The sequence below is a fragment of the Ranitomeya imitator genome, chromosome 10 (genome assembly GCF_032444005.1).
Source record: "Ranitomeya imitator isolate aRanImi1 chromosome 10, aRanImi1.pri, whole genome shotgun sequence".
In the NCBI taxonomy this organism is placed as follows: domain Eukaryota; kingdom Metazoa; phylum Chordata; class Amphibia; order Anura; family Dendrobatidae; genus Ranitomeya; species Ranitomeya imitator.
In genome coordinates this window covers 109,567,659-109,639,747 of record NC_091291.1, presented here as the reverse complement: position 1 = coordinate 109,639,747, position 72,089 = coordinate 109,567,659, and the positions used below count along the sequence as shown (strand labels likewise).

General features: G+C 42.6%; 2 protein-coding genes across 2 annotated transcripts in view; one reads left to right on the top strand and one right to left on the bottom strand.

Moving 5' to 3' along the window:
- The first annotated feature begins 20,420 nt into the window (after positions 1–20,420).
- On the top strand, positions 20,421–57,706 carry LRRC38 (leucine rich repeat containing 38). The gene is made up of 2 exons (XM_069741243.1): positions 20,421–21,313; positions 55,513–57,706. The coding sequence occupies exons 1-2, from the start codon at positions 20,686–20,688 to the stop codon at positions 55,752–55,754; spliced, it is 870 nt and encodes a 289-aa protein (XP_069597344.1). The 5' UTR covers positions 20,421–20,685; the 3' UTR covers positions 55,755–57,706.
- A 7,517-nt stretch (positions 57,707–65,223) lies between these two features.
- The window catches only part of LOC138652228 (cysteine-rich motor neuron 1 protein-like), a 16,815-nt gene continuing 9,949 nt past the window's right edge, over positions 65,224–72,089 (bottom strand). The window contains exons 4-6 of the mRNA XM_069742997.1: positions 69,340–69,519; positions 66,234–66,371; positions 65,224–65,925 (exon numbers count right to left, since the gene is read on the bottom strand). Of these exons, the coding sequence (XP_069599098.1) occupies positions 65,684–65,925; positions 66,234–66,371; positions 69,340–69,519 (560 nt within the window). The 3' untranslated portion in view covers positions 65,224–65,683. The remainder of the gene's footprint in view (positions 65,926–66,233; positions 66,372–69,339; positions 69,520–72,089) is intronic.

Sequence of the window (72,089 nt, the reverse complement as noted above, 5' to 3'; positions counted from 1 at the left end):
TACTGTACATAACACAGGGTTTATTGTGTATATGTAATGGATGGATGGATGGATGGATGGATGGACGTACAGATATGAGATACACAGAACAGATAGATGGATAGATATAGTTGTGAAAAAGTGTTTCCCCCCTTCCTGATTTCCTATTCTTTTGCATGTTTGTTGCACTTAAATGTTTCAGATCACCAAACAAATAACACCAGTAATCAGAAAATGCAGTTTATAAATTAAAGTCTTTATTATTAAGCAAAAAAGAAATCCAAACCTTCAGGGCCCTGTGTGAAAAAGTGATTGCCCTTTAAACTTAATAACCGGTTCAGCCGCCCTTAACAGCAACAACTGTAACTGCGATAACTGGCAATCAGTCTTTTACAACGCTCTGGAGGAATTTTGGCCCACTCATCTTTGCAGAATTGTTGTATTCCAGCCACAATGGAGGGTTTCCGAGCATGAACTGCCTCTTTAAGATCATGCCACAGCATCTTAATTGGATTAAAGTCAGGACTTTGAATTGGACACTCCAAAGTCTTGATTTTGTTTTTTCTTAAGCCATTCGGAGGTTGACTTGTTTGTGTGTTTTGGATCATTTTCCTGCCGCAAAACCCAAGTGCGCATCTGCTTGAGGTGACGAACAGATGGCTGGACATTGTCCTTCAGGATTTTTTGATAAACAGCAGATTTCATAATTTAATTTACCAAGACTTGCAGGTCCTGAAGCATCAAAACAGGCCCAGACCATCACACTACTACCACCATATTTTACTATTGGTATGATGTTCCTTTTCTGAAATGGTATGTTATTTGTATGCCAGATGTAATGGACATACACCTTCAAGGTTCAACCTTTGTGTCGTCAGTCCAAAGTAGTCTTCCAAAAATCTTGTGTGTCATCAAGATATTTTCTGGCAAAACTGAGTCGAGCCTATATGTTCTTACTGCTAAGCAGTGGTTTTGGTCTTGGAACTCCAAGTCCATGCAGACTGTTTTTGCCTAGTTTCTTTTTTATGGTGGGGTCATGAACACGGACCTTACTGAGGCAAGTGAGGCCTACAGTTCTTTGGACGTTGTTGTGCGATATTTTGTGACCTCTTGGATGAGTCTTTGCTGCGCTCTTGGAGTTATTTTTGTCAGCCGGAAACTCCTGGGAAGGTTCACCACTGTTCCATGTTTTCACCATCTGTGGACAATGGCTCTCACTATAGTTCACTGGAATCCCAAAACTTGAGAAAAGGCTTTATAACCTTTTCCAGACTAATAATAATTATTATTTTTAATTATATAGCGCCAACATATTCCGCAGCATTTTACATTATAGCGGGACTTGTACAGACAATAGACATTACAGCATAATAATAAACACAGATCAAAGCAGATACCAAGAGGAATGAGGGCCCTGCTCGCAAGCTTACAAACTATGAGGAAAAGGGGAGACACGAGAGGTGGATGGTAACAATTGCTTTCGTTGTTCGGCCCAGCCATAGTGTAAGGCTCAGGTGTCAATGTAAAGCTGCATGAACCAGTTAACTGCCTAATTATGTAACAGTACAGACACAGAGGGGTATTAACTGCATAAAGTGTATGAGAACATGATACGAGGAACCTGATTATGGTTTAAGGTTTTTGAATGGGCCACACAGGGATAGTTAGGTTAATGCATTGAGGCGGTAGGCCAGTCTGAACAAATGCGTTTTTAGTGCACGCTTAAAACTGTGGGGATTGGGGATTAATCGTATTATCCTGGGTAGTGCATTCCAAAGAATTGGCGCAGCACATGAAAAGTCTTGGAGACGGAGTGGGAGGCTCTAATAATTGAGGATGTTAATGTCTGGTCATTAGCAGAATGGAGAGCACGGGTAGGGTGGTAGACTGAGACCAGAGAGGAGATGTAGGGTGGTGCTGAGCCATGGAGTGCTTTGTGGATGAGGGCAATTACTTTGTTTCTCACTTCTTCCAGAACTTGGGTTGAACTAGATGGACTTAAAGTCTTCCTTCAACTTTGATAACTATGTAACTATGTAACTTCTTTGGGTCGCGGTATGATGTCTAGCTTCTGATAACCTTTTGGTCTTATTCACATTGTCAGGCAGGTCCTATTTAAGTGATTTCTTGTTTGAGACCACGTGTGGCTGTAATCAGGCCTGCCTATGGCTAAGAAATTTTAACTCAGCGTCCCAAAGATGTGATAAACCACAATTAATTTATGTATTAAGGGGAGGCGGTCAATCACTTTTTTCACACTGGACCCTGGAGGTTTGGATTTCTTTTTCCCTTAATAATAAAGACCTTCATTTAAAAACTGCATTTTGTGTTTACTTGTGTTATCTTTGTCAAATATTTAGATTTGTTTGGTGACCTGAAACATTTAATTGTGACAAACATGCAAAAGAATAGGAAATCAGGAAGGGGACTAACACTTTTTCAGACAACTGTAGATAGATACATAGATAATCTCATATCTATCTATCTATCTATCTATCTATCTATATATATATATGTAATGTTGCTAGTAAAAGGGGCTTTCTGGACAAAAACACAATTGTTCTTTATGCTATGGTAGAAGCAGTGATGTCATAACTACAGTATATAACCGCTGCAGCCAATCACTGCGCTGAACAGTCCTGTGTCATGTATCTCAACATAGCAGATGGCAGCTGAGGCCAGTTATTGTCAGCAGCAGGGAGGCAGCACTGATGCAGGTGGTATCTGATTCTGGTTTTAGTATTTTTTGGCTTGCGCCCTAAAACATGTGTATGTGGAAAACCTAATGAAGCTGTTTAGCAGTATTAGGCTACATTCACAGAGAGCTTTTTGGAGGTGGAAAAATTCAGTGAGTTTTTCAAATGTAATCCACTTCAGGAATTGCTCTCTTTTTTCTGTGTTTCTTGAAGTTTTAAAGATATTTTTTAAACATATTTTTTCTCCACTAAGTATTTTGCAGCCCTTTGACTTCACAGCGTCAAATTTCAAAGTTGATTCCATGAGGGATCAGCCTCAGAGAAGTGAGACATGTCACTTCTTTTTGTCTTTATTGAAGTAATGTTCTACACCGTCAACATAACAGTGCGCATGTGCCGGCCATAGGGATAATGGCTGTGGCTGGTGCGTGCGCACTGCTATGTTGATGTTGTAGTAGAATTCTTGAATAAAATGGTGACGGAGTCAACACGTGCGCATACCGCGATATCCAGCGCCATTTTCTTGAAGACACTGTGTCTGCAAATTCGCAAACACAGTGTTGTCAATAAAATGGCGCCGTAGTGCGGTATATGCATGCGCTGACTCCGGTGCTACACTACGCCATCAACATAGCAGTTTGCACATGCCGGCCATAGGGATAATGGTGACGGCTGGCGCGTGTGCACTGCTTTGTTGACGTTGTAGTACAAGTCTTCAATAAAAATGGTGCCGGAGTCGACGCGTGCGTATCCAACGATATCCGGTGCCGTTTTGTTCAAGACACTGTGTATGCGAATGAAATAAAATGGCGCCGTAGTGTGGTATGCGCACGCGCTGACTCCCACGCTATGCGCACGCTCTTACTCCAGCACCACACTGCGCAGGAGCCGCCCATCCGACTTCAGATGGACACATCCACTGTTGTATATAAGATATGTTCAAAGTTGGAGAAATGTACCACCGAGGACAATTGTGTAAAATGTTAAGTTCCCCGAGAGCTAGAATAAAAATTCCACAAAACGATAATTGCCTCATGGTTTTAGGTCTTTAATTGGACCACAGAGAAGGGAAAGCAAGTAACATCTGATTAAACCATCATTTCCCCCATCACTATGATGTTTTCACAGCTACGCAGACGTCTTCCAGTTTTCCGCAACATCAGCAATGGTGTCATCTTAGATCAAGCAATTTTTCTAACGGCAGCACAGTGACAACACCAGGACTTAGTCATTTTAGCTGTTGATTCAGCTGACACTTCTAGTCAAAAAAGAGGTGAGAACATCAAATGTGATGCTTTGACCCACAAATGTAACTGTGATAAAAGGGCTATCCAATCCATCTATCTGTCAATCAATCAGTCTATCTATATTAGTACTCAGGTACTTTTCAGTCTTGCTAATAAATGTCTTTTATCATTGTGTTAAAATTCGTCACATGAATGATAATTTAGGATGTGTGCTCCATTCTTCTCTGTTAGGTCTCACTTAAGTGGATTTAATAAGCTGCGGGTAAGGGTGAAGGGCGATATAGGACCAAGAGCTATGGCACATTGAACTAGATTTTCCGGATGACATGTGAAACAATGAAGACTAAAACAACAGGCAATGCTGGACAGCAGGCTGACTAGTGGAGCAGGACATGCCAGAAACCAGACAGCCAGGAGTATAGACAAACAATGGAGCTGAAGATGTATAGGGTCCAGAAAGTGCTGCAGCGTTATGTATTCAAGACCAGATAACAGTTTGTTATACTTACAGCAGATAAAGAGTTAAATAACAGGCCGGGATGTTGATGCCAGTTGTAGAAGCCAAAGGAGTTTGCAGAGATGACAGCAGCAAGTCAACAAGTCCAGATAATAGTTTGCAATGCTGAGCAGATGAAGGGTTAAACTGCAGGTCTAAGCTGGCATGTAGATGCAAGATGTAGAAGCCACAGGAGTTTGCAGAGATGATTGCAGCATAATGTCAGCAAGGTCAGATAACAGTTTGTTATGCTTACAGCAGAAGGAGGGTTAAACAGCAGGTCCGAGGCAGGAAGTAGATGCAGGTTGTAGAAACCACAGTAGTTTGTAGAGATGATTGTAGCTGTGAGAATTGGATAATGGCAAACTGTAACTAAACACAACACTGACTGAATACTCAAATACACATGTGTTACTTAGTTAACCTTAAAAGGGCTTGGGTGATGATGTCAGTGAGGTTCGCCAGACAACTTGTGAAACCCGATATGCAGCACAGTAAATAGTTACAGCCTTAAGGTACCGTCACACTAAGCGACGCTGCAGCGATACCGACAACGATCCGGATCGCTGCAGCGTCGCTGTTTGGTCGCTGGAGAGCTGTCACACAGACAGCTCTCCAGCGACAAACGATCCCGAGGTCCCCGGTAACCAGGGTAAACATCGGGTAACTAAGCGCAGGGCCGCGCTTAGTAACCCGATGTTTACCCTGGTTACCATCCTAAAAGTAAAAAAACAAACGCTACATACTTACCTACCGCTGTCTGTCCTCGGCGCTCTGCTTCTCTGCTCTGGCTGTGAGCGCCGGGCAGCCGGAAAGCAGAGCGGTGACGTCACCGCTCTGCTTTCCGGCCGCTGTGCTCACAGCCAGAGCAGAGAAGCAGAGCGCCGAGGACAGACAGCGGTAGGTAAGTATGTAGCGTTTGTTTTTTTACTTTTAGGATGGTAACCAGGGTAAACATCGGGTTACTAAGCGCGGCCCTGCGCTTAGTTACCCGATGTTTACCCTGGTTACCAGCGAAGACATCGCTGAATCGGTGTCACACACGCCGATTCAGCGATGTCTGCGGGGAGTCCAGCGACGAAACAAAGTTCTGGACTTTCTTCCCCGACCAGCGACAGCACAGCAGGGGCCTGATCGCTGCTGCCTGTCACACTGGACGATATCGCTAGCCAGGACGCTGCAACGTCACGGATCGCTAGCGATATCGTCTAGTGTGACGGTACCTTTAGGCTTACCAGCCAACTGTCCTGAAATATCCGGGAACCTCCCGGAAAACTGGAAGACATCACAAGACCAGGAAGAGCTTGACAAATCTTTCAAGGTCCACCAAAATCACCATGAAACATATCCAAATATTTCAGCAGATTGTTTGTGCCTGGGCTGGACTCAGCACTTCTGAAAAGTTTGGAGACGTTTCACATAGATTTTGGTAGAACTTGGAGGATTTATCAATCTAATGGGGACATTACCATAATAAAGTGGTATGGCTACAGTAAAAAATTCCTCCTGGATCAAAAAAACGAAAATAGATGTTAAGTACGGTCTAAGGGATAGGTTTAACTCTAATGCTACCGATTGGCATATGGGGCTCACTGGGCCATGTGGGTAGTGAAATATAAAGGTGAGGGAGCCCTATCAAACTATGAAGCTCGATTTTGCCACCATGACTAAAGAAGGCTTGTTTCGTCCTACACTCCATCTCCCAGACTCTTTAGCCAATTTCCCGACACCTTGTTTGCTGACAATGCAATTCTTCTGAAGACAGGAGTCCAGTTGGTCACCACCTATTAACAAAAAGAAGGACACAAACCAAGGGCCCTTCAACAGCCACATGGACATCATGAATGGTAATTTGGGGTGCTGGTAGAGGTACTCTAATATAAATTGTCAGTCTGCAGGTTTATGGTGGTTGTAACGCATGTCACCACTTACGGACAAGCCGTGAGGTGGAGTAGTCAAATATTACGGGGTCAGATATCAAGAGAGTACATACTAAACAAAAGGGAAATGACAAGTCCAAGGTCAGAATACCAGGAAAATAGCAGATCAGAGCAAAGGGGTTGTGCAAACAGATGGTCAGATCCAAAATCCAAAGTCAGGCAGCAATAGATCAATAAACAGAGCACAGAATTACCAAGAAAACAACACCCCCGAACGAATGCTATGATTTGCAGAGATCTTGGGCTGAGAGCTCAGCTAAGTAGCATAGTAATCATTTGGAAACAGGGAGCACCTGCAAGAAGCCCAGCACCTCCATGTCTGGAACTTGACAGCTGAGCTGTCAATCAAGGTACTGACAGCTCAACACACCCCTGTACTGGATTGTACGACTGAGCAGTCCATCAACACACTGACCGCTCAGCACGCCCCTGCATCCGATTGGATGACTGAGCTGTCACTCACTGCGGCCATGACACACTGAGGGGAGGAATCTTGACAGTGGTTACATATGCTAAAATATAGAGAATTTTGTAAGAGGCCATGTTTCAAAATTTCTAATCGAGTATCCTACGGGAAAATGTGTTCAGGGGTGCCCCCATAAAACCTAAGCTGCCAATCACAAACTCATTGGAGACATTCCAATGCAGTTACCCATTTTATTAAATGTTTCCAGGGTGCTGGATTTAAAGGTCTCCACCGTGGAAGTGATTGTGATAAGTCCGCTCGGTGCTAGCATAAGGCAAACAATGTTTTCATTACAGTTAATGGGATTGATGGTCAGATAATGGTCGGTGTCAAGAGGTTCGCAATTAAAAACTTTAACGCTGCATTAATTCTTTGCTTCTATACTTCAGCTAAATTTTAATGACTTTGTGTGATTAGCATGGCAGAATCGCATGCACTATAAATAGGTAACTCCGACTTCTTTGTGCTGAGATCATTTAGCAAGCTGATCTAATTTTTCCTGACATTTCACTCACTTTATTAGGAAAGCGAATGAAATGTCAAATTAAGTAATGTCACAACGTTCCGCGCCAGTAAAGGGTCCACAAATACGGCAGCCACTCAGGCAGAAGATAGAAAAAATTTTTTGATGAATACACAGGGAAACTTCTATGTTCCTGATGTGAAGTTAACAGGATGAGTAGCAAAAATTAAAAAAAAAAATTCAATATTTGTGAATGAAATTTATTTTATTTTTTTAGTAATGTCTTTGGAACGTCATCGAGGGCTGGATTATAGTGAGATCACAAGGAGCAAGTACCTCCACCAACTTGGGGTTTTAGGAAAAATTTGATGCCTAGTTGTCTCATGTCTATTCTCTACATCTCTATCCTGCATTACACAGGTGACCTATGGGTTTTACTGAGCACTATGTAATGCTTTATTTTACCTGTGGTGGCGCTGCAGGGCAAGTACACACTTAGGGACCTATTCATTAAGGTGTTGGCACCAAGTATTTTTGGGCAACTTCGAAGCTTTGTGTGTATCGCAATTTTTGGCATTTTCACACTAATTTTGAACAGCATTGAACAGCTCTTTGACCTTTTCCCGGTGCATGCGCACTGCAGTACTTTGGTCTGCCTTCAACAGGGCAGAGAAGTGCGCCTGCGCAGGATCGTGGTGCCGAGGAGACGCGTGATCCACACGAAGCAAGAAGGAGGGCGGCATCGCAAGAAGATGGGAGGCACCGGACCAAGACCAGCGACACCCCTCAGACCGGACCGCCCCACAGGTCAGTATAATAAAAGGTCTTTTTCTTCTCTTCCAGGTCGAGTTGGGGCCAGATACACAGCATTATAGAATGCTGTACATCAGCCCTGAAAGGTGATCGGCGTATCTCCTATCGGCCAAACCTGGTGACAGGTTCCCTGTAACTATTTGAGTTTTGCCTGTTAATTATTTCATTAATATTTATGGCTATTTTGTTATACAGGGTGGAGCGCGGTAATTTGCTGATTTGGGAATGAAATAAAAAAATTATGATCATTAGAAAAATTTATTTTATATTTTAATTATACTGAACAGTAATGGAATTTTTAAATTACATGGTTTTAAATAGTGTATCTGGCAAATGTCGACCTTCGCTATCCACACACTGCTGCATACGTTTTCTGAAGTTTTCATGAACTCTAACAAGCATGTCCACTGGTATTCTGCCAATTTCAGCTTCAATATTGTTCCTTAGGTCTTCCAAGGTGTTGGGACGGTTGATATACACCTTAGACTTCAGGTAACCCCAAAGGAAAAAAATCGCATGGGGCTAAATCTGGTGAGCGTGCTGGCCAGTTCACATCTCCCCTCAAAGAGATAAGCCGTCCAGGAAACATTTGCCTCAAACAATTCATGGTAACCCTCGCTGTGTGTGCAGTGGCACCATCCTGTTGGAACCATGTATCCTCTAGTTCCATTGCCTCAAGAGCCAGCTGAAAATAATCCTGTATCATAGACAAGTACCGTTCGGAGTTCACAGTTATGGCACGACCATTATCCTGAAAAAAGTAAGGACCAATGATGCCTACTCGTGATATGGCGCACCACACAGTGACGCGGTCCGAATGCAGAGGTCTCTCGTGAACTTCTCTGGGGTTTGTTTCACTCCAGTAACGCATATTTTGTTTGTTTACACACCCACTGAGGTGAAAATGTGCCTCATCAGAAAAAAACACAATTGCGTCACGGGGTATCGTTGCTAACATGTCTTCACAAGAGGTCCGCCGTGTCAAATAGTCCCATGCTGACAAATGTTGGACCACGCACATTTTATACGGGTGAAAATTCAGTTCATCATGAAGATTCCAGTGGAGAGAACGTCTTGAAATGCCAAGAGCAAATGATTGCTTCCGAGCAGAGCGTTTCGGAGATTGCAGTACTGCTGCTCTAACTCTCTCGATGTTTTGTGGTGTTGTAATCCTTCTCTCAGGTCCCCTTCGTACACATGACACATTCCCTGCTGTTCTGAATGCATTCACCCAATTTACAATTGATTGCCGTCCAGGAACACGTCCGCGTGGAGGAACAGCGAATTGTAAACGAAAAGCACGCTGCACTGCAATGATCGAGTGGGCATTTGAAAAATACGCTTCAACACAAAATGACCTCTCCTCACGTGTCCACTGCATGATGGCAACTGAAAGGCAGAGGAATACAAATCTCCCATCAGCCACTGTAAGCCACACCCACTCTCCCCTCTCTTCGACCGACAGTGCCGCCACAGCATGCAGTGCAAAAAAGCAAATTACCGCGCTCCACCCTGTATATGTCAGCCATTACATGTCTCACACCGGCAACGTCCCTATTAATTTAAAATGTGCTCTGGAGGCAGATTCTCAGGGAGATCTGTGTTCTGCCCATAGATCTTAAATGGAATCTGCCAGAAGGTTTCTACTAATCTTTAAAGCACCATGATATAGCGGAAAGCTCCTGATTCCAGCGATATGTCACTTACTGAGCTATGTCCATAGAAAAGAAAGCGGATTGGCACATACCGTCCCGTGCAACAAAATCCTTTATTGTGGCATCATCGTACCATGAGCAGGCAGATAAAACAGTGGAGCAAATACAGACGACGATCGTTTCATGACCTGTTGAAGCGCAATGTAAGCGTGAAACGATCATCTGTATTTGCTCCACTGTTTTATTCACCTGCTGTTGGTATGATGATGCCACAATAAAGGATTTTATTGCACGGGATGGTATGTGCCAATCCGCTTTCTTTTCTTTGGACATACAGGTTCTTTTCCTTTCAAAGTGGCACCCGTAATCCCTGGTGTGTGCAGCTTCATCAAACTGAGGTCATACAGCTGTGCCTTTGTCCTGCTTCTCTTCTATGGTGTACTTGCTAGGCTATGTTTTGCTGTTTTAATAAAAATCAGCCACTACTCCAAGCTGTTGTCAGATTACATAGCAAAAACCTGCTGACAGATTCCTTTTAACAGCTCATTTACATATAAAAATGCGGAATAAGACATCGGATCGCAGATATCAAGGTTTCAGTTTCTTCAACTAGGTGGCTTAGGAGGGTTGAATCTACAGATTCCCTCTAATGAATCGGCCCCTTAATTGCCAGGTTTCCCACAGATTACAGCTGATCACTGGGGGTTTGAGTAGAGTGACACTTTGTGGGGTGGTGAGTTCTCCTTCAATGGAAGTCTTCAAACAGAGGCTGGACAGACATCTGTCTGAGACGGTTTAGTGAGTCCTGCATTGAGCAGGGGGTTGGACCAGATGACCCTGGAGGTCCCTTCCAACTCCAACATTCTAGGATTCTATGATCAGTTTATTTGTCCAGAGGTCATTCTAATAAGTAGGGTTTATAATGCCCACAGTGGACAACCCCATGATACACTCGAATTAACTGTGTAGACCTATTGGGGAAAGAATATCACAAGTTTCCGCCAGCGAGCCAGTGGTGAGACCCCAATAAAGAACCTCATATGTCAGTTTCCTATGACTTTTGGGTTGGGGATCGTGGTGGTCACCACTGACCTTCTAGGTTTTTTGGTTGGTTTAGGCTGCAATCCTATTTCGGCTCTCCTTCTCACTTTGCACTGTAAACACTGGGATCTCTCAATCCTTTACGAGATCTTTTCTGCCTGGATTCTTGGCAACTTTATAATTTAATTGATCGGGTCGAGTTCTTCAATAAGCTGTCATTGCATGGGATGAATGAGGCTTCCTATGCCGCGCACCTGAACAAGCAGGGTTATTTCACTCATTTATCTTCATGACCCAAACACATACTGGAACATTTCCTAATAAAAAAAAAATCCCCATCTCTATTAATGATTCGGCAGCCTCATTCATTTGACCAGCGAATGTCGAAAAATGGTGTTACCTTCAGTTTCCCAAACGCACACAGGCCTATCAATCACTGTAGAGCCGCCGAGGCCTGGCTTGTTTCAGCCGTCATGGAGGTTAATGACAAGCTGCTTTTTATAGTTACATGCACCAGTATATTTCATGGTCGCCTTTAATGGTCTGCCGGGATGTCATCTATCTCCTGCTGAGTGGGGTTAATCTACAAATAGAGAAAATGCAAATAAAGACTGCAATAATGCTTTGTTCTGTCATTTTTGCATTCGCAAGTCACTGTTTGTTTCCAGCAAGGTCAATTCATGAGATGAGGTGACCGTATCCTCTCCGGCGATGGAAAGGTTATCAATCAATCTGAGAAATCCTCCGGGAAAGTTATTTTATTATTATTACTGTGTTTTATGGGTACACTGCAGTCAAGGACTTACGTTAAAAGGGTTAAAGGCGTTCCTACATTTTGAATCTTCAGGAGCACTTTGCTTCCCAGCCTCCCAGCTTCCTGCATGCCGGGGGGAGCACTGTGCTCCTGAAGATTGACAGTTCTGGCAAGCGGCATGGTTGTGCTGCTGATCCAAACTCCCCCATGTTGCAAGCAGAGTCATCTTTGCTTCTGCACCTCTGGAGTAGCGGAGGGGTCCGAAAGCTGGTCGGCTCCAGCCATCTACAGAGCAGCGCTTACAAGCACTAAATCAAAGATATTGTAAGCGTGCACTCCTTTCCTAGGAATCCAGCTACCTCTGGTAGAATAGCCAAAAAGGATCAAAAATGAAGATATTCGATCAAATACCCCCACCATGCTCAAACCCCAAATAGGGGAGCTGCCAAGGGAGATATTTAATTTTTATTGTCACAACGGACACTCCTCAAAATAGCGAAATGAAGGAAAAGATGGAGTTCAAGTCCATACATAAATCTTATTTATTTTACAAAGGTAACAACCATAGCCAAAGACATACAAAGATAATATTTTCAAGTAAACATTATATATACAAATACAAAAAGAGGGTGAATGGTAGCAAAAGATGGAAACAGACACCTTATGGGAAATCCTAATGCCCAGTAATTAACTCTTAAAGTGCATAGTGCAATGAAATCAAAGGGTCAAGGACCAGGTAGTGTGAGGCTCCCCTACCGATCTATCAAGCTAATTTAATATAAGTATCACTAGCCCTGCGCACAGGCTAAATGACCCAGATCAGGTCAATAATCCACAAGCCAGATAGAGGGAACCGCCATAAATAAATCCATCTCGGTCCTTACCCAGATGATAGGCAACTAGGATACCCCACGCGGTGGCCCCAACGCGCGTTTCGCGTCAGCTTCGTCAGGGGGCAGTCTCTGGTAGAATGCAAAAGAGGACGGAAACCTACGCAGCAAGCGGAATGCTATACAATGAAGAATCCCTCTTTTTGTGAGAATGGAGATGATTTTTAATAAGATGTACATTGCAAAACTCTTTTGTTTACCAGTACTTTGTAATTTTACACCATTTACCCAAGATGAGACAACCCCTTTCATATTGTGACTGAATTTTACATATGTCAGGCACTGAATAGCCGCCTACTGTTTGGTGTTATATTTTGACAGTGGGAAAAGGAGGCCCTGGGTTCAATGTTTGTTGGACAATTAAGAGTTAAGAAAATTGAGACAGTGCTGCCTGGATGATGATAAATCATTGTAGATTGAAGTATGTGTATATGCATGTATTATGTAATATGTATGCAGTATATACATGGTATGTGTGTAGTATGATGTGTGTATGTAGTATGCATGTAGTATGATGTGTGTAGTCTGCATGTAGTATCTATGTAGTATAATATGCAGTATATGGTCATGGCCCAAAGTGTTGGCAGCCTTGAAATTGTACCAAGAAAATGAAGTATTTCTCTGAGAAAATTATTGCACTTATCCATGCTTTGTTATGCACATGTTTATTTCCTTCTTATGTATTGTAACAGCAACAAAAAAAAACAGAAAAAAGGCAAATTGAACATCATTTCGCACAAAATCCCCAAAATGGGCTGAACAAAATTGTTGCACCTTTCCAAAATTGTGGGTAAATAACTTTATTTCAAGCATGTGATGCTCGTTCAAACTCACCTGTGGCAAGTAACAGGTGTGGGCAGTATGAAAATCACACCTGAAACCAGATATAAAGGGGAGAAGTTGACTCAATCTTTGCATTGAATGTCTGTGTGTGCCACACTAAGCACGGAGAATAGAAAGAGGAGAAGAGAACTGTCTGAGGACTTGAGAACAAAGATTGTTGAAAATTATCAACAATTTTATGGTTACAAGTCCATCTCCAGAGATCTTGATGATTCTTTGTCCACGGTGTGCAACATAATCAAGAAGTTTATGACCTATGGCACTGTAGCTATTCTCCCTGCATATGGATGACAGAGAAAAATTGCAATGCAAGATAGTCTGTATGGTGGATAAGCAGCCCCAATCAAGTTCAAAAGAAATTCAAGCTGTCCTGCAGGCTTGGGGTGCATCAGTGTCAATGCGGACTATCCGTCAACATTTGAATTAAATGAAACGTTTTGGCAGGAGACCCAGGAGGACCCCACTGCTGACACAGAGGCATAAAAAGCTAGAAATCCTTCTGGGAGAGCGTCTTGTGGACACATGAGACCAATATGGTGCTTTTTGGTAAAGCAAATCATTCTATTGTTTACTGAAAACTGAATGAGGCCTACAAAGAGAAGAATACAGTACCTACAGTCAAATATGGTGGAGGTTAAAACATGTTTTGGAGCTGTTCTGCTGCCTCTGGCTCTGGACTTGACTGTGTGCAAGGCATCATTAAAATCTGAAGATTACCATCGGATTTTGGGGCACAATATAGTACTCAGTGTCAGAAACCTGGGTTTGCATCCTAGGTCATTGGTCTTCCACTAGGACAATGAGCCCAAAAATACTTCAAGAAGCACCCAGAAATGGATGGAAACAAAGTGCTGGAGAGTTCAGAAGTGGCCGGCAATGAGTCTGAAATGGATCTAAATCTCATTGAAAACCTGTGGAGAGATCTGAAAATTGCTGTTGGGGAAGGCGCCTTCAAATTTGAGAGACCTGGAGCAGTTTGCAAAAGAAGAGTTCCAGCTGAGAGGTGTAAGAAGCTTCTTGATGATTATAGGAAGTGATTGATTGTAGTTATCTATTCCAAAGAGTGTGCAACCAAATATTAAGTTTAAGGAGCCAACAATTTTGTCTGGTCCATTTTTGTGCTTTTGTTTTAAATTTTGCCCAGTTTCTAGCAGCTATTTAGCATATGATTAGTTATGCAGATTCTTGTCCTGTCAGTGCATTGTTACTGTTTTACAGGGTGGGCCATGTATATGGATACACCTAAATAAAATGGGAATGGGTGGTGACCATGGCGACCATTTTGAAGTCGGCCATTTTGGATCCAACCTTATTTTTTCCAACGGGAAGAGGGTCATGTGACACATCAAACTTATTGAGAATTTCACAAGAAAAACAACGGTGTGCTTGGTTTTTACGTAACTTTACTCTTTCATGAGTTATTTACAAGATTCTCTTTGTTTACAGCCATTGACATGTCGCAGAGGTGAACGCGTGAGGAGCGGATAGAAATTGTGTTGATGGGGTGGGCCATTTATATGGATACACCTAAATCAAATGGCAATGGTGGCAGTTTTCTTGTGTAGGGTGTCCTACATTGAAATCTGCTGCAATGACCCCGATACCGATATCATTATTTTAAAACTAATATTATTCTATAAATGACAAATATTAAACAAACAAAATTACTGACAACGAGGAGCGCAGAATTGATTTCCCGGTTCCCTCCACCCTAAGTGGCCGTGTACAGCTTGACACAATATCAGTTAAAAGGCAGAATATCGTATAATAATAATAATAATAATAATAATTCATGTATTCATCCATTAAAAGCCATTCGCTCTTATGTGACAGATTTACTATTGGGTGATTGGCTTAATTAATATATCAATCATTCTGAGATAAATTGTCTTTTAATGGATGTATGCATGAATTCTTATGGGATATTCCTCCTTTAAATTAATATTGTGTCATGCTCTGCCTGGATGACCAATTACGATGAGGGGACTATGCTTCTGTGTTTTTTTAGTGTCATGTCCAGACGTCAATTCTGTCACCGTGTTTCTCAGTAATTTTGTATATTTAAAGGGAATCTGTAATTTAATTCATACGGCCCAAATCATAGGAAGCAAGGATCCTTGCCTGGCTGCGTGATTGCATCCTGGTATGTTTTACTATGAAAATATATACTGTAGTTAAAAGATCCAGGAATAGACGAGACAATTCCAACGTGGCCCCCAACCAGCTTCTCCCCGCACCAATCTAGTTAATTGACAGGACTCTATGTACACACACGGGAGAGACCTGTCGATCAACTAGAGCAGTGCGGGAAGAAGCTGGTTGGAGGCCACTTTGGACTTGTCTCATCTATTCTTGTGGTCCTTGGATGGCTCTTCTGATGATTGTTGATACTGTGTTATGTTATGGAGGAGCCACATAATTGTGGAGGTTTGTAGTAGGTGGATTGCAGTTGAAGATGTCTGATCCTTTTCTCCTCTATCAGCCTTATTCCAGGGAGAGTTGGGAGGCCACCATTACAATTCAATGTTCAGCTGGTCTTACTAAAACCGCCATGTAATTGTACATATCAATCACCACATTATCATCTGCCCATATAGACTTTGTAGGTTTCTGCTTATATGCCCAAGCCATAATTGTCCCAAACCCACCAACATACTGTACGTGTAGACAATTCTCCATCCCGGTAGTTTGTAGTAATTTTTGAAATGTGAAAATGACTCTCCAATAAGAGATGAGCAAAAAACTTGCAAGACCCTCGACTATTGGCCAAGTCAGTACTCCGTGGTCATTTTATGGGAAGACTACAAACCGTCTCCTACCGGCTCCTCTTCTGATTGGTCAGCCTGGTTCTACATCGTGTCTGATTCACGCTACAACAATAACGTCTCAACCAAAATAAGAGTTGCGGGTGCCGGAAGGTACGAGGCGTATCGCGGGGTTCCCAGAATATTAATGTGGCCGGTGGACCAGGATTCTGCAAATTGATTGGCTCCTCTCTATCTCCGACCATTGGCAACAGGTCTTAGATAGTGGCTTAGCGAAATAATGCTCCTTACACACATTTATACATATACAGTATTACATACACATATTTATTACATCCATATATTACATATATATTCCCTGAATATTTATTGCATATTTATTTATGTATAGTTATATAAAAAAATGCCCGAATAGCCTTAATTTCATTTAAAAAATGTTTGCAAAATGCATTATTATAATTTATTCATCCGTCTAATTCCTTTTATCTCTCCCTCCGTCTTCCACCTTCTTGGTTTACAGAATTAATAACGAGTTTTTGGAAAAAGGGGACGAGGCTGAGGCTGTTTTGTTCCTGACCTCCATACATACATTTGAAGACCTAGAATCAAGAATAGAAACTTTTTACAAAGCTTGTAGATGTTCATGCACGACTTTTGATACGTAAATGTATGTTTATATATTTTTTTTAATGATTTTTAAGACGTTTCTCCTGAATTTGAGAGATGTCGATAAGTACCATAAATGTAGTTTTCTTTTTTGACAGATAAGCAGTATAGTCTGGTGCCACGAGTCAGATGTGATGGACAAGATAGTGCTGTATTTAGGGCGTATTACATATGTGATCAAGGAGACTCAATTATGCTTCACGTCAACATTACCTTGGACTTGCCATACTATATGAAGATGTATTTAGTTATATGTGGAGTTAACTATTACCAATCATGAACGCTCATAGCTTTCCCAACCTTCCTCTTCTTTACCTGCCCACTATCGACCACTAAGGCTCGTATAAAAAGATAAAAACTTCTCTGTAATCTTCCCTATGTTATACTAAATTTGATACACAGCGCTAACATCTCACTATTCCGGAAATAGACTATATGGGCATAACTATTGTGCCCCCTCCATATTACACCTACAGTATAGGAGTTTTGATGATGTCACATTCTAAATCCATAGGCGTAAATATGGAGTCGGCCCCCATTTTGCAGATAGAACAGCTCCAGCTCAGGTTTCCTACAAGGCTTTGGAGGAGTCTGAAAATTGTTGCCCCTATATCTAGAACAGTGATCCCCAATCTGTGGCTTGGGAGCCACATGTGGCTCGTGGGACCATGATGTGCAGTTCACGGCTGTCTGCCAATTTGGTGTATTAGCACCAGGTCTAACAAGCAGCTACGAAGAAGAAGTCTCAAGATGGTGATTTTTTTTGAGTAGGCCCACATGGAAGAGCAGATTTGGATGCACATTTATTGGCCTTGAGGTTGAAGAAATAAGTAAGTGCTAAGCTGTACATAGGATGATACTGCCAGATAGAGGGATTGCTTAAAATTGTATGCAATAGTGGGGTGGGAGTGTGTGAAGCAAAAATACTGAATGGGGGAACCCCTAGTTTGAAGTCTACTGCTTTGGCTGTCATTATACCGGTAATGGGTGCTCAGGGTGACATGACTGTGGAGATGGCAAGAGCTGTACATCAAATTTGGAGGGGGTTCTGGATGTGGTTTGCGATGCCCTCTCACAGAGCTCTCATGGTACAAAAGGTTATGGATCATTGATCTAGAAGATCATTTGTGAGGTCAGGCAGTGATGTTGGTGGAGAGGCCGGGCTCACGATTGTCGTTCAAGTTCATCTCAACGATGTTGGGTTGGATTGAGGTCCAGGTTTTATGTGCCCCGAACCATTTTTTTTACGAACCTTGCTTTGAGCACTGGGACACAGTCACATCCCCAAATATTCCCACAAAATTGAAAGCTACAATGTTCCAAAATGTCTTGGTGTTCTCAAACTTTCAGATCTCCTTTTCCTTGGAATTAAGGAACGTAGCCCGACCCCTGAAGAATAACCAGATAACATTATCCCTCTTCACAAAACTGTACAGCGGGCACAATTCAGTCAGGCAGGTTCAATTCTCCTGTCATTGACTAAACCCAGATTCATCCGAGTCACTGCGGTTCCTTCCACTTCTCAGTAATATCTGTCACAGGTGATGGGGGAAGATTTTGCAGGGAAGAAATGTCAAGAATAGACTTGTTATACCTGTAGGTCCTATAAGAGGTTCACATTGGTATCTGTGAGCTGTTTACCACCAGACATTGTGTATGTTAGATGATATACACCGGTGGCGAGGGGCCAGATTTCTACACCGGGAGGTGTGGGACTGGATGTTATGCACTTGGGGGCGAAGGGTCGCATGTTATCCACTGGGTGGCGAGGGGCCGGATGTTATACACCAGGGGTGAGAGACCAGATGCTATACACTGGGGGGGCTGGATGTTATACACTGGAGCGAGGGACCAGATGTTTTACATGAGGGATGAGGAGCTGGGTGTTATGCACTTGGTGGTGATGGGTCGGACGAGAGGCCAGATGTTATACACAGGGGGACGAGAGGCCAGATGTTATACACTGGGGGTGAGGAGCCAGATGTTATACACAGGGGGACGAGAGGCCAGATGTTATACACAGGTGGATGAGAGGCCAGATGTTATACACTGGAGGTGAGGAGCCAGATGTAATCCACCGAGAGCTCTAGAGCTTCTGATTCCATTGTATTAGTGGCAACAAGTTTCAACTACAGGCAGCCATTTTGGAGGAGCTGTGGCTATATTTTGTCAACCAGTCTCAGAAGACGCACCATACAGGCAGACCGATATACTCTGTGCTTAGTTGAATTGGAGATCACATGGCAACCTCCATGTCGGCTAGAAATGCAAACTCCTCATTGAGTTTCCTTTCAATTAAATTGCGTCATCTGTCAACTCTAATGTCTGTAGGTTAGTAACAGGAGAAAGACGAAAGCGAAGTAACACATAATCGCAAGATCCGAATGCAAACAAGGTTTATATAAAGTATGAAAACCCCGAGACACATCAGTTTGCGTTGGAGCTGTATACAGAAAACGCATGGAGAATTTAAAGCAAAGTAATTCGCTAACTGAGTTGTGTCAGCTCAGAGTTTTTTATTTAATACATTGTGATGAATGCAAATTTTAATCTAGGTTTACAAATTGTAGACATTCTTTTAAGCCGGTGCTGATAAATACGTTCAAGATGTTTTTGGGTTTTTTTTTCCGGCGTTAACCGACCACCAGCCGGTAACATGTGGTAGTCATTAAATAGCTTGTATCCACTGGCCGACTCGCCTTTAGAGGCAAATTAAACGATCTATACTAGACCGCTCTGTGTGAATAGACCGCCATGGTTCTCGGCAGCGTAACTCCTGTTTACACAGCGCAATGTGCTGCTGAGAACGATGATCTGTTGTGCAAAGCAAAAGATCACTTCACCCAATGAACGATCATTTTGCTCATTCATTGGGTGATCGGCAACAATTTAAACTGCCCAATTGTCATAAAACCTAGGGACCGTCGTTCACGATAATCGTGCAGTGTACAAGGACCTTAGGTTTCCTTGAATCATGCTGTATATTTAGCTCTGCATATTCCAGTACCAACGCTGTATTTGATATTCTAAGAAATCTCATGCTCGTGCTTCCGAGAACATCAGAAGGACAAACTGATGGGAGTCCGGATGCTACCGATTTCACGCCACTTTATGCTTTGCAAAGGGTGGAAATTTATGGCAAATTTCGAGGTGGAATTTTCACTGTGGGAGGTTCTTGTGTGCCCATACCTTAATAAAAAAGATCCTCCAATCCTTGATATAGACCATCTGTCAGCACCACGACAAGCAATAGCCCCAAGTCTGTTCTCGCGCACTAGTCAAGTAACAGTATGTGAAGTTGGGGTTGTTTGGGTGATTCCAGATGAACTTAGGGTGTAAAACATCAGATATAAAAAATACCCGTGGTCACACAGCCCCCCATCCTTCGCAGTATCACGTCCTTCTTCTGCGGTACACCGCTGACCTCAAACAACATAGCGGAAAAGGTGCCGTTGTAATTCTACGATAGAGATGTCGATAACCAAATCCAATTATTTTCCACCCATTAATGATCATTTTCCGAACCCTGGGAGCTACGGATCTGTTCCGAGTCGTATCTTATGAATTATCAAGGCTTTGCTGTGTGATTCGTTTTATCACTTTTCTTCTTTAATTGCTTCGTACAAAGAACAATGTCACCCTAAATGTCAGCACAGGTGATCAAATGATGCGAATGTGGACTTGTGGCGAGAAGAAAAGGATCCTTGGGACATGAGCAGAAGCGTGCAAGGAGGAGAGAGCTGGTCAGCAGCGAAGCACAGACTCAGGCTGCATTTCGACAATAGTGGAGATACATTTTCCATGCATAGAACATTCCCACTATTTGTTTCCCCTCCCCCAAGTCTGCTGCTATCTGATCTATGATGATATGTGATCTCTAGGATACACTCACACACAAGTACCGGGCATTGCTGCTCAGCTATGCACCATGTCTCTGTCTTAGTACCACTCTCTGCTTTAAATCCTTTACAATGCTGCCATGCTTCCATTTCTGCATTTCACCTCTTTTTTGCTTCTGTTGTCTGCTCGTTTTGCCTCTAGGTCTTCTTTGCCCTTCTGTTTGTGTATGTTTGGACTATCACACAATAGACTGCAGGGACCAAGGACTTCCAAGCCTTCCCAACCTCTTTCCCTTGGATATAAGGAAACTCGTGGCAGCCAACAACCACATACAATCGATCCCGGGGGATCTTTTCTTATTTTACGCAGATCTGATCTATCTGGATCTCCGGAACAACTCATTGACCTCGTTGGAAGAGGGCACCTTCAGCAGCTCCACCAGGCTGGTGTTCCTGGATTTAAGTTACAATAATCTGACGCAGCTCGACGCCGGGATTTTTAAGTCTGCGGAGAAGCTGATAAAGTTAAGTCTGGGGAACAACAATCTTTCGGAGGTCCACGAAGATGCCTTCGAAAACTTGGAGTCTCTACAAGTCTTGGAACTGAATGACAATAACTTGCAAAGTTTAAGTGTCAGTGCACTGGAATCCTTGCCATCGCTTCGGACTATCCGCTTAGAGGGGAACCCCTGGGCATGTGACTGCGAATTTGCCAACCTCTTTTTTTGGATTGATGAAAATTCTAATAAACTACAAAAAGGTGGGTGAAAACTATTTAGATTATTTATACTCATCATCATCGGCCCCGCTGTCTTCCAACGATGGGGTCCTATAGGCTCAAATCCCACCAAGGACAACATCTGCATGGAGTTTCGTATGTTCTTCCATCTCCTCCAAAAATCATACTGATAAAATTGACTTTTTCTGAAATTCATCCTAGTGTGGGAGTGATAGTACTGCAGAATAGGTGGGTGCCGTATAACTATGCAGAATAAAAATGGCTAGTTGTTACATAGTTATTGTTGAAAAAAGACAAATGTCTGTCAAGTTCAACCGAAGGATGGGAAAGGGTTAAGGAAAAGGGCACACGTGCTATCACAATTCATGAACCAGACCACCCTCCAAAAAAGGAATCTTTCCCTCTTTATCCCAATTGTCGATCCAGTAGACCAAACATTCAGAAAAGAACTTTCCACACTTACAGAAGAATGTAAGAAAATTCGAAAGGTCCAACAATGTCATGACAATAGAGGTGGCTCCATCTGGTAGAGATGACCATTTGTATTATTTAATTAACATAGTCAAAGGATTATGTTACTCCATATTTATGTGAGTTACTTTAGTTATCTCATAAAGGACATCCACGGTCAAACTATAAATTTCCATAATTATCGAACGAAGCATATCCAATTGTCATGGCACGTCAATTACAAAAGTGATAGACATCGATTTAATGAAGCTAGAGAAAGGGATTCCAACCAAAACCAAAAATGAAGGGGAACCAAGTTCTGGGTTTCACGAGAGAGTTAGCACAAGACGAGTCCCCTTCGTAAAATTCTGCAAGAGTTGTGGAAATCCGAGACGAAGGCATAAACTAATTATTTTGAACTTCATGTTTGATTAATTATTACGAGTCTCTAGGTTAAGGAAAACATTTGGTAAGGTGTTCATCCTCACCTGTCTTACTTTTATGGCATAATTGCAAACCATGATCATAAATATCTTGATTAAAAAAAAGTTATGAGCTCACTGATCTCAGATACCCCGAAACAAGATGTTTGCCATGTTCCATCTGCAAAAAAGTGTCCATACCATTAAAACAGTCCACAATGCAGGAGTGCCAGGAGCCATGAGGAGAGGAATCCCAACTCTGGTTGGCAGTGAGATAGTGCCCAGGTAGTGCTTTCAGGCCTTAATGACCTGGCTGAAAGGGATAATATTTCTTTTTTTTCCCTTTCCACGTGTCCTTTTTAAAATGAAAAATATACATATACATGAGCAGCACTGTGGCTCAGTGGTTAGCACTGTACTATGTATAGGGCAAAACTGTGGCTCAGTGGTTAGTACTAACTATATATAGGGCAGCACAGTGGCTCAGTGGTTAGCACTGTATTTTATATAGGGCAGCACGGTGGCTCAGTGGTTAGGACTGTATTTTATATAGGAAGCACGGTGGGTCAGTGGTTAGCACTGTACTATGTATAGGGCAGCACGGTGGGTCAGTGGTTAGTGCTGTACCATATATATGGCAGCATGGTGGCTCAGTGGTTAGCACTGTACTATATATAGGGCAGCACCGTAGTTTTGCGGCACTGAAGTCCTGGATTAAAATCCCACCAATGACAACACCTGCAAAGAGCTTGTATGTTCTCCCCATGTTTGTGTGGGTTTCCCCCAGGTTCTGCGGTTTCCTCCCACATTCCAAAGACCTACTGATAGGGAATCTAGATTGTGAGCCCCATCGGGGACAGTGATGACAATGTGTGTATAGTTCAGAAGAAATGAATGGTGATTCGTAAGTAAAATAAATTATAAATTCATTACATATGTACAGTGGCACGTAAAACTTTGGGCACCCCTGGTCAAAATTACTGTTTTTGTGAACAGAGAAGCAAGTTAAAGATGAATTTATCTCTAAAATGCCTAAAGTTAAAGATGATGCATTTCCTTTGTATTTTAGGCAGAAAATATATATTGTCGTTTTTTTACATTTTAAAAGTTCCAAAACGGAAAATGGACCAATACAAAAGTGTGGGCACCCTGGGAGATTTGTGTGCTCAGATAACTTTGACCAAGGTTTTAGACCTTAATTAGACTGTTAAAGTTATGGCTTGTTCACTATCATCGTTAGGAAAGGCCAGTTGATGCAAATTTCACAGCTTTATAAAAACCCAGCCTCCTCTAATCTTGTGCCAAAAAATAGCAGCCCTGGGTTCTTCTAAGCAGCTGCCTGGCACTCTGAGAATGAGAATGGTGGAGGCCCACAAAACAAGAGAAGGCTATAAAATAGCAAAGAGTTTTCAAGTTGCCCTTTCCTCAGTTCGAAATGTAATTAAGAAATGGCTGCTAACAGGAACAGTGGAGGTCAAGATAAGGTCTGGAAGACCAAGCAAAATTTTAGTGAGAGCTGCTCGTAGGATTGCTAGAAAGGCAAATCAGAATCCCTGCTTGACTGCAAAAGACCTTCAGAAAGATTTAGCAGACTCTGGAGTTGTCTGGAATTGACTTTTTGGATTGCTACTTCATATAGGTGGCACTAGAGTTCTAGTCTACTTCCTCTCTGAAGAGACAATCTGTTTTAATCCCACTCAGTAGATTACAAGGGCGAGGGATTAAAGCACCATCAATTTTATCAATCTTTTTCATGTACCGACAGGAGAGATGATAAATCTATGATCACTGGTTATCTGGTTAGTGAGAACCCCACTGGTCTAAAGTTCTCTGTATGAATGAAGCTGTAGTGAGCATGTGCAACAACTACGCCCATATATGGAGGTGAGCAGCGGCCGCACATGCTCATTACTGGTGCTTTCATACACAGGGAACCCTGTTGGTTTTCCAGAGATCAGACCTCCGGCAATCGAACCTACAGTGATGACACGTTTTTCACCTATCCAGTGTATACCGTATGTGGTCTATTGGACATCCCCTTTAGCAACCATGAGTTTTGCCACTTGGCTCCCATATAAGTGTTGAGAATTAGGACCAGATACAGGAGGCGTGAGAATTGTTTTTACATTAGACATTAATCACTTTTCTTTTTTTCCATTTTTGCAATCCTAACCCATCTCTGGGTAATTAATTTACACTACAAAGACAAGTAGCTCGATCCTCAACGTCCTTGTACTTTGAAAATAGAATGAAAGGAGGACAAGGTGACGGTGCGAGTCTCGCTGTAGTCTGTGATACCTTTCTACCATGGTGGATCACGATGTTAACATTTGTCAATTTAGGACAGAATTGCAGAGTAGTATGCCAAAATGTCTATAGCCACCTGGCACATAACATGCTGGGACATCCTAACTACATGTTGTTCCAAAGTCTTGAACGATATGATTTGTGGGAGTCACATATTATCTTGGTTCTGGACTAGATGGTGACTTGATAGAGTCGTTTAGTTAATTATCTACAGTACAGACCAAAAGTTTGGACACACCTTCTCCTTTAAAGATTTTTCTGTATCTTCATGACTATGAAAATTTGAAAATTCACACTGAAGGCATCAAAACTATGAATTAACACATGTGGAATTATATACTTAACAAAAAAGTGTGAAACAACTGAAATTATGTCTTATATTGTAGGTTCTTCAAAGTAGCCACCTTTTGCTTTGATGACTGCTTTGCACACTCTTGGCATTCTCTTGATGAGCTTCAAGAGGTAGTCACCAGGAATGGTTTTCACTTCACAGGTGTGCCCTGTCAGGTTTAATAAGTGGGATTCCTTGCCTTATAAATGGGGTTGGGACCATCAGTTGTGTTGAGCAGAAGTCTGGTGGATACACAGCTGATAGTCCTACTGAATAGACTGTTAGAATATGTATTATGGCAAGAAAAAAGAAGCTAAGTAAAGAAAAACGAGTGACCATCATTACTATAAGAAATGAAGGTCAGTCAGTCCGAAAAATTGGGAAAACTTTGAAAGTGTCCCCAAATGCAGTTGCCAAAAACCATCAAGCGCTACAAAGAAACTGGCTCACATGAGGACCGCCCAAGGAAAGGAAGACCAAGAGTCACCTCTGCTTCTGAGGATATGTTTATCCGAGTCAGAAATCGCAGGTTAACAGCAGCTCAGATTAGAGACCAGGTCAATGCCACACAGAGTTCTAGCAGCAGACACATCTCTACAACAACTGTTAAGAGGAGACTTTGTGCAGCAGGCCTTCATGGTAAAATAGCTGCTAGGAAACCACTGCTAAGGACAGGCAACAAGCAGAAGAGACTTACTTGGGCTAAAGAACACAAGGAGTGGACATTAGACCAGTGGAAATCTGTGCTTTGGTCTGATGAGTCCAAATTTGAGATCTTTGTTTCCAACCACCGTGTCTTTGTGCGACGCAGAAAAGGTGAACGGATGGACTCTACATGCCTGGTTCCCACCGTGAAGCATGGAGGAGGAGGTGTGATGGTGTGGGGGTGCTTTGCTGCTGACACTGTTGGGGATTTATTCAAAATTGAAAAACTGAAGGCATACTGAACCAGCGTGGCTACCACAGCATCTTGCAGCGGCATGCTATTCCAACCAGTTTGTGTTTAGTTGGACCATCATTTATTTTTCAACAGGACAATGACCCCAAACACACCTCCAGGCTGTGTAAGGGCTATTTGACCAAGAAGGGGAGTGATGGGGTGCTACGCCAGATGACCTGGCCTCCACAGTCACCAGAACTGAACACAATCCAGATGGTTTGGGGTGAGCTGGACCGCAGAGTGAAGGCAAAAGGGCCAACAAGTGCTATGCATCTCTGGGAACTCCTTCAAGATTGTTGGAAGACCATTCCTGGTGACTACCTCTTGAAGCTCATCAAGAGAATGCCAAGAGTGTGCAAAGCAGTCATCAAAACAAAAGGTGGCTACTTTGAAGAACCTAGAATATAAGACATAATTTCAGTTGTTTCACACTTTTTTGTTAAGTATATAATTCCACATGTGTTAATTCATAGTTTTGATGCCTTCAGTGTGAATGTACAATTTTCATAGTCATGAAAATACAGAAAAATCTTTAAATGAGAAGGTGTGCCCAAACTTTTCGTCTGTACTGTATATTAATGATAACCTTATGTTCAACTGAATATTCTTATTCCATAAGCCAAGGCTCGGCGTGTCGGCCAAGCTCAGGAGACACGTGCTAGAGGAGATAAAGGAACACTTAAGTCCTTCTAAGTACAGTGTAGTCAGATGTTCCTACTCATCAGCAAAGTTCCTTTTGCTTACGGAGAGTAATTACGGGGCTGTCATCTGTAGTTATAACCTTGGCTGGGACATGTGTGATGACTATGCATAGAATATACTGATATCGAAGCAAACGGAACATTATTCGCTATGCTCCATCTGCAAAGCGCTAGTATAATATGTTCATCTGTCGTTCTATGAATAGGTTGAAATACAGCTATGGAAGCAAACTCTCTCCTCTGTAGTTATTACAGGCAGATGATGGCTGTGTAAAACAGCCAGCATCTGCCTGGTATGAAGTAGGCTCAACTCTTGAGACTGCTTCATACCTTCTGAAAATGTACAGCATAGGTTATTAAGGAGTTAATATCAGCATCCCTAAAATACAAAAGTATAAATATGACATTAAGGTACAGTGTGATCAAATTGTGTGAGTCCATCTGCTGACAACCAGGTCGGCGTCCGTAGGGGACAATCTACAGTACAGACATAGGAGGTCTGCTCGGCCATTATGGAGGCAGTTCATTATCCCATATGTACACCTGCAAAAAAAGTTAACAAACAGCACACACAAAAAGCGGTTGTGTTTATTTGCTAGTGCTACGCGGTCCCAACAACCTGCATTTTACAGCATACGCCTATACATTTGCTTCATTTTGCTAGGAGGTGCTTGACAATGTCATTTTTTGCAATGTCAGCATCCCTGGTGGTCTAGGATAGTGAGTGCAATAATACATCATCATTGATGATCTAATGTAATAATTCCAGCGTTCCTGGGAGTCTGGGAGATAGTGAATGCAATAGTATATCATCCCTGGTGGTCTAGGATAGTGAATGCAATAATGCATTATCATTGGTGGTCTTAATGCACTAATTCCAGCATCCCTGGTGGTCTAGGATAGTGAGTGCAATAATGCATAATCATTGGTGGTCTCAGGGTATTAATTACAGCATCCGTGGAGGTCAGGGGGATTGTGAGTGAAATATAGTAACATAGTAACATAGTTAGTAACATAGTTAGTAAGGCCGAAAAAAGACATTTGTCCATCCAGTTCAGCCTATATTCCATCATAATAAATACCCAGATCTACGTCCTTCTACAGAACCTAATAATTGTATGATACAATATTGTTCTGCTCCAGGAAGACATCCAGGCCTCTCTTGAACCCCTCGACTGAGTTCGCCATCACCACCTCCTCAGGCAAGCAATTCCAGATTCTCACTGCCCTAACAGTAAAGAATCCTCTTCTATGTTGGTGGAAAAACCTTCTCTCCTCCAGACGCAAAGAATGCCCCCTTGTGCCCGTCACCTTCCTTGGTATAAACAGATCCTCAGCGAGATATTTGTATTGTCCCCTTATATACTTATACATGGTTATTAGATCGCCCCTCAGTCGTCTTTTTTCTAGACTAAATAATCCTAATTTCGCTAATCTATCTGGGTATTGTAGTTCTCCCATCCCCTTTATAAATTTTGTTGCCCTCCTTTGTACTCTCTCTAGTTCCATTATATCCTTCCTGAGCACCGGTGCCCAAAACTGGACACAGTACTCCATGTGCGGTCTAACTAGGGATTTGTACAGAGGCAGTATAATGCTCTCATCATGTGTATCCAGACCTCTTTTAATGCACCCCATGATCCTGTTTGCCTTGGCAGCTGCTGCCTGGCACTGGCTGCTCCAGGTAAGTTTATCATTAACTAGGATCCCCAAGTCCTTCTCCCTTATCATTATCATTGGTGATCATTATCATTATCATTATCATTATACATTATCATTGGTGATCTAAGGTATTTATTCCAGCATCCCTGGTAGCCCGGGGGATAGTGAATGCAATAATGCATCATTCTTATTCGTCTAAGGCAGGGGTCCCCAACTCCAGTCCTCAAGGCCCACCAACAGGTCATGTTTTCAGGATTTCCTTTGCATTGCACAGGTGATGCAATTATTACCTGGGCAAGACTAAGGAAATCCTGAAAACATGACATATTGGTGGGCCTTGAGGACTGGAGTTGGGGACCCCTGGTCTAAGGTACTAATTCCAACATCCCTAGGGGTCTGAGGAATAGTGAATGCAATAATGCATAATCTTTGGACGTCTAAGGTATTAATTCCAGCATCCCTGGAGGTCTGGGGGACAATGAATGCAATAATACATCATTTTTGGTGGTCTAAGGTATTAATTTCAGCATCCCAAGTGGTCTGGGTATAATGAATGCAATAATACATAATCCTTGTGAGCGAAGGTACTAATTCCAGTATCCCTGGTGGTCTGTGGGATAGTGAATGCAATAATACATCATCCTTGGTGGTCTAAGGTATTTATTTCAGCATCCCTGGTGGTCCGGGGGATAATGAATGCATTAATACATAATTCTTAGTGATCTAAGGTACCGTATTTATTCCAGCATCCCTGGTGGTCTGGGGGATAATGAATGCATTAACACAACAAGGATGAATGTCAGCCTAACATCCAATTTGATATCCACCTCCACAGACTTCAGGTCTGAGCTTTCTAAAACCTGACATGTGTCTTCTAAGTCCGAGTTTGTCACTTTTCACCACTCGCGTCTTACAATGTGCTATCATTGGTTTGCCATGGGGATTCAGGTAAACCTCTTTAACAGCTAAAATCCAACTCTGCTATATTTGTTACTACGTTTTTTCTCATTTTCACGGCGTGTTATAGAAAAGCAGCTGCAATAATCATATTTGTGCTTGTACAGGAATGGGTCAGCCATCTGTTTCAGCCATGGATATATAAATCAGCAAAGCCAAGGGCTGCGGGATGGAAAATCATTACATTCCTGACGTATTATTACCCCTTTAAGTAACAGCCACCTTTGTATATAGATCCCAATTATATTATCCAATTATCTGAATGAAGTTCCCAAGATTGAATGCCCAATAGTTACGAGTTGTGTAAATCCCATCTCCCAATGTCAGGTCACGACCCTCACACAACCCCCGTGATGGATGGATGTCCACCGACTCACTGGACATATTAATTAAACCAATGTTAATCACGTCCTTTAATGCTTCTACTCCTTGACAAACCACTGAGAACATTTTTGCTGTTACTTAAAAATTATTTATTCACTTTTCTGTTGCTTAAAGGGGGTCTTTCACTGGATTTTTAAAATTTAAACTGAGTCCCTATTCCGATTTCCACTGATCCACTGGTTCTGGAACAGTTTTTCTTTTTCATCTGTGACCTTCCATTCTAAAGTTATGCCCCTTGGTAATAAAGATGCAAATTTTCCGTTAGAGCACAGAACATCTGTGTTCTGCGTTTGCTTTTCCCCTGACAGTGACCAATCAAAACATAAAGAAATTCTGCGGTACACGCCCACTTTGTTGAACAGGAAAATTTGCACCATTATTACTGAGGGGTATAACTTTGGAACGGAAGGTCACAGAAGAAAAAGAAAAACTGTGTCGGAATCAGTGGAGCAGCTGCAATTGGAGGAGAAATTTGGTGAAAGGTCCTCTTTAAAGATTTTTTTTTTAAGAAAATGATTCCCATCGTCAATAAAGTTAGAAAAAAAATGAAACATTACTTCCGTGTTTCAGTTTCAGACCAACGGGGGAGGATGGGAGCGGAAATGTTGGAGCAATGGGAATTTAAAATTTTTAGAATAACTTTTTTAATTTACCTGAATGAACACCCCTTACTTTCCAAGCAAATTTAGTCTTAATGAGACCCCTTTTTAAGTCAATGTACGTTACATACCACCAGAACACCATTTTGGTTATTCTCAATGGGTCCCAAATTTTGTGTTAATCAATGTATAAATATTTCTTTAACTTACTGTGCCTTTATACACATAGTACTTTTAATGGGTTAAATTGCTATGATCAGAGCTACCTGCAGCAGTTACCGGTGGGTGCTTACAGTGTAAATTAATGGGCACCTCCCGGGTATGCAGCAGACGTAGCCTAAGAGCCCGCTCCATGCAACTTCTCCGGACCTCTACTGTACATGGAGAAGTAGGTGAATGCCAGGCCGGGTGCAGGACTTTTTGGCACTGGGCACTTTACTATTCATAGGCTGCATAGCAGCGGTATTGTCTGCCACCATTTGCAATGCGCTACTGGTCTTTATTAATTGTAATATTCCCCCATTTCATTATGTTCACAATTTTTTGCCGACACATAGCCCCCCACGATCATCTTCTATCACCTTCGTGTATAAAGACTGAATGCAGCCGGAATAACACGGCTCTGTTCCCCTTGTAGTAGAACTCCCCGCTGTTGAGAGCTGCAGATCAGCTCCTATACAAGATCTTCATTCACTCTTTACACCCAGCCATCAACAGAGCTAATAACAACTGATGATGGGGGGTGTCTGGTACTTTCCAGGCAGGGAGAATGAAGGTTTAACTTTGGTGTCATGTGAATATTCCCTGCCTGCTATTAGCCCTAGGCTTCTGCCACCCATTTATACTCCTGAATCTCTTATGTCCGCTGCCAGTTATAAGCACAACTTGACCTGGTTCACATCCCATTTTCAGACTCCGCCTTGCTAAGTTGATTCCTGCTGTTTGACCTCGGCCATTATTTTTACCACTCTTTTATCTGACAGTCCTGCACCGAATATCCTGGTATTGACATGGTTTCATGTCCATCCTATGCCTGCCCTATTACGGGGACCCAAAACAGGGGTTCCAGATCCCTGTGGAGGGGATGAAAGGTTAAGGCCGGGCACTGGCGGACACAGACAGAAAAGGGTCCCTGTGCAAGAAGAACATATGGGACCTTTACAGCCCAAGAGCTCCCAAAAATGCAAAATTGAACCTGCTTTGGAGGTAGAAATGGACCCACTTACCTCTTGGGTTGCACCTATGATATGCCCAACTCAGAGGCCGGGGCAACCCCTAGACTCTGGTAGACAGAGTGCAAGTCCTTGGAAGTCTTATTTATTAAGAACAGCCACTAACAGAGTCCCTGAGGCGTGACACTTAATAAATGACATAATTCTGCCATGTTGAAGCCACCACTAGAGGGAGCTCTCCGCAATGTGGATTTATGCAGCGAGTGTTACAGCAAGCAGAAGGCATCAGTGCCAAGCTCTCTCTCATCCGGTGCCCCATTGTTGTAACCTGCCCCGCTTCTTCAGTAGGTACATAAAATAGACAGAGGCCTTTATCTGCACTTCTATATGTTGCAGATACTGATTATTCCTGTGTTTTCCTCCTGTCTTTTTTTCCAAAGAAACATTCACAGTAGATGCCATAAAATTCTGGTGCTAAATCGCCATTTAACTATACAAAAAAGATTCTCTGCATCGCCTTGGGTATAGCGAGCGCTCTGTGTTTCATATTCAGCTGGTGCAGACTTAAGACCCCTGTGAGAGATCAATTGCATGCAAAGTTCCGCTGAGCTGCAGTTGCCGTGGAAACTGTCAAGGAGATGTGACAAGTTTTATGTTACTAAATCTTTTGATACATTGTTATTGCATGGTCCCTAATAAAGTGACGGCTACAGAGGGGGAAACAGATAATCAAACTCTGGGAACAGTTTTAGGTTATGAAATATTTAATTATATCTATTTGCTTTGTTTTTTTTTCTCCATAAAATATTCATCAGAGACACATGTAAGCATCTGTGCAGCCGCGAAGAACGCCAGACTTAAAGGGCTTGTTCATGTTCCATTCTGTCGTGTTTATTAGGAGGAGGATTGTGATCATCACTTACATGGTTATTTAGGTAAAGGCAGGCGACCATTAATGCTTGTCTTTTTTCAGATCTTATGCTGACCATGCACATTAAGTCTAAGGATGTGAGGAGACTTAAAGGCTACGTAATGCTCCCTTGGAATTTAAATTTATTTTGTATGTATCAATCCTAAAAGTCAATATCGACCCTTTAATGAATCTAGGATAAGAAGCCAAACCAGAAACTACATTTCACAGACACGTAACAATCAGAGAAAAACACGTCTGCAAATGTTGCGTGTGGTTTGGCTTCAGATAGTAAGTCATGTGACAAGGCTCGTTATAGGGTCAATATTGACTTTTAGGATTGCTACCTTCAATAGGTGGTGCTTGAGTTCCAGTCCTCTTCCTCTCTGAAAAGGCTACTTGTATGGCCGATAAGTCTCCTTACACCCTTAGACTCAATATGTATGGTCAGCTTAATGTCTTAAAGAGATGAGCATTAATAGACGCCTGCCTTTACCTAAAACACCTTCCTTTCCTTTCTTTCCTCTCAAACGATAGTACGACTGATCGCTATCTTTCGTGCTTCCGCCATGCGGAAAAATGCTTTGCCAAACAGTCTAAGGCTACATTCACAAGACTATATTTCAGATTTTACAGATACATTGCAATTTTTTAATATAGGAAACTGTATTTGATCTTGTAAATTATAATAAATGCTGATGTAAAAAAAAAAATGGATGCGATATGGATGACATTATGATTTTTGACTTTATGTATTCAGCCGAGTCATACCCTTGGAAACTCTGTAGGCCAGTTCTCCCCATGCTTCCCTGTTTTCTATGACTTCTTTCATTTGTTTGATGTTCATTTCCGTGTCCCATTTTTGCCAATGACCATTCCGAGTAGCATCTACTTATCTAATGAATTTGCCCTCATCACATGTCCAAAAGAGGTCCTTTTCTGTCTGGGGATCTCGCCTTCCAGGGACAACTCTGAGCTTATATGATCTATGTTGGTGATCCTAGCTGTCCACGGGGTTTGTAGAAGTCTCCTCCAGCACCACGGCACAAAGTCATACACTTTATGTTACCATGGGGGACATAATAGTCGTGATCTGTCTTTGGCGCAGTTTGAGATGCCCTTCCATTTCCATATTTGGACCATGCTCATCATGATCTGTTGTCAAATGTGCCACTATCATTAATGAGTAAGCCAAGAAAACGAAGCTGTCAACCTCTTCTATGTCTTCATTGTTGATCCTTATTTGGACTCCCTCATTGGTGATAGTCATGATTTTGGACTTTGATGCTCAGGTAAAGTCGCATCTTCTTACTTTCAACTTCAGGATCATTTTTTTTTCAGGTCATTGTCGCTCTCTGCCAACAGTGTTGTATCATCTGCTTATCTCCGATCACTGTTGGTTCTTTTGCCTATTTTCAACACAACACTTGAATGATTGAAGTCCAACCTTCGCGTGACTACTTTTGCATAGAGATTGAAAAGAGAAGGAGGAGAACACATCCTTGACATGTGCTGTTTATTGATCTTGGACAGTTGTGTAAAACTCGATACCTGTCTCACACTGTAAATTCTCGATCGTCGTAGAGTAACCGGATTAATCTAACCAGTTGTGCCGGCAGTCCTACCTCACTCAGGGCTTCCAAAAGCTTATCGTCCTCAACATAGTCAAAAGCCTTGATATAATCAATGAAGCTCAGGAAGAGATGTTTCTGGTACTCCTTCGTCTTCTGTATGATCCATGACAGGTTTGTGATCGGACCAAGGATCCCCCGCCCTTTTGGAATCTAGTTGAGGCATCAAGGATAACAATATACATGAAAAATCGTTCACTTTCTCTGGATTTTTTCTGTGCCTGTGTGAATTTAGCTTAAGAGAAAGCAAGTGCCAAAGTCATCTTATCTCCACACCACACAAGCTGGTTGGCTGTTAAAATTGAGGCCATATTATGGTTCAGCATTGGCTGCTATGGGACCATATCGCGGTTCTGTTCATCTTTAGACTTTAGGAAAATCTGGAAGAAAAATTAGGGCACATGCATCATAGTATGAATGTTTTCTTCCCTACACCGGTATAACTAAACAGTCTTGCCAAGGCTGCTTTTACAGAACCCCAAAAGTCAATATCCCCACTGGCTTTTCAATGACAGCAACATCATCACCACTCCCCAGTTTCCCCTGTTCATCATCATCAGCCCCCAGTGACACCAACTTTTCTCTGCCACTTGTCACTTCTGCATTCCAACTTCTAATCATGCATTTAAAGAAATAGATAATCAGCAGACGCGCGTTTGCAGGAATACCTGTCCATGATAATCTAACCATGTACTCATGCTAGTGATCACTCGAAGAACAAGTTCGAAATCGCCACGTCTAAATGGCCTATCTCTCGTTCTCCTTTTCTTTATGATCCTTACCATCGGTGAGGACCTTCTAGAGCAGACACAGTTTGTGGCGCTGTAAAGAGGAGATTGTGTCAGAGAGGACCTGGCCAGCCCATTGTGCTCTGATTTGCTTCGATTATTGCATAAGATGGTGAAATGCCAACTACTGAGGGGCCCTGGACACTTACTTACTTAGCACTGAGGAGGACATTTGTTTTTCTTGCTTGACTAATGTTTTGGACATCGGTGCTTCAAAAATAAAAAAGGTGGCACTCACCATCCATTAAAAATGTCCTTATTTTAGCATCAATGCTGGAGACAAAGCTGGATGTGCTGTGGATGATGTCCGTTTTGAGCGTATCAATGCTTCTACAGGTCCCAAACGTTTCGGACTCTCACAGTTGGCATTTAACCATGTCGTCCTTAGGTTATAGGCAGAGAACATCGGAGCAAAGCACCGTGAGCTTCTATTGTCCTGCCATTGTGTGCACTGTAATGATGTGCTGCTGTAGCAAGACTTTTGTTGTTGTCTAGCATCCCAGGAACCACTACAGCCGCAAGCCATGTTGCAGCTGCCATAGCCATACTTATATCCCGCTCCCCAAAAAGTAATGCTCATTGAGGTATCATACATCGGGCGTAACTATAGCTGCAAGGGTTGCAATCACATCAGGGTCCTTGAGCCTAGGGGCCCAAAAGGTCCCTTTGGTCCATATATAAAGACTATTGATATTAAAGACCTGCAATAATCGGGGGCCCTATTAGAGATTTTGCACTGGGGCCCACCAGCTGCAAGTTACGCCACTGCGTAGAGCGGGCCATCAAGCCGATCATGCTCTTCCCAGGAAGATCTGGGAAATAGGTTCTTCCTCTTTGATGTTAGGAGTGGGGCAGGCCCCCAGAATTGTTAGTCGAAAAAGGAGAGTTATGGAAATGAGTGGAAACTATTTGATATTGGTGGCAAAATCAGATACAATTTGGGGGACACTAAAGTTTTTGTTACCTAACCTCATCTCTTCTCTTTAATGGACCAAAGGGACTCATTAATTACAAGGCACTGTGCACACGGCAGTCCCATGTATATGACCCCTTTGCCTTGTTTAAATTCCGGTATTGATTACTGCCTCTTGCGGTATAGCATTTCGAGCTTTGACTACTCTTACTGCAATGATAATGTTTCCTCCGTACATAAATGATGTTCCCTAGTCTCTTCTTGGGATGAATAATGTGTACATACACTGCTCAAAAAATTTAGGGAGAAAACTAAAATACCACATTCTAGATATCACTGAATGAAATATTTCAGTTGCAAATCTTTATTCATTACATAGTAGAATGCATTGAGAGCAATAAAACATAAAAATGATCAATGTAAATCAAAATTAATATCCCTTGGAGGTCTGGATTGGGAATGATACTCAAAATCACAATGAAAAATCAAATTACAGGCTAATCTATAACTCAAGACAAGGAAATGATGCTCAGTAGTGTGTGTGGTCTCCACGTGCCTGGGTGATCTCCGTACAATGCCTGGGCATGCTCCTGATGCGGTGACAGATGTTCTCCTGAGGGATCTGCTCACAGACCTGGATTAAAGCATCAGTCAACTCCTGGACAGTCTGTAGTGCAACATGGCGTTCTTGGAACAAGACATGATGTCCCAGATGTGCTCGATTGGATTCAGGTCTGGAGAACGGGCAGCCCAGTCCATAGCATCAATGCCTTTTCATGCAGGAACTGCTGACACACTTCAGCCACATGAGATCAAGCATTGTCATCCATCAGAAGGAACCCAGGGCCCAGTGCTCCTGCATATGGTCTCACAATGGATCTCAGGATCTCATCCCGGTTCTTAATGGCAGTCAGGGTACTTCAGGCTAGGACATGGAGGGCTGTGTGACCCTCCAAAGAAATGCCTCCCCATACCATTACTGACCCACTGCCAAACCAGTCACGCAGGAGGAAGTTGCAGGCAGCAGAACGTTCTCCACTACATCTCCAGACTCTGTCATGTCTGTCACATGTGCTCTGTGTGAACCTACTCTCATCCTTGAAGAGCATAGAGCGCCAATGTGACATCTGCCAATCTTGATGTTCTTTGGCAAATTCCAATCACCCTGCACGGTGTTGGGCTGTAAGCATAACACCCACTTGTAGACATTGGGCCATCAAACCACCCTCATGGAGTCTGTTTCTGACAGTTTGAGCAGACATATGGATGTTAGTGACCTGCTGGAGGTCATTTTTCAAGGATGTGACACTGCTCCTCCTGTTCCTCCTTGCACAAAGGAGGAGGTAGAGGTCCTGCTGCTGGGTTGTTGCCCTCCTATGGCCCCCTCCACGTCTCCTGGTGTACTGGCTTGTCTCCTGGTATCTCTTCCATTCTCTGCCCTCCAGAAGAGAAAATCCTGAGGGTCCTCCTCCATCTATCTAGAACATGTACATGTCCACTAGTAGTCACTTTGTAATCAATGTATCTTCAATAAGATCTAACAGGGTAATGGAAGATCATCCTATCAGTCATGGATCCTAGTGGTGATTGCTCCAAAGTCACCTAAAAAAGGACTGGTCATTTGCTGGATTTTGTGAGGTTGAAGGGCAGGAGCACCTGGGCAGGATCCTTGCAGGATCTTCTCGTACTATTCCGGGAAGGTCCAACCCTGATGACAACCTCATACACCACAATACTAAATGCTGTGTATCTCTAGCTTAGAAAACACATGATAAGGTAAAATAATCAGAGGTCAAACTTGAAATCAGATACAGGAAAAGACTTAGAAGCCGAATCCTATGTACAGCCTCGTACCTCAATTATCCCCCATAAACGGTCTTCTGTAATACAATTGTGGTTCATAATGACATTACATTTATATCTGCTCTATGACATAGAGAAATTGTGGGAAAAATCATTTTCGGGCTATGAGTTATTATGTCATTTTATACTGGAAAATTATTATTATTTAGTATATGGAGCAGGTGACTCCCGCCCATGATGAGAAGGGCCCTTGTGCTTGTTTCCGCACCTGGTGGTATTATTTGGGCACTTTATGTTGTTTTTAATAAGCAGGATGGTGTTGTTAGGGTGATGTGTTATATTATTACAGGATACTATACTGTATGCACTATATAGCAGCATTGTTTGGGCAATATGTTTTATTTCTGCTGCTTGAACATTGCAGATTAATATACATCCAGTGTCTTACAGGAACATTGCTTACTCTGCTTTATAGAAGTTGGGTTACTGGTTCAACCTTGAGCACATTCTGTTTGTGGATAAAGTAGAGCGGAACACAATCTGGTCATCAGATGGTACCAGCCGTCCTGGCGTCAGATGTGATCCTGCCAACACTGCAAGAAAGGACGATGACGCCGCAAATCGTAGAGTAATTACCTGCCCAAAGGTGAAGATCCAAGTGCATCAGATTATCTATCTATCTATCTATCTATCTATCTATCTATCTATCTATCTATCTATCTATCTATCTATCTATCTATCTATCTATCTACAGTAGCTTGCAAAGTATTCACCCCTTTTTAATTTTTTTTGTTTTGCTACCACTCAACCTGGAATTTCACAGGTTTTTATTTGGAGGGTTGGATCAGTTCATGTAAAGAACATGGCTACAGCTGTGAACATTTGGCTTCTTTTTATCGTGAAGCAAACAACAATTTTGGACAAAATAACTAAAAATGTCTGCGTGCATAACTGTTTAACCCCCTAAAGTTAGTACTTTGTAGAGCCTTGTTTTGCATCAATTACAGCTGCAAGTCACTTTGGATAAGTCTCTATGAGGTTTCCACATCTCGCCGCTGGGATTTTTGTCCATTCCTCAAGGCAAAACTGTTTCAGCTCCTTCAGGTTAGATGGTTTCCTCTGGTGAACAGTAATCTTCAAGTCTGACCACAGATTCTCAATGGGATTAAGGTCTGGACTTTGCCACTCTGAAACATTTACAGGTTTACCCTTATAGCACTCGAGTTTTGCTTTAGCAGTATGCAGTGGCGTAACTACAAAGTTATGGGCCCCGGTGCGAACTTTCAAATGGGGCCCCCCACCATGCCAAAATATTTTCCACCCAAATTCACATTTTCCCTATTAATATTGCACACTATAGCTTTATTGCAAAGTTGTATAGTGGGACCTCAGTTGCATAACTATCCAGGGCCCCATCCTGGCATATATTTGTCCCCCGTACTGCCATTGTTATGTAATGTATAAAAGAAAATAAACCATTATACTCATCAGGGGCTAACATAGAAGTCATGGGGATCCATATGAGAAGTATAATGCACCCCCATAGTACTCCTTATAGTATAATACACTCCCCATAGTCCCCCATATAGTATTGTACACTCCTCAGTCCTCCATATAGTATAATACACTCCTCCGTATATTAAAATACACTACTCATAGTCATCCATATAGCATAATACACTCTTCGTAGTGCTCCATATAGTATAATACACTGCTCAGTCCTCCATATAGTATAATACACCCCTCATAGTCCTCCATATAGTATAATACACTCCTCAGTCCTCCATTTAGTATTATACACTCCACATAGTCCTCCATATATTAAAATACACTGCTCAGTCCTCCATATAGTATAATACACTCCTCATAGTGCTCCATATAGTATAATGCACCGCCATCGTCATCCATGTTGTACAATTCACTTCCCATAGTATGATGGACCATAGTTCTTCATATAGTATAATATATTCCCCATAGTCCTCAATTCAGTATAATGCAGCCCACATATAGTATAATACAGCCACCCCACAGAGTATACTGCAGCCCTGCCATACAATACAATGTAACCCCCATAGAATATAATGCAGCCCCCCTCACAGTGTAATGCAGCCCCTCCATACAGGGGCAGTGAGAAAGACATGAGCAAATGGTGACTAGGGGGCAGGGGACAAGGACACAAGGGGAGTAGGGGAGACAGGCACAATGGTAACATAGGGGGGCTAGGGAGCAAGGAAGACAGGCACAAGGGGACACGTGGGGGCTAGGAGGCAGGGGAGAAGGTTACAAGGGGACTAGTGGGCAAGGGAGACTGACACAAGAGGACAAGGGAGACTGGCACAAGGGGACACACAGGGACTAGTTGGCCAGGGAGACTGAGAAGGGGACACACAGGGACTAATGGGCAAGGAAGACTGGCACACAGGGACAAGGGACAAGCATAAGGGGACAAGGGAGACAGGCGCATGGGGACACACAGGGACTAGTGGGCAAGGGACACTGACACAAGGCTACACACGGTGACAAGGGATAGAAGCACAAGGGGACTCATAGGGACTAAGAGGAAGGGGAGAAGGGCTCAATGGGACACACGGGGACTAGGGTGCAATGGAGACAGGCACAAGAGGACACAAGGGGACTCCGAGGGCAGAGTAGATAGGGACGCAAGGGGACAGAGGAAGATGGGGGGGGAGACTTGGGAGGAGGGAAGAAGGGGGCACAGGGATTACAAGGACAGGGTAGATGGAGAACACACGGTGAGAAAGGGGACAGGGGAGACTTGAGAGCAGGGCAGACGAGTCACACGGGGACAAGGGGCAGGGAATGCATGGGGGGTGCAGGAGGACTCAGGGCATGGGAGATGAGGAGCATTGGGAGACCAGGGGAGGAGGAACAAGGTGTGTACGGGGAGCCCAGAGGAGCACCATGACCTGAACCTGGGGACCTACTAGGACATGGGGCACGGGACAGCAGGGACGAAACGGGGCTGGTGTCACAGGGGGCCAGGGACGCTGGGGGCCGAGATGGCGACACACGGGCAGCAGACACACCTCACTTCCGCCGGTCCCGTACACCTCCATGTTCATCCCCGGATCCTCCATATGGCTGAGCCGCTGCGGCATCCCCCTCCTGGGCGGCTTGGTCCACGTGCCCCCCACTATCTCCGGAACCGCCTGTTCCCAGTCCCAGCAGCCGCCACAGGCTTTGCCAATATGGCGGCCACCATCACCTGTGCAGATGCTGCACTGCCTTGGCCCCACACACAGCGGGTGCGCGATGAAGTGATGTCATCACGCACCCGCAGTGTCAGAGGCAGAGGGGAATGATGGGAGAGGGAGCATCAGCTGACGTTCTCTCCTCCATCATTGCTTTGAACTGTACCGGCATCATAAACGCCGGTATAGTTCACTGCGGCGGCTGCGACGGGGGGAGTCGGGTGCCTCTGACCTATCAGGCCCCTGACTTGCCAGTCTATCGTAGTTACACCCCTGCCTCACACACCCTACAGATATCACACACACACACACCAGATATCACACACACGCACACACACACGCACTACAGATATCACACACACACTACAGATATCACACACACTACAGATGTCATACACACACTACATATGTAACACACGCACTACAGATATCACACACACACACACACACACACTACAGATGACACACACACACTACAGATAACACACACACACTACAGATATCACACACACACTACAGATATCACACACGCACTACAGATATCACACACACTACATATATAACACACGCACGACAGATATCACACACACGCACTACAGATATCACACACACACACTACAGATATCACACACACACTACATATATAACACACACACTACAGATATCACACACACTACATATATAACACACACACACACTATAGATATCACACACAAACACACCAGCTCATACACACATCTCACACTCCTCTCTGGTAAAGGGGAGGCTGATATTAACCTGCAGCTCCTCAGCGTCTCCTGCTTGCACACCGCTGTCATGTCCCGCCCCTCCCCCGCTCTCCCCTTCAGTCCCGGGGCTCAGAGCAGGAGACGCTGTCAGTCTCACAGTGCTGACTGGAGCTGCTTCCAAGTTCCTCTCCCATACCCCGGCTGCCCCCTCCCCTAGATACGCCTGGGACTGTTGCCGTGTGGGAGAGATCTCCTCCTGCACTGCAACATGGTGTCGGTGTCGGCCGGTGCCTCTGACCTGCCGGGTGGAGGGCCCCTGACCAGCCGGGCCCCGTCGCAATGGTGACCGCTGCGACTGCGGTAGTTACGCCACTGGCAGTATGCGTTGGGTCATTGTCTTGTTGGAAGGTGAAGCTCCATCCCAGTCTCAAATCACTGACAGACTGAAACAGGTTTTGCTCAAGAATGCCTCTGTATTTCGCACCATCCATCTTCCCCTCAACTCGGGCCATTTTCCCTGTCTCCACAGCATGATGCTGCCACCATGTTTCACTGTAGGGATGGAGTTATTGGGGTGATGATCTGTGTTGTTTGGGGCCAAACATAGAGTTTACCTTGCACACATAAGTTCCATTTTGGTCTTACACAGCAGCTTCCTCCATACATTTGGGGAGTTTCCGACATGTCATTTGGCAAACTCAAAATGAGTGTAACAATTTTTGTGTGTAAGTAAAGGCTTTTTTCTGCTTACTCTTCCATAAAGGCCACCTCCGTGCAGTGTACACCTTATTGTGGTCATATGGACAGATACTCCAGAGTCTGCTTGGGGACTCTGCATCTCTTTCAGGGTTACCTTTGATCTCTGTGCTGCCTTTCTGATTAATGCCCCCCTTGCCCCCGGCTGAGAATTTTGGTGGGCGCCTTCTCTTGGCTGGTTTGTTGTGGTACCACATTCTTTCCATTTGATGATAATGGTTTTGGTGGTGCTCCGGGGGGATCATCAGAGATTGGGATATTTTCTTATAACCCCATCCTGACTTGTACTTCTCAACAACTTTGACCATGACTTATTTGGAGATCTCCTTGGTCTTCATGGTATTGCTTGGAGATCTACTTGGTTTTCATGGTGTTGTTTGGAGATCTCCTTGGTCTTCATGGTGTTGTTTGGAGATCTCCTTGGTCTTCATGGTGATGTTTGGAGCTCTCCTAAGTCTTCATGGTGTTGTTTGGAGATCTCCTTGGTCTTCATGGTGTGTTTGGAGATCTCCTTGGTCTTCATGGTGTTGTTTGGAGATCTCCTTGGTCTTCATGGTGTTGTTTGGAGATCTCCTTCGTCTTCATGGTGTTGCTTGGAGATCTCCTTGATCTTCATGGTGTTGCTTGGAGATCTCCTTGGTCTTCATGGTGTTGTTTGGAGATCTTCTTGGTCTTCATGGTGTTGTTTGGAGATCTCCTTGGTCTTCATGGTGTTGTTTGGAGATCTCCTTGGTCTTCATGGTATTGTTTGGAGAACTCCTTAGTCTTCATTGGTGTTGTTTGGACATCTCCTTGGTCTTCATGGTGTTGTTTGGAGATCTCCTTGGTCTTCATGGTGTTTGGTTAGTGGAGACTCTTGTTAATAGTGTTGCAGCCTCTGTGGCCTTTCAGAAAAGGTAAAGTGTATATAGTGACAGACGTGTGACACCTATATTGCACACAGGGGGACGTCCTGTCACTAAGCATGGGACTAATGAAGGGAATTGCTTACTCCAGGAATCAATCTATCTATCTATCTATCTATCTATCTATCTATCTATCTATCTATCTATCTATCTATCTATCATCTTTTTTCTATCTATCTCCTATATATCCTGTTTATAATTTTTCATCTATCTATTTATCCATCTCTATCGCTCTTCTAAATATTTATCTTTTTTTTCCTATCTCACACCTATCATTTAATTTTCCTTTTTAATTTGTTTTTTTATTACTATTTTTGCTGGACATTATAACCTATATTTATTTTCTCTTTTATTTTTGATAATATCGGAACCATTGGGAGTTTCATATTAATTCCTAAATATTTTATAGCAAATCGCTCTTCAAATATTTATTACGTCCCAGTAAAGTTCTCCCATATTTTTTTCTGTATTATTCTCACGGGTATTCCTTGCATACACAAATACTCCAAGGTGGAAATTGCACCTGGTTAGCACATACGTCCTCAGGTTGCGTGTCTGTTATTGGAGCTCAGCCGGATTCAGTCAGTGGACATGACCTGCAGTACCAGACACAACCCATTGGCAGGGGTGGCGCTGTTTTTGGAACATTTATGCTACTATTTCTCTAATTCTGAACAATTTTTTTCATGAGTTTTTAAATGACATTCATCACTCTTATGCCGTCACTGTCTGCGTACCTGAGTCCCATGTAGAGCGGAGCAGATTTGTACATAACGTGGATGAAGGAGAAAAGCAGACTTGGTCAGAACTGCAGGTCTGGAGATTGCTGCGGGGAATGGAGGCCAGACTGGTGAATTATTGATGCTGGACATGGCTGTTCTGTCACATCTCGAGGAACTTTGACTTCTTTTATTTAATTACTCCGCTGTTCTCGCACCATCAGGGAGCGGAATATATATAGAACATTTTTCCTGTACTGTACATTACACATCTCTGCAGGCATCAAGAATTTTTAATATAAAATATCAATCAGTAGATAAAATTTAGGCGGATCAGACAGTTAACCCTTCCGTACTGTTCACGTCCATCTGACCCGAAAAAAAAAAAAGTTTGTGAAGCTGCAGATTATTTATTATGAGGATCTGCAAATTGTTTTTGGGTGAGTTTGTTTATGGGTAGGTGTTGTTATTATGAGTGTTGTCTTTTGGTTTTTTTTTTTTAATTTCATTTTTTTTTTGCATGAAATAATGATTGTTACATACAGTATGTAGTGTCCGGGTCAATATGACCCCATAGTGTTTTATACAGATCCCCGCCATATTTTCCGTCACATGAATGATTTATGGTATCATTGCGAATTATTTATTGCATCTACTATTGTTTATCGATTTCTCCAGTTCCTGCAGGTCCGTGCACTCGATATATTTGCAAGTTACTGCAGATGGATGGACTTTGAGTACAGGTCCGTGCAGGTCCGTGCAGGTCTGTACACTGCTCAAAAAAAATAAGGGGAAGACTTAAACAACACAATGTAATTCCAAGTCAATCGCACCTCTGTGAAATAAACCTGTCTAGTTATGATGCAACACCGATTGTGAATCAATTTCTCCTGCTATTGTGCAAATGGAACAGACAACAGGTAGAAATGATAGGCAATTAGCAAGGCAAGCCCTATAAGTGAGATGTTCTGCAAGGGGTGACCACAGACCATTTCTCTGTTCTCATCCTTTTTGGCTGCTGTTTTAGTCATTTTGTAATTGCTCTCACCTCTAGAGGTACTGTACAGTAGCATGAGGCGGTGTCTGCAAACCACAGAAGTTGCTCAGGTAGTGCAGCTCATCCAGGATGGCACATCAATGCGAGTTGTGGCAAGAAGGGTAGCTGTGTCTGTCAGCACAGTGTCCAGAGCATGGTGCAGATACCAAGAGACAGGCCGGTACAGCGGGAGATGTGGAGGAGGCCGTAGGAAGGCAACAACCTTGTGGAAACTTCTCACTAGACCTCAAGCGGCTTGGATTGTGGCCTCTCCACTCTTCCTCCAGACTCTGGGATCTTGATTTCCAAGGTCTAGTGTGAAGTTTCCACAATTAGTGATGGTTTGGGGAGCCATGTCATCTGCTGGTGTAGGTCCACTGTGTGTTATCAAGACCAAAGTCAGCGCAGCCGTCTAGCAGGAGATTTTAGAGCACTTCATGCTTCCCTCAGCCGACAAGCTTTTTGTAGATGGACATTTCATTCTCCAGCAGGACTTGGCACCTGTCCACACTGCCAAAAGTACCAATACCCGGTGTAAAAACAACAGTATCACTGTGCTTGTTTGTGCTCTTAACCACTAATCCGGTCTTTCTAAGAAATGCAAATTCACAAGAGTCACAGACCAGACACATGTATACCGGTGACATTTCCTCAGTTTCTAAGAATCCGTCATCTGGGAGCAACTACAAAATCCAATCCCAGGTAAGTAGAAACCCACATTTCTCCCATTCCCCTTTTCAATTATAAGTAGACATCTGAGGAAGTCGAAAATCTTAGCACCTACTGTAGTCGCGTGCGGTGTCCCCTTTCCTGCAAGTCAATATTTCACACTGGTCCTCTCCTCGAAGTTGTTATAAATGTAGTTGTCAGCCCTATCACTTCCAGGGAAAGTTGGATGATGACCAATATGGCATATGGCTGTCAATGGAGCAGATCCATTTATGCCCCGCAGCGTTAGGTATAAAAGTTGACACTTAAAGGGATTGCCCACTTCTAATTTAGCTTTTTACTACTGCTTCAGATGTCTCCTGGCTTCCTCTACCAATAGGAGTCTTCAGATGACCACTGCAGCCAATCAACAACTGCTGATTGGCTACACCAATCACATTCCATTTGAGCCGAAAAAAAAGCTTAGGAGTCTTTTTTTTTCCATTTTGTGACCACTGTAGGCCTGTTTTTTTTTCTTTTAACGTAGTGAAAAACTCAATTTAAGGAGACAAGCAATCAAACGTGGACAACATCACTAAAGGTCAAAGACAAGATAGTGGTAAAAATGAGAACAAAATAAAGATGTAAATGATAAAAGTCTGTCTGCCTTCAGCCACCACTAGAGGGCACTAATGATTTAGTATTGAGTTCAATGCATGAACAGTAGCATGATCCAAAGCGCCCTCTGGTGGTGGCTACAGCAGACTGTTATATATCAGTGAAACCTAGAGTCAGATGTTATCCGTGAAAATGATTAGGTCTGTACAGAAATGAAATGTACGTTAATCTTTCTTATCAGATACATTATTTTCTCCACCTATGAGCCACATCTCCTCCACCCTCTCTGTACCAAACTCATCATTTACTCCGAAAAACTGCCCAAATCTGTTTTGATTAAGACAATCTGTCTCGTGAGACTGAGGGATCAGATTACAGCTGTCTATTAAAAGTCTGGAGAATTGGGGAAAGAGAAGGTGTAACAATCAATGTCTACAAGTCTGAGGAAAATGGCATCAGTGTTTGACAGAGAGGAAAAGAAACAGTTTCTCCACCTTCTCCAGTCTGTCAATCCATGAACATCGGATCGCACTCGACTGTCATCTGAGTGCTTCCAATTTTTTTTCACAACCCATAGACTTGCATTGTTGATTTTGATCTGACACTCAGATCAAAATCGAACATATCTTTGATTTTTTTTCTACTGACCACTCGGTCCATTGAAAAAATCGGCCCCAGAGAATATCACAGGTAGGAATATAAACCATGGACAGCACTCTTATGAGAAAATTGGCCTTGTGCGCGAGCCCTAAGAGGCAGAGAAATGCACTGATATAGAGCTGCTGTTTTCTAGAAAGTGTTTTATCTCACCTTGATGCTTGATTCACAGTTACGCTGCTCAGTACTTTTGTACAATGTTCTCCATGCTGCTGTATCTCAACATATGCTACACAGAGACAAAAAAGGTGAGCAGGAATGTCTCATGTATCTGTGTATAGGCGACATCATAGCGGCAAGTCTCCTTCCACCAGCTCAGAGACAACTGAAAAGTAACAGAGGATACGGCAGAGTGTAAAACTGGGAATAAATGCAGGATAGAAGTCATATAATGACCAGAAGGTATTATTCCTCCTGTACACCCATGATGACTTATTCTGAGAAGTCTCTTGATATGACGGCTAGACTTTAAGACTTTCGGGCTTCTTTAGGATTCAGGTTTGAGAAAGTCGCTGCTGAGCTGTCAGTAAATTGTAGAGGGCAGGAGAACAGAGGACAATCCCCCCCGGGAAGCCGTGTTACACTTTCCTCACGTTTCTCTGCTTCCATTTATAAATAGTCATTAAATGATGATGAAGCCGAATAGAATCAGCGCCGAGTCACACAATCCCCGGATCCCCGGCTCTACGTCGCCATGAGCATTAATCAGGAACGTGGCTTGTGATCCCCATCCCTGAGTTACACAGATGCCAATAAATCCATTATTCCAGAATCCTTCAGACGTAGACGACACTAATTCCCTTATATCAGATATCGGGATCGATCCTAACGTGGAGAATCGGGTGATAATTAAAGGACACAATCCATGTGTCATACACCGCCCCAAAGGTCCCGCATTAGGAAAAAACATGTTAAAAAAAAAATGTGTCTTCGGAAAATTAACTTTTGCATAAATCGGGATTTTCTGGAGCCAGTCAGACGTCTCACTGACGGTATTGCATGGTGGATAAGTATCTGCCTGTATTTCTCAGCATTGAGGGTCACTGGGGCTATTTTACGATCCTACTCCTTGTCCTTTCAGTAAGAGTTTTCAGCAGGTTCATTATCATCAGAGGCAGGAATGCAATGGTACAATAGCACCTCTGTGCACAGCTGATAGCACAAGCAGTAAGAGTTTTCACCAGGTTCATTATCATGAATCTCAGAGCAGAATTTTATTAAATAGAGTCATTTTAATAATAAATAATTCATGAAAAACTTGAGGGGCGTCCTGAGGAAGCACTAATAGCGAAACGCGCGTCGGGGCCTCTGTCCACGTGTGGTTAGTAGGTTGGTATTACTCTATATTCATTATTTGTCCCGTATCTCTGATTTCTTTTGTTATATGCATGTTTCTATGCTAAACGGTGTAATTTGTGGCGGTAGATTCTACACATGTTCTTATTGAGCTGGTTGTGGCTCCCTGTATTATATTGTATGGACTTGATTTTTTTTTACTCTATTTCACACTTGCATATGTTTGCGAGCCTACATCTAATTCCTTATCAACCTGCCACTGCCTTAATATCTTCTTATATGCAATTTTGAACAACATTAGAGGGACATTCTTTTGTCATTATCACGCAGTAATTGTATTCTAACTCCGCCAGGCGTGGTATCTAGGTGTCACTATCCCTGTCATTATTCTTTTTAATGATTACTTTTTTATTTATTATTAAAATGACTCTATTTAATAAAATTCTGCTCCGAGATTCATTCTTTTTGTTTTAGGTAATACTTCATTTTTGATGTGATAGAGATATCATATATTTTTGGCCATCTTTTCTGGTTTAATTCATTATCATCAGAGACAGGAATGTAATGACACATTAACACCTTTATGCACAGCTGATAACACAGGCAGTAAGAGTTTTCACCAGGTTCATTATCATCAGAGGCAAGAATGCAATGGCACAATAACACCTTTATACACAGCCGATGACACAGGCAGTAAGAGTTTCACCAGGTTCACTATCATCAGAAGCAGTAATGCAATGACACAATAACACCTTTATACACAGCCGATGACACAGGCAGTAAGAGTTTCACCAGGTTCACTATCATCAGAGGCAGTAATGCAATGACACAATAACACCTTTATACACAGCTGATAACACAGACAGTAAGAGTTTTCACCAGGTTCATTATCATCAGAGGCAGAATATAATGACGCAATAACACCCCTATACACAGCTGATAATACAGGCAGTAAGAGTTTTCAGCAGGCTCATTATCATCAGAGGCAGTAATGCAATGACACGATAACACCTCTATACACAGCTGATAACACAGAGAGGAAGACTTTTCACCAGGTTCACTATCATCAGAGGCAGTAATGTAATGACACAATAACACCTCTATACACAGCTGATAACACAGGCAGTAAGAGTTTTCACCAGGTTCATTATCATCAGAGGCAGTAATGCAATGACACGATAACACCTCTATACACAGCTGATAACACAGGCAGTAAGAGTTTTCACCAGGTTCACTATCATCAGAGGCAGGAATGCAATGACACAATAACACCTCTATACACAGCCGATAACACAGGCAGTAAGAGTTTTCACCAGGTTCACTATCATCAGAGGCAGGAATGCAATGACACAATAACACCTTTACACACAGCCGATAACACAGACAGTAAGAGTTTTCACCAGGTTTACTATCATCAGAGGCAGGAATGCAATGACACAATAACACCTTTACACACAGCCGATAACACAGACAGTAAGAGTTTTCACCAGGTTTACTATCATCAGAGGCAGTAATGCAATGACACGATAACACCTCTATACACAGCTGATAACACAGAGAGGAAGACTTTTCACCAGGTTCACTATCATCAGAGGCAGTAATGTAATGACACAATAACACCTCTATACACAGCTGATAACACAGGCAGTAAGAGTTTTCACCAGGTTCATTATCATCAGAGGCAGGAATGTAATGACACAATAACACCTCTATACACAGCTGATAACACAGGCAGTAAGAGTTTTCACCAGGTTCATTATCATCAGAGGCAGAATATAATGACGCAATAACACCCCTATACACAGCTGATAATACAGGCAGTAAGAGTTTTCACCAGGTTCATTATCATCAGAGGCAGGAATGTAATGACACAATAACACCTCTATACACAGCTGATAACACAGGCAGTAAGAGTTTTCACCAGGTTCACTATCATCAGAGGCAGGAATGCAATGACACAATAACACCTCTATACACAGCCGATAACACAGGCAGTAAGAGTTTTCACCAGGTTCATTATCATCAGAGGCAGGAATGTAATGACACAATAACACCTCTATACACAGCTGATAATACAGGCAGTAAGAGTTTCACCAGGTTTACTATCATCAGAGGCAGTAATGCAATGACACGATAACACCTCTATACACAGCTGATAACACAGGCAGTAAGAGTTTTCACCAGGTTCATTATCATCAGAGGCAGAATATAATGACGCAATAACACCCCTATACACAGCTGATAATACAGGCAGTAAGAGTTTTCAGCAGGCTCATTATCATCAGAGGCAGTAATGCAATGACACGATAACACCTCTATACACAGCTGATAACACAGAGAGGAAGACTTTTCACCAGGTTCACTATCATCAGAGGCAGTAATGTAATGACACAATAACACCTCTATACACAGCTGATAACACAGGCAGTAAGAGTTTTCACCAGGTTCATTATCATCAGAGGCAGGAATGTAATGACACAATAACACCTCTATACACAGCCGATAACACAGGCAGTAAGAGTTTTCACCAGGTTCACTATCATCAGAGGCAGGAATGCAATGACACAATAACACCTCTATACACAGCCGATAACACAGGCAGTAAGAGTTTTCACCAGGTTCACTATCATCAGAGGCAGGAATGCAATGACACAATAACACCTTTACACACAGCCGATAACACAGACAGTAAGAGTTTTCACCAGGTTTACTATCATCAGAGGCAGTAATGCAATGACACGATAACACCTCTATACACAGCTGATAACACAGACAGTAAGAGTTTTCACCAGGTTCATTATCATCAGAGGCAGTAATGCAATGACACAATAACACCTTTACACACAGCCGATAACACAGGCAGTAAGAGTTTTCACCAGGTTCACTATCATCAGAGGCCGGAATGCAATGACACAATAACACCTTTATACACGGCTAATAACACAGGCAGTAAGAGTTTTCACCAGGTTCACTATCATCAGAGGCCGGAATGCAATGACACAATAACACCTTTACACACAGCCGATAACACAGACAGTAAGAGTTTTCACCAGGTTCACTATCATCAGAGGCAGTAATGCAATGACACAATAACACCTCTATACACAGCTGATAACACAGGCAGTAAGAGTTTTCACCAGGTTCACTATCATCAGAGGCAGTAATGCAATGACACGATAACACCTCTATACACAGCTGATGACACAGGCAGTAAGAGTTTTCACCAGGTTTACTATCATCAGAGGCAGTAATGCAATGACACAATAACACATCTATACACAGCTGATAACACAGGCAGTAAGAGTTTTCATCAGGTTCACTATCATCAGAGGCAGTAATGCAATGACACAATAACACCTTTATACACGGCTAATAACACAGGCAGTAAGAGTTTTCACCAGGTTCATTATCATCAGAGGCAGGAATGCAATGGCACAATAACACCTTTATACACAGCTGATAACACAGGCAGTAAGAGTTTTCACCAGGTTTACTATCATCAGAGGCAGTAATGCAATGACACAATAACACATCTATACACAGCTGATAACACAGGCAGTAAGAGTTTTCATCAGGTTCACTATCATCAGAGGCAGTAATGCAATGACACAATAACACCTTTATACACAGCTGATAACACAGACAGTAAGAGTTTTCACCAGGTTCACTATCATCAGAGGCAGGAATGTAATGATGCAATAACACCCCTACACACAGCTGATAACACGAACAGTAAGAGTTTTCAGCAGGCTCATTATCAGCAGAGGCAGGATTACAATGAGGGGTAACACCTCTATTCTCAGCTGATTACACAGGATCCACCTATGACAATAGCTGATATCACATCTCCCCTGCCCCTCCTCCATTCACAATGACTCTTGCACACGCGCAATAGATGCTTCAATATAAAATATAGGGTCAGAGTAGGATCATTGCTGCTAATGTACATGTGGATTTCCTGAAGCAGCAGGAAGTTACAGTCTAGACTGGCCCCAGAGGCCAGTGTGAAAAGTATAATATTTCCCATTTTTATTATTAATGCAGATTGTGATATGAAAAACAATTGTTAAAAATGGCACAAATGGAAAAGAAACAATGAATAAATTTAGCACAAAGAACTGATTGAAACAAGGTCATTTTCTGAAGACACATTCCCTTTTATGTAACAACCATTATCTACAGGACTAGCAGTCTGTGCAGTGGTTTTTGTGGGTGATAAATCTTCTTTAAAGGGTTGAATCAGGATTTTGTTGCTAACTACCTGCTTGTTCTACCCGGCGCCGGTTATTGACCGCTCCTGCCGAGGATTCAGCTGCTCACAATCAACAGAGCAGCTCTTCCAGGGTTTTCTGTTGACAGAGCGTGACAGCTGACGTCATGCTGATTGACAGCTGGCTCCCTGCAGTTAAGCAATAGTGAGTCGACTGTCAATCAGCATGACGTCAGCAGTCACTCACTGTCAACTGAGCAGAAAAGAAGCAGCTGCTTCTCCCAGCTCTTCCTTATGTCTCATGGATGGATCTCGACCACTGCAGTCAATCACTTGATGAAAAAGAAAGCCAGTAGACCATCAGTGGGCATTGACAGCAGTACAGAGGTCTGGCGGAGGTCCGGTAGATAAGTATTCGCTTTTATCATTTTAGAACATATATGGGTTCCTTTTTAAACTAATAAAAACTTGTGAACCACCCCTTTAAAAGGAACTTTCATTAGGTTTTTGCTTATGGAAATAGTAGTATGGCTGTGTAGCCGCTTGCCCCCCAATAAAAATGATACCTTATTTGTAAAGATCTGATGTGCCAGGCGGGAGATATAAAGTGTAGAAGTCATATTCAAATCAGGCTGGAAGTGCACTGGGGGCGTGTCAGTGCACTCTGAAAAAAAGCAGAATAAGAGCATTGACACGCCCCCTGCGCACTTCCAGCCTGATTTGAATAAATCTTCTACACTTTATATCTCCCGTCTGGCACATTGGATCTTTACAAATAAGGTATCATTTTTCTTGGGGAGCAAGCGCCTACGCAGCCAAACCACTACTTCCATTTCTAAAAACGTGCAGAGGCCGTGTCCACTCTGCATCATGGCTTCTTCTATAACAGAAGGCACAACGCTCTGCCAGGTCTACTGCACGATGGATACTGACACGGCTCAATATCCCGAAGAATTATAATGTGGAACATTGAGTTCTGCAGAGAAAAAGAAGCTGCAAATGTGAACAGAGGTTTGGGGTGCGTTCACACAATGGATTTTACAGTGTCAGCGCTGCGCATGAGATTTTATAAAATGGCTGTTTCTGCTGCGGATATTAACACTTGGTAATGCAAAAGGTGAAGTCTGTGGATTTTAACTGCTGTATCCCCACACTTGAACGTGGAGATTAATGCTTTGAATTTCCTCCGAAATAAGTCTCATGTGACCCTCACAGATGCAATGGGGCCACTGCCATACTCTTCTATCCTTACTCTCCTACCTAAAAGTGCCCTCTGGTGGTGGAAGGACAGTACTGCACTTTATGATGATCATGTAAGGATATACTGCCAAACAGAAATATGAAAGATGATGAATATTAAGCACAACCATTTTTCGAGAAGAAAACTCATGAAAAAGGTGACATTAAGTTAAGTATCACTATGGCCACATTGTAAATGAATGGCCATAGATGCTACAAGATGTACTATATATATATATATATGTATATATATCTATATATATATATAATTGTCTAAGGGTTTTTCCGTCTGTCTGTCTTTCTGTCTGTCTGTCTGTCTTTCTGTCTGTCTGTCTGTCCTGGAAATCCCGTGTCTCTGATTGGTCGAGGCCGCCAGGCCTCGACCAATCAGAGACCGGCACAGCATCGACGTAGAAATCCCGCATCTCTGATTGGTCGAGGCCGCCAGGCCTCGACCAATCAGCAACGGGCACAGCGACGATGATGTCATAAAGGACGTAGACATCTCACATTTCTGATTCAGCGACGGGCACAGTATCGACGTAGATGTCATAATGGTTGCCATGGCGACGATGATGTCATAAAGGTTGCCTCGACCAATCAGCGACGGGCACAGCATCGACGTAGAAATCCCGTGTCTCTGATTGGTCGAGGCCGCTAGGCCTCGACCAATCAGCAATGGGCACAGCGACGATGATGTCATAAAGGACGTAGAAATCCCACGTTTCTGATTCAGCGACGGGCACAGTATCGACGTAGATGTCATAATGGTTGCCATGGCGACGATGATGTCATAAAGGTTGCCTCGACCAATCAGCGACGGGCACAGTCTGCCGCGAATTCTGGAATCATCATTGTCCATATACTACGGGGACATGCATATTCTAGAATACCCGATGCGTTAGAATCAGGCCACAGTCTAGTATATATATATACTGTATATATAGTGTTGCGTATTGATTCCATCCAGATATCTCATTACCCATCAGCGAGTATTCATCATCCTATTACACACATACTGCATACTCAGCTGGTATATCGCCTACCATCGAAACCTTCAAAAAGAACCTGAAGACCCACCTCTTCCGACAAGCCTACAACCTGCAGTAGCCACCGATCGACCAAACCGCTGCATGACCAGCTCTACCCTCACCTACTGTATCCTCACCCATCCCTTGTAGATTGTGAGCCCTCGCGGGCAGGGTCCTCATTCCTCCTGTACCAGTTATGACTTGTATTGTTTAAAATTATTGTACTTGTTTTCATTATGTATACCCCTCCTCACATGTAAAGCGCCATGGAATAAATGGCGCTATAACAATAAATAATAATAATAATAATAATAATAGTATATTGACGTATGGCCTTGGACCTTGTGTGCTGTCTCGTGTTTGTCCGTTAGGTTTTAAAGACGACCTTGTCATAAATAAGTCATTTTTCTTCCCTGGTGTAAATGCCGCCGTTCTCCTGAATCCGATGTTGTGTCTCTTTTGTTTCTACCCCTCTCCGTTCCTGAGATACGGCCCTTTTCTTCCCTGTCGATAAATCTAAGTCTCGTTAGACAAGTGGGAGTGGTCGCCATGATGACTTCCTGAAAGAATTTGATGACCTGCCCAATTGTATAACAAGACTAGAATGATATATCGGAAAGAGGGGACGTATCTTGGGAACGGAGAGGCGCAGGAACAAAAGAGAAACATCGCCGGATTCAGGAGAACAGCGGCGTTTACGTCAGGTTAAAAAAAATAAAAATACACATTTATGGCGAGTGACAGTTTTTTTTTAAAGAGATAGGTGATAGGACCTGATTTGGGCCACATTAAGTAAGTATATTATGCATATGAGAATGTGGCAAACATTGTGTGCACCAAACATAGACGTAGGCTCTGACGGAAGGCAGGAGAGTGTCCTTTCACCCTACTGTCTGGTGATCTTTGCCATCTCAGGAGTCAGATACTTTACACAGAGCAGCAACCTTGAAGGGATTTCCATATTATATTTGCTTTATAGCAATAGCGCCACTACTGTCCACTGGCTGTGTCTGGTATTGCAGTGTGACCTTAATCACTCGCATGGGACTAAACAGCTTTACAAGGCACAGCCATTAGATGAGAGTGGTGCTGTTTTGGGAAGAAAAATATTTTTTTTTCCCTAATCTTTTAAAATTCTGCATATATTAATGTAAATTTAACCGTTTCCTCCCCTTTTTTTCTCCACTTTCCGCAGGTGTCGAAGAAATTCAGTGCACGTTAGAGGATCGGAAAGTCTTCCTTCACGAGCTGTCGGACATCAGCTTCAGCGAATGCAAGTTCACCTTATCGCTGACTGATTTTTTGATCATTATCTTTTCTGGAGTCGCTGTATCCATCGCTGCCATTTTTTCAAGCTTCTTCTTGGCTACCACTGTGCACTGTTTCCAAAGATGTGCCCCGAGCAAGGATGAAGACGAGGACGATGACGATTACTAATAACCTGGCGATGACCTGGACTTTACCTTGTTGGACCGCAAACATCCACGATGGGTCACTGGTTGTATAGGGTGAATTTTCTCCATTTTAGAAGGACAGGACTGGACTGGTTACCTAGGAGGTCTACTTAGAAGGTAACTCCACCCGAAAATACATAAAAGTCCAACTATTTTGTTTCTGGTGATGAAAGTCTCCAACGGGGTGTAAAAGTGTTCAAGCACTTTACGGAGCGTCATGGGCCTCTTCAGTTTGGGATGATGCCAACTACTTGAAATGTCTTCATGGCATGTAAGAACATTTTTTAAGATGGATTTCCCCTTTAGTTCCTTAAGGAGAAACCATATTTCAGTGTTAAACGCCAACTCGAATGGCTAAGAAGAACCCTGTTTTGCGATGATGAGGTACAAGAACCCAAAACAGACCTGTCCAGAGATAGTCTACGCTCTTCAACTGACCTTGGTATACCGAATATAGGTTCTGGTTCCTACATCATCTATGGCCAGATAATAAAAGTATATAAGATAGGCGCCCAAACCTCTGGTACCACCACCATTTCTGGGAAGGAGGTGCTCAAAATCATGTCCTCTTACTCGTGATCTTATTTAACTCAATGGAAAAGGGTAATGCTTTATGGGTTATCGAAAAGGCCAGAACATGTGGGCTAATAATTTCTGAAAGTGATTCCTGGATCTGATTTACACACAAGCCTAACCCTTTCCTTAAAAAAAGGGTTTGTGCACATGACATCCTTTGCAGGCCAAGTTTTGTGCCAGCATCTTTGGAGTGGAAAACGCCTGAAGAACGGTCAGCTCGCTTCTTTTAGCCATCTGGCTTCTTGGGCAACCTGAAGCATTTAAAAAATGCTCAAAAGCCCGAATGGATGAATAGCAAGCCATTTGTACAAACAAAATGCATATGTTCATTCTTTTGAGCTTTTTTTGGGGGGAACATTTAAAGATGTGTTTCAAATTGGAAATCAAACAGGTAGGTGGCACACCCAGTGAGATAGAGTTTTGAGAAGGGTCCTAGTTCTTCTGGATCCAAACGGTGAGCTCCTGTAGACCAATAATAGACAGAGTGAAAAAGCAGCACACCTAAAGGCACTTGGAGATGCTTCAAATTAGGATTTATTATCAGTATTTCACATCCATTGGTTAGAACGTGGTAAGTACAGTATTATGTTAACGTTTCGGGTGAAGACCCTTCATCAGAAGTATAGGCTATATTCCATGGTGGGCCACCAGAAAAGAACGTTGTGTGAATATACCCCAATGGAAACCTGCCTGTACCCCGGCCGAAAAAAACCCCTTAAAAAAACGTCAAAATGAATGAATATATGCACAGCAATGTCAAAACTATTGTTGTGTCTTTCTTGACTTTTTTTTAACTACCTTCAGTCTTCGTAAGCCGTTAAGCAGCCAAAAGTAGTGACCCGACCATTCTTCAGGTGACTTCCGCGAAGAAGCCCGAACTAACCTATATGTGACATGAATAACAAAAAAAGTCGCAACAACGTCTCAAGAAACGCCAGAGAAGAAGTTTCAGGAAAAGTTTTCCTGAAGTTTCTTCTGCTTCAAACAACGATGTGGGCTCACGGTGCCGGCGTCTGACGGATGTCATGTGCACATTCACTAAAACTGGATTTTCACATGGCGGTAGTGGGGCTGTAGTGTCTCACACGCGGGTTTGCCGCAAGCTGATGTAAGGCAGCAATTCACAGTAAACCATGCACGTTCCACCGCAGAGATCTACCGCCTCACTTCCATTATGTGAAAACACAGCTGTAACATTACGACTGTTAATCCTTCTGCAATAAGGGTTTAGCCTGTGACTACTTTCTCGCAAATATGCAACTGAGGAACCTTCCAAATCATTTCCATTGTGCTTACTGTACTTCGTCTGATTAAATCATTGCCGACTTCCCACTTAATAAAATAATTTTTTCATTCTTATATTAGTCCAAAGCTTCCCCCAGATTCTTCTCTAGTGCCCTGCCAGTGCAGTGCGTATTATGTGATTTCATCCATCTCTTCGAATCTTGTCGGAACGTTTAGGTCATTATTTATATCTTATAATATGAAAAAATACAAGAGATTCCTGCAATGGTTTTGCTTCGATGAGAAGTCCCAAATTATAATCCATGGATAATTAGCGAGTGACAGTCCCATAACTAACTCATTGTGTTTTTTCACCTTACACATTATTCACCTTCTGCTAATAAAGGTGTTAGCTGACTGTTAAAGGGGTGTTCTGTGAATAAACTATCGATGGCCATCAATGTTTGATCAGATGAGTCCGATGTTCGGATGTTCAATACGAGGGAGCAGGTGAATGAGGATGAGCTGCAGCGTCAGGGTCAGCCGCTGTGCTTCTGAAATTATTTATTCTAATCATCAATGGATGTTAAACCCCACCGATCAGACAATGAGGGACTTTCCTCCTAATAGGTATTGATATTTTAATGCCTCCAAAAAATCCTTTTTAGAATGCAGCCATTAAAGACAACAATTGTCTTCCATTTTACAGGATCTAGGTAGTCATAGTTGATCTGATCCATCAAGGTCCATTATGACCTATTGTATTATTATTTTATTTTTACTATTGACTTTTGTGGGTTCTGTCCAGTTTTTCTTTACTAACAGTCAAAAAGAACTGACCCCCAACACAAGAAGTGATAAAGGATTTGTGCCAAACTCTACAGTTATCCCTTATTATCCATATGATAGGGGATAACCTAATGATTGCTGGGGGGTGCACCCACGTGGACCCCCTCTGGTTCCCTGAGCTGATCAGAGGTGGAGCGTGCGTACCTACACTACATTGTTTTTCTATGGGACTGTCTGAGATAGCCGAGAGCAGAGCTTGGCTATCTCCAGTAGTCCCATGTGGGATCCTATGGATCGGGGATATCGTTAAAACTTGGCACAACCCCTTTAAAGGGAATGTGTCGTCAGATAGTGACCTATCGAGTTTTTGCCTTCAATGCGTTTTAAAAAAAAACGTTGGCAAAATTTCACACTATGGTTTCAGGAAGAGTTTTCAGCATTTTCATTATCATCAGAGGAAGGTTGACAATGACAGGTAACACCTCTATATACAGTTGATAACACAGGATCCACCACGCAGAAAGCACACGCTCATTAGATCCCTCAATACAAAATAATAATAATAATCTTTATTTATATAGCGCCAACATATTCCGCAGCGCTTTACAGTTTAACAAATATTTCTGTTTATTGTGGCTAATGTGAATTTCCTGAAACAACAGCAACTAGTAGTCTAAAAAAGCCCTGGAGGTCAGCATGAAAATTACAAGAATTATAATTTTATTAAAAATGATCTGACATGGAATACATATACATATATATATATATTCTCTATGTTATATCTTTTATATATATATATATATATATATTTATATATATATATCTATATCATAAAGAACTATATATATATATATAATATATAAAAATATATAATTACCAAATATTTAAAAATAATGTGGGTATTTAACACACAAACAAATATAAAAAAATTAACCATCGTATTAATTTTGATTTCATAAATCATTAGTAAATAAAAAACTTTGTCATATAACTTAACTGGGAAATTTGCTCTTTTCTTCACTCTCAATTTTTGGGTGAAATCTGTGAAGTCTGTTTTCCGTGAAGACAGATTTTCCCATTATTGAGATAGAAAATGACAGTTGGTGCTTATAATATTCCATGGAGAGGGAAGAGGAGGAGCTAAAGGAAGACACAGACATTCTCCTCCAAGTTCCCGTGAACTGACAGTTACACTTAGGACATTTTCTGATGACACATTCCCTTTATCTGAGCCTCGCTTAGCTGGAGGCAAAACTTCCACTTGTAATTTTGGGATGTTCTTCCAAATGATGTCCCGGCCTCATCATCACATTATCCTGCAGTCGTCATCAAGCATAAATGGGAGCAGTGGGAGAACAATATGAGCTTATGGTTGTGGCTAGTTGTCACCAGCCGCTCACCGGTCCTATGGGGAATATCGAAAATACTTTTACAGAAAAGCCCAGATATCCTCCATATATTTAAAGAATTCCTGTCTCCATTCTGCTATGAAATAAACAGCGGATTTAAAGGGGTTGCCTTTATTTCCCAAACTGGAGCCACTCTTGTGAAAGGGCATATACCCTATAGTAAGTAAATAAGTGAATAGTAATAGTTGATGTAAATAATATAGGGTACTTGGTTAACAATATTTTGATCAAACCAGATCTCTTGCTTTGCACTGATGAAGGGCAGTATCCCGAAACACGTGTCTGCAAATTGAAATCCTCATTCGGCTTTTATCATAAGTCATATTGCAAGGCTCGTAAAAGGTCGATATTGACTTTTAGCATCGCCGCTGTCAGTAGGTGATGCTAGAGTTCTAGTCTTCCATCTCTCTGAAGAGACAATTTGCAGATCAAAAGCACAAAGTCCATCCCACCGTGACAAGGTATACCTCATCGGGACGGTCCTATCCTGTTTGTAGTATTAACATTAATTTAATCAGCCGGCTTCATTATGAATAAGGGCAGAGCAGGACAGAGGCCGACTATGCAGCCACCTGTCCGTGGGAAGTTATATAGATGAACTGCCTTGCTCAAAAAGTAAAAGAAGCTACAAAAAAAAACAAAGAAATGAGCCGGAGCATAAGTTGGTATATGTGTAATGTGTAAGCGCAAATTCACACTGTGCTCATTTCACAGACAAAACACAAGAAAAAAAAAAAAAAGAGCGCTTACCCTGTAGTAAGTCATGGTTCTAGCTCGTTTCTTTGGTTTTGGTCTTGCCTAAAGACAAGAGTGGCGCTGTTTCCTGTCCTTTTTATTTTTCTAATCTCAGACAGCTCCTTTAATTTGATTTCCGTGAACGAGCATATTAATACTGATTAATATCAAAGTGCAAATAAAATCATTACACCAATATTAATTGCAAGCTTACTGAATGCATAAGTATTAACTCCCTATTATTGTGATCGTCAATAAGATTAATTAGTGAATGGAGTCAAATTAGCCTGTGATGAGTGACGAGTCAATTTAAAGGGGTTGTCCTTGTTTAATTTTTTGTTTTGTTTTTTAATTAAATGGGGTTAAAAAAAATTTGTGCAATTGGGTTTCATTAAAACATGTTGCACTGTTTGGCTTTTGCAGGCTTTTTGTTTTCTTGCGTCGTTGAACTTTGTTGTTGTCGATGGTCTTAAATCAGCTGAGACAAGCTCAGAAAAAGATATATTACAAACTCTCCCGCCAGCACGAGCTCACTGATAGAGTCTCGTAAACTCATTCTGCAGCCAGCATTATATACACACAGAAACTATAGAAGCTAAAAGGGTGCAACATTTTTAATAAAATCCAAAACTTATTTTTAGCCCCAAATACATGTATTTAAGAAAACTAAAAAATTCACAAAGGTGAACAAACCCTTTTCAATGGTAAAAAAATAAACTAGAGTGAACCCCTGAACAGTGTAAGGACACTCAATGGACAAATTCTGCAGCAGCACGCGAATGAGAATAGACCATTAGGCTGGGGCTACACGGGGACTTTGGCCCCAATACCTGTTGTGTGGCCAAAGTTTGATAGGTGTCGCTGCTATGTTGCAGCATGATATAAGTGAATGGGGTCATCTTGTGACCCCAAGGACACTGCAACCATGACAAGAAGTCCGATGTGGTTGGCATTTTTGCGACTTGTTTGTAGCTGTCACAGTGCCCTTGGGGTTGCAATGCGACCCTAGTCACTTTTATTATACTGTAATGAAGCAGCAACATATAGCGGAGTTTTGCTGTCCAACAAGTGTCACAACCAAAGTCGCAGTGTAGCTACAGTCTTAAAGTTTCGGAGTGTGTTGCAATGAGCTGTGGGCCCATGTACAGGTCTGTTGGATCAGGGTCTAGAATCTGTCTCTTCATCCTTGGGCTCTATGTTAGTTGATGCTCCAAAAGGATGAATCATGAATATAAGGGCGAATAGTTTTATAGAGGGCGATCTATTCAAAGACTCTCATTCTGGCAAATCTGACCCCTCTTATTGGTTGGCCTTTAATAATAAAAATTAATAATACATGATAGAGACTCTATCGTTAACCCAAGCCATAACTCTACATCTAACCAAAGTCATAACCGTAACCCCATGCCTAACTGTATACATAGCCCTAGCACTAACCATAGCTCGAACCTTAACCATAGCCGTAAATCTACCCCTAACCCCTGAACTAAACATAGCCATAACGCCAGCCCTCTACCAAGGCCTGTCTCTACCCATTGCCCTAGCACTAACCATAGCTCTAACCCGAACCTTAACCATAGCTCTAAATCAACCCCTAGCCCCAACACTAAACATAGCCATAACTCCAGCCACAATCTCAGGCTTAGCTCTACCCATTGCCCTAGCACTAACCATAGCTCTAACCCGAACCTTAACCATAGCTCTAAATCAACCACTAACCCCAACACTAAACATAGCCATAACTCCAGCCAGAATCTCTGGCTTAGTTCTACCCATTGTCCTAGAAATAACCATAGCTCTAACCCTAGCCCTAACCATATCCGTAACCTCAGCCCTAATCCCAGACCTAACCATAGACTTTATCATAGCACTAACCATTGCCCTAACCGCAGTCCTAACCCCAGGCCTATCTCTACCCATTGCCCTAGAACTAACCATAGCTCTAACCTCAGCCCTAAATCTACCCATAACCAGAGCCACAACCATAGCTCTAACCCCCTGCTAACCATAGCCCTAACCCCAGATCTAAGCATAGCTTTAACCCTAGGACTAACCGCAGCCCTAACCTCAGCCCTAACACTACCCCTAACCCCAGAACTAAACATAGCCCTAATTCCAGCCCCAGCTCTACCTTTAACCAGAGCCCAAACCATAACCCTAACCCTAGTTCATAGAGTACCATCCATCTAGACTTACAAACCAATGGACATGAATATTTATGCATTCAATTAATTTCTATTTCATGTTTATCATAATGTAAATCACTTTGTGGCGATTTGTTTGTCAGTAAAGAACCATTTCCTGTTGATTTTTGTAAAAAAAAGCCTCATTACATCTCTGGTGAATCAATGATGTTACTCAACAATATCGTAAAGTCCAGGGGAGGGCGTAGATTTTTTTTTATAGACATTGAATGTCTATTTCTTAGGGAAACAGGTGGTGTCAGGTTTTCTTTGAAGAACTTGTCTATTACTCTTGTGCCATGTGTGAGATATTTAAACACTGTTTATATATGAGAAATGTTTTGTACGACGACCCCCAGTATTTTATTCCCCTGTCGTGTTATCCACGTGTTGTATATGTTTATATTGCACAATGCAGTCTTGTGTGATTGTCGTTCTCTGTATTTATTACTTGTAGGGTCACAAATATGTTGTACATATTTGTCTGACTTAATTTAATAAAATCATTGTCTGTTCTGTGTATGTTGTGGTGAGTTTCTTGTGTATCATTCATATTTAATTTACAATTTCCCATTTTCCCAAATTTCGGTTCCACCAAATTAGATTCCATGTGTCTGATTTTATTTACAAACATGACATACTATGAAATAAGTATAGGGATTGTCCAAGATTAGAAAAATATATATTTTTTTCAAAACAGTGCCACTTCTGTCCTTAGGTCATATCTGGTATTACACTGTAATTACATTTAAAGGGAGTGTATCGCAAAATTATTATTTTGTCTTTTTTTATATAAACGTTATCATACTATTTAATTTTATAATGTATAATAATATTATATTTGCATATGAAAGTAAGCAAGGTAATCAACAAAAGGGAGGATAATTTACCGTATATACTCGAGTATAAGCCGACCCGAGTATAAGCCAATAGGGTTGAGCGACTTTTCTTTTTATAGGATCGGGTCGGGTTTCACGAAATCCGACTTTTTCAAAAGTCGGGTCGAGTGAAATCGGCCGATCCTATAGAAAAGTCGGGGTCGGCCGAAACACGAAACCCAATGCAGTGCATTGGGTTTCTAATGGTTCCCAGGGTCTGAAGGAGAGGAAACTCTCCTTCAGGCCCTGGGATCCATATTTAAGTGTAAAAGAAAGAATCAAAATAAAAAATATTGATATACTTACCCTCGGATGCGCCCTGGTTCTCTCCGGCAGCCTTCCTTCCTAAGAATAAGCGCCTGAAGGACCTTCGATGACGTCGCGGCTTGTGATTAGTCGCGTGAGCAGTCACATGGGCGTCACGTGACCAATCACAAGCCGCGACGTCATCTAAGGTCCTTCAGGCGCTGATTCTTAGGAAGGAAGGCTGCGGGTTAGAACCAGGGCGCGTCCGAGGGTGAGTATATACCTATTAGGAATATACTCACCCTCGGACACGCCCTCGGACGCTTCCTTCCTAAGAATTAGCGCCTGAAGGACCTTAGATGACATCGCGGCTTGTGATTGGTCGCGTGACCGCCCATGTGACCGTTCACGCGACCAATCACAAGCCGCGACGTCATCGAAGGCCCTTCAGGTGCTCATTCTTAGGAAGGAAGGCTGCCGGTGAGAACGAGGGCGCGTCCGAGGGTGAGTATATCAATATTTTTTTATTTTTATTCTTTATTTTACACTTAAATATGAATTCCGATACCGATTCCCGATATCTTAAACATATCGGAACTCGGTATCGGAATTCCGATTCCAGATCAGAAGATCGCCGACCTCATGGCCGACCCCGCACAGGGGTCGGGTCGGGTTTCATGAAACCCGACTTTGCCAAAAGTCGGCGACTTCTGAATCTGGCCGACCCGTTTCGCTCAACCCTATAAGCCGACCCTCCAAATTTTGCCACAAAAAACTGGGAAAACTTAATGATTTGAGTACAAGCCTAGGGTGGGAAATGCAGCGGCTACCGGCAAATGTCAAAAGTAAAAATAGATACCAATAAAAGTAAAATTAATTGAGACATCAGTAGGTTAAGTGTTTTTGAATATCCATATTGAATCAGGAGCCCCATATAATGCTCCATACAGTTCATGATGGGCCCCATGAAATGCTCCATACAAAATACGTCCCATATAATGCTCCATATAAAAAATATGCCCCATATAATGCTACACAAAGGTTAATAATGGCCCCATAAGATGCTCCATAAATTATGCCCCATATTCTGCGATTAAAATAAAAAAATCACATACTCACCTCTCGTCGCTCAGGGTCCCGGCACTTGCGCTATTCACCTGTCTTCCTCCTTCTGGCTCTCAGACTGTTCAGGCAGAGGGAGCACGCTAACTACGATGTTGTGAGGATGTCAAACCTCAAAACTCAAAGCGAAAAAGTCATAAAACACTGAAAAAAAATGTACAGTATTTGTTCACAAAGAATTTGAACTTGCTCAATACTGTGACGTTGATTCTTTACTGATCAATCCGCTCAACTCTACTCCGCAGTTCTTGCCATTTGTAAAGAAGCGGTTAACTGCAAATCCAATTTTTCATGAATTTTCACCAAAGCTGATGAATTTTAATTTAGAAAAGATTCGCTCATCTCTACTGTTAACGCTTCTACTCATTGACCGCTTCCAGGGGAATAAGTAAGAAACTGAAACCCAAGCTATATTAGAAAGCTGCAGAACTTCGTATCATATAATTATTAACGTTTTATTGACTTGTAGAAAACCTTACAGATCATTGACTATATCTGAAAGCTAAGACGTGATGACAAAGGGTGGTCATGATGTGTGACCCGAGGGTCTAGCATGCGGATTACCCATCGTTCCAGTGAGGGCTGGGGTTGGAGGACACACAGACGACCTTGTATGAATGCCAAAAATGAAGTATGGTGCAATGCTAAAGACATTCTATTATGTAAGCATTTGACATATTCTAATTCTTCGCTCTCCTTATGTTTCTGGACCCGCCCAGTAGGAGCCCTGCGTGTGTCCATTTTCTCGGTTTATAACAGACACAGGAATTTATCGCAGCATCTTCCAGGGATACCGTCTGATTCCCAAGCCATCACTTTTCTTTTTCCGTCCGGACACTTGGAGTTGCATAATTTGAAGTTGCACGTGCACTCGCTGGGTATAGTCGGACAGCACTGCCCATAAGGAGTATGGGGTTTTGTGGCCACAGAATCACGTGGACACTTCAGTGGCTCTTCTTCAGGACAGGTCACATTGGCACAGAGCCGCTCTCCTGTAACAGAACAGATGTAATTATGTCCTAACTAACCCCTAACATTTCAAAAATTCATAATTGGTCTTATAATAACCAAAATTATAGATATTACCCATAGTAACCAACCCAATCCCCATCTTGTTTTGCAAATTTGGGAGTGAAAATTTTGACCTGATTGATACTGTCGGTAATTACCCCATTGAACGATTAGAGAGCCACCATGAGAAGGTACAGTAGCGTCCTTCTTACTTGACCACCCGTCGTGGGGTAATACAGACACATACCTTGCATGAGTATGTACATCAGGTAGAGAAGTAAAATCATACTTAGCACTTTGTGGCAACTCTTTTCATCCTTGTATTCAAATTTACGGTCACATACGCCACGTTCACATTTACATTCGCCGTCCACAAGGTCGCAGCCATAGCTGGTGCAGCGATATTCAAACAAATGATCATAATCGGCTAAAAAAAATAAAAAGAGGGGAAATAAAACAAATCATATCTAAAAATTGGTTTTATACCCCTATTCTTTTTGGAGCAGATGAATCACACAAGAACAGCCATGCCTTCTCGTCTTTGGGGGACTTGCTTATTTTTGAGTTTTAAAACAAAATCGTTTATTAGACTTTTTGAATTATACGGCCTCTGCGTGTGATGATGTAACCTCTTTCTTTTTGTGTTCAATACTCTTCCCCTGTGTCATTTCCCATTATTACACATAACAATTTATGGACATCTGTGGTTTGATTTCTTTGCCCGTTTTGGATTAGATGGGTGGTTACCGACATCTGGTGAGAATTTCATGTCAACAGCAACTTTAAAAATATATTTACTTAGAATATTGATGGCGTGTTCAATACTTATTCCGCCTGCTGTATTTATTTGCATTATATTTCAAAAATGAGTACACCCCTGACATTTTTTTTAAATATTCTATTTTATCTTTTCACGGGACAACATTGAAGATATAACGCTAAGCACGTGCACTCAACTTCTTTGGTCAACCATGGTGAGGCCGGTTCTTAGTGGTACCCATCTTGTTACATCGCTGTATGGTCTTGGCCACAGTGGTACAGCTCAATGTCAGGGTGTTGGCAATCTTCTTATCCTCGGCCATCTTTATGTAGAGCAACAATTCTTTTCTTCAGAGCCTCAGAGAGTTCTTTGCCATGAGGAGACATGTTAAACTTCCCGTGACCAGTATTAGAGCGTGTGAGAGCGATAACACCAAATGTAACACTCCTGCCCCCCATTCACACCTGAGACCTTGTAACACTGAGTCACATGACACCGGGGAGCGAAAATGGCTAATTTGGCAATTTCCGCCTAGTGGTATACTCAACTTTGATGTCAGCGGTTTAGACATTAATGGCTGTGTTGAGTAATTTAAAGAGCACTCCAAAATTTGCACTTTTATACAATCTGTACACCGACAACTTTACATTGTATCAAAGTGTCAGATCTTTAGTCTTATCCCATGAAAAGATATAATAAAATATTTACAAAAATGTCAGGGGTGTACTCACTTTTGTGATATACTGTATAGACGGAAAACTGAATGTCCCCTATTAAGCCCAAGAATGATGAGATCCAAACTGACGTCTTGTGTAGCCGTGAACGCCCAGAAATACAATATATTTAAATTATTGATCAACAGGGACTGGATAAAAAAAAAAGCCGAGCAAGTAATAATTGAGAACCAGGCTCACACTATTAAGCAATGGACAGTATGCAAATGTAGTGTCTCGTATATGCTGTTGACAAGGATTAGGGTATGGACGCCTAGAGTCTTTTGACGCTGGTCAGCTTTGTGAACACACCCTTGAAGGTATGTCCATTTACAGGTGGATTCCGCCTAGAATCTAGTGTTAAAAAAAAGCCGCCAAAGTGCCCCGTAAAATGAACATAGTGCACAACCATGTCAAAAAGACATTGCTGTGCACCAGTTCCATCTTGTGTCACTATTTCTTAACCACTTCTGGGTTTGTAAACCTTGAAGTAGTCGAAAGGAGTGACACGTTCATTCTCCAACAGGAACAGAATAGCCGGTCTCAGGAGCGCAGATGGAGAACACAGACACCAGTTAGGGTAAAACCACAACGCGTTTCAAGGGCGTGCGCCGTCTTCTTCAGGTGGATATTTAGAGCTGCGGGGACCTGCGCACTTATTTCCACCTCATTGGGACGGCCGCCAGCAATCCTTCTACAAACCGCCATTTGTTGTTTTACTTTCATTCTCCAGGCAGCTTCCGCTAGGAAAGGAAGTGTCCCGCTCTCTATACTTGAAAGGCAACAAAACTGCCGACGAATCCATCTTGTCACTATTTTTAACCACTTCTGGGTTCGGAAACCTTAAAGGGAACCTGTCACCCCCAAAATCGAGCTAAGCCAACTGGCATCAGGGGCTTATCTACAGCATTCTGTAATGCTGTAGATAAGCCCCCGATGTATCCTGAAAGATGAGAAAAAGAGGTTAGACTATACTCACCCTGGGGCGGTCCCGCTGCGGTCCGGGTCCGATGGGTGTCGCGGTCCGGTCTGGGGCCTCCCATCTTCTTGTGATGACGTCCTCTTCTTGTCTTCAGGCTGTGCAATGTACTGCAGTGCGCAGGCAATGGGAAAGGTCAGAGAAGCCCGGCGCCTGTGCACTGCAGTACTTTGCTCTGCCCTCAACAGGGCAGACCAAGCACGCCTGCGCCGGAGCCGCAGCCTGAAGACAAGAAGAGGATGTCATCCTTTGAAGATGGGAGGCCCCGGACCACGGAGCCCATCGGACCCGAACCGAACTGGGACCGCCCCTGAGTGAGTATAATCTAACCTCTTTTTCTCATCTTTCAGGATACATCGGGGGCTTATCTACAGCATTCCAGAATGCTGTAGATAAGCCCCTGATGCCGGTGGCCTTAACTCATCTTCAATTTTGGGGGTGACAGGTTCCCTTTAAAGCGGTCAAAAGAGTGACACATTCATGCTCCAGGCAGCTTCCGCTAGCAAAGGAAGTGACCCGCTCTCTATACTTGAAAGGCTGAAAATCTGCCTACGAATCCGCTGCAGGAAAACGAGCCTGGTGACTCACTTACAGCTTCTCAGACTCACGCTGTATTTCCAATCAAGTAGCACCTTCCCCCCTGGCTGATTGACAGGTCGTTCGCTCTGGTACACTGGTCACTGACCTGTCAATCACCCGGGGGGAGGGGGGGGGAGGAGGGTTTCGGTAATTAGGAAATACAGCGTGAAGCCAAGAAGCTGTAAGCGCGTCGTCACGCAACAATTCACTTCCAGACTGAGCTTCAAAACACAATATTTCAGAGCTGAAACAGAACTTTGGGATCATAAAAAGGATTGATTAGTTTATATTTTAAAGGGCTACACAATCATATAAATTATTCGGGAGGTAAAAGTTGCTGATGGGTTCCCCTTAATAAACTTACGTGTATCATATTTGGGTTCACAATATAGAGGGTTGTATTTGGACATGCTGAAGTCTGGTATGCATGTACGCTTAGTGATACAGTCACACATCCCCATGACTTTATAGCAACCAGACTGCTCCGGACAGTTCTCATCATCATCTTCAAAGTATGCTGTGGCTCTTCTGTAAGCAGGCATATCTGCAGCAGAGAAAAATAAGGAGGAGTGATTTGGACGTACATTGCACATAATATTCAGTGCTGTGCAAACGTTTTGACAGGTAGAAAAAATACTGCAAAGCAAGAATGCTGTCAAAAATAGAAGTGTTAATAGTTTATTCTTTATCAATTAACAAAATGCAAAGTGATGAACAAAAGAGAAATCTAAGTCACATCAATACTTGGTGTCTTCAAAACAGCATCAACCTCCTCGGGACACTTACTCAAAATGGGGTACTTTGTAGGATTATAGTCAGGAGTATGACTAACCAATTATTATACCAGACAGGTGATAATGACTCTCGTTTCATGTTTAAGTAACTGAAACAGAAACAGCTGTGTAGAGGTGATGAACAGAAAACATCTGCAACAAAGGTGAGGTTGTGGAAGACAGTTTCATATTACACGTCGTGCACAATAGCAAGACTGAGCAGAGCAACGAGATACAAGGCAGATATACTATAGCGCCCAACCATCCCAGATTTGGAGGGAATGTCCTGCTACAATCCCTGGCAATAATTATGGAATCACCGGCCTTGGAGGATGTTCATTCAGTTGTTTAATTTTGTAGAAAAAAAAGCAGATCACAGACATGGCACAAAACTAAAGTCATTTCAAATGGCAACTTTCTGGCTTTAAGAAACACTAAGAAATCAAGAACAAAAAATGTGGTAGTCAGTAATGGTTACTGACTACCACAAATTATGGAGTCACTTAATTCTGAGGGAAAAAATGATGGAATCATCCTGTAAATTTTCATTCCCAAAACTAACTCCTACATCAAATTAGATCTGCTCGCTAGTCTGCATCTAAAAAGAAGTGATCACTCCTTGGAGAGCTGTTGCACCAAGTGGACTGACATGAATCATGGCTCCAACATGAGAGAGATGTCAATTGAAACAAAGCAGAGGATGATCAAACTCTTAAGAGGGTGAATCATCACACAATGTTGCAAAAGATGTTGGTCATTCCCAATTAGCTGTGTCTAAAATCTGGACCAAATACAAACAACATGGGAAGGTTGTTAAAGGCAAACATACTGGTAGACCAAGGAAGACATCAAAGCGTCAAGACCGAAAACTTAAATCAATATGTCTCCTAAACAGGAAATGCACAACAAAACAAATGAGGAACGAATGGGTGGAAACTGGAGTCAACGTCTGTGACCGATCTGTAAAAAAAACGGAATTAAGGAAATGGGACTTACATACAGAAAAGCTAAACGAAAGCCATCATTAACACCTAATCATAAAAAAACAAGGTTAAAATGGGCTAAGGAAAAGCAATCGTGGACTGTGGATGACTGGATGAAAGTCATATTCAGTGATGAATCGCGAATCTGCATTGGGCAAGGTGATGATGCTGGAACTTTTGTTTGGTGCCGTTCTAATGAGATTTACAAAGATGACTGCCTGAAGAGAACATGCAAATTTCCACAGTCATTGATGATATGGGGCTGCATGTCAGGTAAAGGCACTCGGGAGATGGCTGTCATTACATCTTCAATAAATACACAAGTTTATGTTGATATTTTGGACACTTTTCTTATCCCATCAATTGAAAGGATGTTTGGGGATGATGAAATCATTTTTCAAGATGATAATGCATCCTGCCATAGAGCAAAAACTGTGAAGACATTCCTTGAAAAAAGACACATAAGGTCAATGTCATGGCCTGCAAATAGTCCGGATCTCAATCCAATTGAAAATCTTTGGTGGAAGTCAAAGAAAATGGTTCATGACGAGAATCCAACCTGCAAAGCTGATCTGGCAACCGCAATCAGAGAAAGTTGGAGCCAGATTGATGAAGAGTCCTGTGTGACACTCATTAAGTCCATGCCTCAGAAACTGCAAGCTGTTATAAAAGCCAGATGTAGTTTGGAGCGCCCCCGTAGGGCAGTGGGGTACTCGGCACCGGCCCCTTCGGTTCTCAAGGGGGATGTCACGGTGGCTGACCCGGTCCGTGGCCCTCGGGAGATCCGTTGTAAAAGGGGGATAGGTCTTTAAAGGGGAAATGTTCATGACGCCACCTGTGGTATTCGGTCAGGGTGACTGACGCTGCTTAGGGGTCCGCTGGGCTGATGTGATGGCAGCTAGATGGTATACCTTCCCACAGGTGAAGTATGTCCCCAGGGCTTCCCAGAGGTGTAGATGGTGAATGGTGTGAGGCGCAATGAAGAACGAGGACACAAGGTTGCAGTCTCTTTACCTTTTTACTGAAGGTTCAGCATCCACAGTCCAGAGCACCAGACCACAGGGCAGGCAGAGTCCGGATGGTCTGAAGGCAAATCCAGAGTCCCCTTATCCAGGTGGAAATCAGTAGTCTTCCTCTAGCGCCTGGATGTTGTAGTAGCTTACTGCTGAGCTTCTCATAAGGTCCTCACAACTGTTGGTGGTGTTATGTCTTTCTCTCTGTCCCCCGGATGGATAGGAACAACCCATATGACTGATGGCCTGAGGCTTTTTACAGGAGCTCTAGGATACCCCGGCCTCCACAGTTGCCACCATGCCTCCTGGGTAAAGGTCGGGCAACTAATATGGAATTAGCTATCC

What these genes read in the sequence shown, in the direction of transcription:
- LRRC38 (XM_069741243.1), top strand. Translation starts at nt 20,686, where the DNA reads ATGCTGCCATGCTTCCATTTCTGCATTTCACCTCTTTTTTGCTTCTGT. An exon ending in TTCTAATAAACTACAAAAAG is followed by an intron (nt 21,314 to 55,512) that starts GTGGGTGAAAAC and finishes CACTTTCCGCAG; the next exon opens with GTGTCGAAGAAATTCAGTGC.